At 41.7% G+C, this 68,791-nt stretch overlaps 6 protein-coding genes across 6 annotated transcripts in view; all 6 read left to right on the top strand.

Annotated features, from left to right (window-relative positions):
* The first annotated feature begins 25,211 nt into the window (after positions 1–25,211).
* Positions 25,212–26,159, top strand: LOC115457348 (olfactory receptor 1019-like). Its single transcript, XM_030186765.1, has one exon. It carries the CDS (start codon positions 25,212–25,214, stop codon positions 26,157–26,159), a length of 948 nt encoding a protein of 315 aa, XP_030042625.1.
* Positions 26,160–31,180: 5,021 nt separating this feature from the next.
* LOC115457347 (olfactory receptor 6-like) lies at positions 31,181–32,113 on the top strand. Its single transcript, XM_030186764.1, has one exon. It carries the CDS (start codon positions 31,181–31,183, stop codon positions 32,111–32,113), a length of 933 nt encoding a protein of 310 aa, XP_030042624.1.
* A 7,505-nt stretch (positions 32,114–39,618) lies between these two features.
* Positions 39,619–40,560, top strand: LOC115457346 (olfactory receptor 1019-like). The gene has a single exon (XM_030186763.1). It carries the CDS (start codon positions 39,619–39,621, stop codon positions 40,558–40,560), a length of 942 nt encoding a protein of 313 aa, XP_030042623.1.
* Positions 40,561–44,898: 4,338 nt separating this feature from the next.
* Positions 44,899–45,882, top strand: LOC115457345 (olfactory receptor 151-like). The gene has a single exon (XM_030186762.1). It carries the CDS (start codon positions 44,899–44,901, stop codon positions 45,880–45,882), a length of 984 nt encoding a protein of 327 aa, XP_030042622.1.
* Positions 45,883–53,412: 7,530 nt separating this feature from the next.
* Positions 53,413–54,396, top strand: LOC115457344 (olfactory receptor 1G1-like). Its single transcript, XM_030186761.1, has one exon. The coding sequence runs from the start codon at positions 53,413–53,415 to the stop codon at positions 54,394–54,396; it is 984 nt and encodes a 327-aa protein (XP_030042621.1).
* An 11,946-nt stretch (positions 54,397–66,342) lies between these two features.
* The window catches only part of LOC115457343 (olfactory receptor 1019-like), a 2,902-nt gene continuing 453 nt past the window's right edge, over positions 66,343–68,791 (top strand). The window contains exons 1-2 of the mRNA XM_030186759.1: positions 66,343–66,367; positions 68,304–68,791. The exon at positions 68,304–68,791 is cut by the window's right edge and continues 453 nt beyond it. Of these exons, the coding sequence (XP_030042619.1) occupies positions 66,343–66,367; positions 68,304–68,791 (513 nt within the window). The remainder of the gene's footprint in view (positions 66,368–68,303) is intronic.

The following is a 68,791-nucleotide window of genomic DNA, read 5'->3' as shown; positions in this document are numbered from 1 at the left end:
GGAAAAGGATGCTATGTTGGAGAGATGGGCCAAATGCTTAAGCCAAGATTGAATCTACACAGACACCATATCAGAAACTATAGTGCTAACCAGGGTATAGGACAGCATTTTGCCAGACCAGAGCACTACACTAATGACTTTATAGTAAGAATACTAAAAGGAAATTCCAAAAAAAACATCCAAGAATGTAAAACATATGAAGTTAAAATAATAAAATATTTTGGCACCCACCAGACAGGACTTAACAAAGATCTGGGTTTCCTATCACATTATGAGCCATAAAATTATACTGCTTTCTCAACCTCTGATCACCCATCCATCTCTTCCTGTTTCTCATCCCCTTCCCCACCCACTCCTACCTTCCCCATGAGACTGTCATTGGAATGCTCTTATGTTTCATAGATATATTCTGATATATGTCATTATGTTCTCATTTCTGATCGGAAGAAGAAGGGTTACCTTCAAAGCTCATGAAAAAGGTATCATCTTATTTTCTTTTCTTTGTTTTGTATATTAAAGCCTAGTACACAGAGCAGGGCTCCTCTGCTGCATCTCTCCCACAGGTGTTAATAATTTGACATTTTCAGCCTGAGGGACCTTTCCAAAAGGGAGGTACCATGAGAGTAACTATTTCTAGCTGCTGAGGGTAAGGGCTGTTGCACATCTCTTGCTTACTAACCATGCGAGGGCTCCTACATACAAAGGGTCATTGTTGATCTAAGTTTGGAATGATGGAGATGACATCTGTGGGTCTGATGAGATCCAAATGGTGTCCAGGTTGCCACTGGAGAAGCTATTGCTCACCCTGGATGAGATGAAGGTAAGGACTGTATGTGAGATGTTTGATATTAGTAATTGAAGGGTAGTTGGAATGATGGAGATGAGGTTCTGATGACCCAGATGGTGAGGACTGAGTGTGGGATGCTTGTTATTAGTATTTGAAGGGTAATTGGAATGATGGAAATGAGGTTCTGAAAACCCAGAAGTTAAGGACTGTGTGTGGGATGTTTGTTGTTAGCACCTGAAAGGTTTGTTTTCCTATTAAAGCTTCTTCAGTTCCTGTTCTACCAGAGAAAAGAAGTGGACATGAAAAAATGGCTAAAAGAGATATATTAGGACTGTACAAAAATGAAGAAATAGGTGAAGGTTGCCAGTCCATTCCCCAAATATTTCACAGTATAATGGAAGGTACTAGTGACAGAGGCAGCACATAAGAAGGATAAGACAGTGCCATGTTGGGCAACTGTGTGATAGATTCAAAGAAGATGGACATGAGGGTATATACTGGAGATAGAGAGTGAGGGGTCTCATGAAGAATGAATCAGAGGGAGATGTAAACGTGAGGAGCAGAGAGGAGGCAAAATGAAAGAAGGGTAGACAGGTGTGAAGTCTCAGGGTAGGACAGTGGAACACAGAAGTAGGAAAGATAGTTTAGTGGACAGGCTATGAGTTATATGCTTCATTTGCTGACAAACCTGTTGGTTCAGAATGATAGACAGCATTAGCAATCAATCTGAGAGATTGAGAGCATGAACAATCCATGCTGAATCATAGTAATGACGACAGAGAAAGTCCATCCAGTCTGCCCAACAAGATAAGCACATATGTGCTGCTTTATACGTATACCTGACCTTGATTAGTATCTGCCATCCTCACGGCACAGACCGTAGAAGTCTGCCCAGCACTAGCCCTGCCTCCCAACCACCAGCCCCGCCCCCACCACCGGCTCTGCCACCCAATCTCCGCTAAACTTCTGAGGATCCCTTCCTTCTGAACGGGATTCCTTTATGTTTATCCCATGCATTTTTGAATTCTGTTACCGTTTTCATCTCCACCACCTCCGTATAGACATATTGCAGAATACGTCATGCATAGGTACAGCATATAGTACAGTGCAAAACAAATCTGTTTGGAGACATTATCCAAGTGAATCGACCTGTGGAATAGGAGATCCACTTCTGAGAGGTTCCCCTTAATAAAGCGGAACATTTTATGATATGGGTGAGTCATTTAGGGTGTGTTTTACAAAAGGTGTGCTAAAAATTAGTGTACTCTAACCATGTAGATGACCATAATATTCCTATGCGTTATCTACATGGTTAGCAAATGGGCTAAAAATGCTACCGTACCTTTGTAAAAGGACTCCCCCCAATGTTTAGTTCATGTAGAAAGAATCAAATGTTTTTCAAATTTAAAGCTTGCATTGTGTTTTGTCCATGTTGTTAAACTATGATTGGTTCAGGGATTGTGACTTTTCCTAGAACAAAATTTATTTAGGACTGTGGTGTGAGATTAATCGTTTCTCAGCTGGACCTACTGCAACACTCGCTGGAGAGTTTTTCCATTTGGGACATCACAATTACGGAATACCTTGCCGATGATCTTCGGACCATGACAGATATTCTGGAGTTTCACAGAAAGTTAAGCCCTCACCTATTTAGATTGCTCTGTGGTTTATGATGTGTTTGAGTTCTGAGCAGTGGTGTATGATCATTGTGGTATATGATATATTCTGCTGTCAACCTACTCATCTGAGAAGGGCTTCTTAGCATTTAGCTCATGATAAGTTTAGTTAAAGGGCCCCTTAGTAAAAAAAAAACCCATACATCTTCCATCCATTATTCCAACCCTCAGATCTCAATCTTTGAATCCAAGAATATTAATTGGAATGGGCTCCCAAAAGCTGTGAAAACAATCCACGACCACTTGAACTTCAGGAAATCATTAAAAACCAACCTCTTCAAAAAGGCCTACCCCAACGACCCCATGTAACCCTCTTCACCTACCAACACAGCATGACTATGATCGCACAGGACAACATGCAATCTTCATCCATTTCGACCCTCCACTTATACGTCATACGATCACTATACAACTTTGTATTTGTTATCTACCGACTGGGCAAACGCCTTTGACGGTACTAAGTAAGCCACATTGAGCCTGCAAATAGGTGGGAAATGTGGGGTACAAATGCAATAAATTAATTAATTAATTAATTAATCTTTTGCTGGTCAAAGGTTTTCAAGACTGGCGCCTTCAAACTTGCACTGCTAGTTCACTGTAATGATCTTTCTCCTGTCCCTTCTTTGATCATGTAAACATCTTCTCAAGTTCTTTTCTGTCTCTTACACCTCAGTCACCCTCCCTAAACTGCTGGATATCTGTCATGGCTTACGATCGCTATGTTGTAATATGCCACCCTTTGTGCTATTCTGTGATCATGAATCCGAGACTCTTGTGTATTGATGGAAGCAGGGACTTTCATCATTGGGTTTCCGATACCAATGACACACACTAACTTTGTATTAGGTTTATTTTATTGTGAATCTAATGAGATTAACCATTTCTTTTGTGATCTCTCAGCTCTGCTAAAGATCTCCTGCAGCGGCACGTCCACCGTTGAAAATTTAACATACATTACTGGAATTTTTATAATGCTGCCGTGTCTCGTCTCGACCCTTCTGTCTTGTGTCTACATCATCTCTGCCATCCTAAGGTTCCGATCTGCAAAGGAGAGATGTTGCATAAATTCCTTAAATAAATGAAGTTATTATTTAAAAATTGTTTAATGTATTTACTCAGGTTCTCTTTCCTTTCTCTAATATAGCTTTTTGTTTAAAGATCAGAAATCATTTCAGTGTGACATATTTGCAATGATAGGGGAAGTCAGGAGGGGGAGAAAATCTTTTTCACATCACTGTATGTAATCCACTCTGTAACATGCAAAGATTGTGTTGTACTATTCTTTCTCCAAGCAGAAATTGTCTAATTGTGTCAGTGTCTGTTCCTTGGTGTTTTTATGATTCCCAATAAAAAGATAAAAGTCAGGAAACAGTGGGAAAGGGGTAAATCATTGGACAGTGTGCAGGGAAGACTAAGCAAATATCTCATTGCCACCGAGTATCTGTCCATGATATTGGACCTGTCTGGTAGGTGGGGGGCGAGGGGAATCCTTGCTTTCTCATGGGTAAATTGGGTCCTTCATTGTTCTATTTCACTTTGAGCAACTTCTTTCACAGAAATGTGGATGAAAAGGAAACAGACATCCAGAAACAGCCCCCAAAGCATAGAAATGCAGACACAAAGCTTTACATCTGCTCCAAAGTGGGTGCACACGTCGCATGTATTCTCTGCATGTACCTGCCTATTTTATAATAAGGTCTCCATCTCCACTCTGCACCACTCTACCCAGATTGCACCACTGCAAAGGTCAATGCATATTGTGCATGCAAGTTGGCATCATCGTGTCAGTAGACAAGCATTTATAATCACATATTTAAACATAAGAATAGCCATACTGGGTCAGACCAATAATCTGTTTAGCCCAGTATCCGGTTTCCAACAGTGTCCAATCCAGGTCACAAGTACCTGGCAGAAACCCAAATAGTAACAAGATTCCAGAATCCCAAATAGTAACAAGATTTGAGAATCCCACAGAGTAGCAAGATTCCAGAGTATCAAAGAGTAACAAGATTCCATGCAGAACCCAAATAGTAGCAAGATTGTGGAATCCCAAAGAGTAACAAGATTGTGGAATTCCAAAGAGTAACAAGATTCCAGAATCCCACAGAGTAGCAAGATTCCAGAGTATCAAAGAGTAACAATATTCCAGAATCCCAAAAAGTAACAAAATTCTGGAATCCCAAAGAGTAGCAAGATTCCATGCAGAATCCTAAAGAGTAACAACATTCCATGCTACCACGCAGTGGCTTCCCCATGTCTATTTCAATAGCAGACTATGAACTTTTCCTCCAGGAACTTGTCCAAACCCTTTTTAAATCCAGATACACTAACTGCTGATACCACATCCTCCAGCCAAGAATTCCAGAGCTTTACTATTCACTGTGTGAAAAAATATTTCCTCCTATTTCTTTTAAAAATATTTCTATGTAACTTTGGCTTTACATGCGGGTTTTGCCGGATCCTAAATTTGCCCAACAAGGTTAGTGCACACATTGTGCTTTCTTTTTTTTTTTAGCCCCTTCTACTTGGAATAGTGCCCCTATCTATGTCCAGGTTTAAATCACTTTCCCCCCAAGCTTTTGGTGTCCCCTTTGATGTGGCATGAATCTGGTATTTATGATTCTTGTCCCCTCTCTTGTGGTCTTTAAGTGTCTTGAATGATTGTCTCCTCTGTCCTATCAGTCAAATTGTAGTTCTTCTTTCTCCACTTCTTTTGTTTTTTTAGATTGTAAACTGCCTTGTTCCGTCTATCGGTATTGCGCGGAATAGCAAATACAAATTAACCATAAACCATAAAACTTGTAGGGAACTTTTTACTAAACTGCTGTAAGAATTGGCCATAGCACGCCTTCGAGAAAAAATGCACTGGCTTACAATCAAAGAACGTATCACTTTCAAAATCTGCACCTTGGTCCACAAAATTATCTACGGCCAAGTCCCAGGATACATGACAAACCTCATCGACCTACCAATCAGAAACATAACCAATACATCTCGAAAATACCTTAACCTCCACTACCCAAGCTGCAAAGGACTCAAATACAAAGCAACCTACGCATCCAGCTTCTCCTATATAAGCACACAACTATGGAACGCATTGCCAAAAGCTATGAAAACAACCTACGACCATCTAAACTTCAGGAAATCACTAAAAGCCTACCTATTCAAACAGGCATACTCCACCAACCCAACATAGATAACTACACTCGGCAACACAGCAAAACCAAAGATCGAAATGGACACTATGAGGCTTATTTTCAAAGCACTTAGCCTCCCAAAGTTCCATAGAAACCTATGGAACTTAGCCTCCCAAAGTGCTTTGAAAATATGCCTCCATGTAACCTTTCTTCCCTTCAACCCCCATTGTATCTGACACACATATACCTTATTCGACCACAATATCACCTTGTATTTATCTATCTACCGGACTTGGCGAATGCCTTATTCAACCACAATATCACCTTGTATTTGTCTATCTACCGGACTTGGCGAACGCCTTTACAGTACTATGTAAGCCACATTGAGCCTGCAAATAGGTGGGAAAATGTGGGATACAAATGCAACAAATAAAATAAATAAATTAAATGGGACTTTCTCACAATCTAAGGCCATTTTTAATGTAGCCATAAAGCCCCTTATTTTCTATTAATTTTATTTATGGCCTTGTGCTAATGTTATAACGAACTATAATATAAGCCAAGTCTTTGTATATGTTGAATATTTTCAACTTGGCTGCAGCCCAAGGGCTCACCCTCCTTGGCCCGTGACACCATCTAACTTGCCAGTGTTTATGTTGCTTCTTGTTTTCTTCATCTGGATTTTTTTTCCATATTCTGAAAGATGTTCTTTTGGCTGCAATAGCCTCTTTCACTTTTCCCTTTAACCATGCTGGCTGTCTTTTGCTTTTATTGCCACCTTTATTAATACATGGAATACATCTGGTCTGGGCATCCAAAATGGTATTTTTAAACAACGCAAAAAAAAACAAACCACGGAAGTGGAAAGAACAATGCCCCACGAGAAATCACAGGAAAAGGAGGAGAGTGGGAACAGAAATCAGGCTTTTCAAAAACAGACCAAAGACGCTCAACGTAGATATTAAAATTTAATAAAGTATGACTCAACATGGTACCATGTTTTGGCACTGAAGCTGCCTTCTTCAGGAGTCTTGGTAAACGTGTTTAATAATCCTTATAGTAATGTCTTCAGAAATAAATCTTTACAATGCGATGAAGCTACAATGTAGTAAATTTAAAACGAATCGGAGAAAATTTTTCTTCACTCAACGTGTAATTAAACTCTGGAATTCGTTGCCAGAGAATGTGGTAAAGGTGGTTAGCTTAGCAGAGTTTAAAAAAGGTTTGGAAGGCTTCCTAAAGGAAAAGTCCATAGACCGTTATTAAATGGACTTGGGGAAAATCCACTATTTCTGGGATAAGCAATATAAAATGTTTTGTACTTTTTTGGGATCTTGCCGGGTATTTGTGACCTGGATTGGCCACTGTTGGAAACAGGATGCTGGGCTCGATGGACCTTTGGTCTTTCCCAGTATGGCAATACTTATGTACTTATGTATGTACCCTTTGGAAAATTAAATGCTGTGACAGTAGATTTTCTATTGCCCCACAATGATGCAATTTAAGAAACTGTTAAAAACTCACTTATTTTTGATGGACGGAGTACGAAAGGTAGATTCAAGATGGCCGTTGCTGGCGTCTGACTCACCTGAACGCTCTCTGAATCTTCCGCGTTTTGGGAGGCTGTCCCGCTTCCACTGCCCCTCAGCGGCAAAACCCTTCCCCAGCCATTGGTCCTCTACAGGCATGTTTTCAGAGAGCGGGGATTTCAGCAATGTCATGAGGCAGCCCGCTGGTCCACTCTGAGGCGCAAGGAGACCTCGGAGCGCTCCCAGGGCTAGAGCTGTCGCTCAGCCCCGACACAAGAGCTCCTCCCCCACAACCCTGTGGCAGTATTTCCCCGTTGTTGGTGTCCTCAATCCCGTTTCCAGCGGTTGGTACGGGAGAAGAGCGACAGGAGGCGATACAAGCTGGCGAGGAAACTCGGGCCAACGGAGTACTAGGAAGTCCGATAAAAGGAATAATATCAAATACATCTGATATACTGCGGGAGAATGAAGCTGTAAATACAGAACTACTACTACTACTACTACTACTTAACATTTCTAGAGCGCTACTAGGGTTACGCAGCGCTGTACAAAATAAACAAAGAAGGACGGTCCCTGCTCAAAGGAGCTTACAATCTAAGTAACGAAATGTCAAGTTGGGCAGTCTAGGTTTCCTGGGCAGAGGTGTAGAGGTTAGGTGCCGAAGGCGACATTGAAGAGGTGGGCTTTAAGCAGAGATTTGAAGATGGGCAGGGAGGGGGCTTGGCGTATGGGCTCGGGGAGTTTGTTCCAAGCATGGGGTGAGGCGAGGGAAAAAGGGCAGAGTCTGGAGTTGGCGGTGGTGGAGAAGGGTACTGAAAGGAACAGGACATTTCCACTGGAAAACCTGAGGTAATAGTGACTCTATTTCCTACACCTATTGTTAAGCCCAATGAAGTAACTCTGGATAGCTTATGGATTTTGATTATGGATTTAGGTAAAGCTTTATCTCTACAAATACAGAAATTGTCACAAGACCTAACTGCATTAGAAAAAAGACTAATGAAGTTGATTTAAGAGTGGAAACTCTAACTTAACAAAGCAATGTACATGAAAAAGAAATTCAGCAGATAAGGTCTTATCAAGATAACTTTATTAAAGACTTGACTTATTTGAGCAGAAAAACTGAATCTCTTGAGAACTTTACAAGGAGTAATAACTTACGATTTCTCAATTTTCCTAAACAACCCACAATTGACCGACGAGAAACGCTGAGAAAATATATTAAAGAAATACTGGGAGTAGATGAAGGAATTATTCCAGCATTTTCACAAGTTTACTATTGGCCTACTAAATCAACGATGAACCAACAAGATCAAAATAATCAAGAATTGGATGTTTCCGCATTATTGGAACTTTCAGATAACGACATGGTGGTGGCTTCAACTTTGATTGCCACTATTGCTTTGAAGCCCGACAAAGATTGGATAATGAAATTTTTATTTAAAAATAAAGATAAAACTTTTTTGGGACACCGAATTCAAATCTTCCCAGATGTGGGTGCCACTTTTTTTTCTTAGATTCCCGTATAAATGTGTCATTAAATACCAATCAACTAAATATGTTTTTTTTTATCCTCCCAAACTTACAGCTTTTTTAACATCTAAAAGGATTACTAAAGTGATCCAATAAATACCTCTCTTCATTATTATTTTTCTGATATCTCTTTAGGTCTCTCAGACGTAGCAAAACCCTTTATTGTATCTTAATATTGTATCTCCATTGTTTAAGATCTTGGATCTACAATAGTGGACTTGAGTAATAACTGGCAGAAATGCTGATTCTTTTAAGAGTTTTTTTTCTTTTGTTAAAATTATATTGTTAAGCCGGTCTTACTTTTCTGTACAAGTGTTCTGCTTGATCAAAATGTGAAAATTTGATAAATAAATAATAATTAAAAAAAAAACCTCACATTTTTGAAAACTTTCTCAGGGATTTAACTAATGCGTTTTTTTTTTATTTTATGATTCTGTGGGGTTTGACAGTCATTTTGTTTTTATGTTGGTTTGTTGTTAAGTGTTTAAAAGTTTATGTGTGTTCTTTTTGTAAGCCGCTTAACATTTTAGGCTGGGTACAAAATTTTTAAAATTAATTAATTAACATAATAAAAAGTGTGTGGCCAATATTTATCCAAGCTGGAGTTAAGTCCGCATTTGATATTTTCTGATGCAAGTTCTCCAGGCCAGGGGAAGGGAAGGAGAAAACGAGGCGAGCTGAGTGAGATTGCATATTTTCATCAGACTTTTCATCATGCACTCTAAGACTGGACATTTTCAAGCCCGAGGGATCCTGTCCCAAAGGCACAAACGATGAGTATAACTACTTATTCCTGCTGAGGTTGGAACTTTTGCAGATCTGACTGGGCGAGGGCTCATGCCCACGAAGAATCATCGTTCTTTGCTACTGGAATGAGAGAGGTGAAGTGCTGATTATCTTGAAGGTGAGGATTTGGTGTGGCATTTTTTTTTTTTACAATAACTTTCCACTAAAAGCAAAAATATTACAATTCTAAACAAAGATAAGGCAAAATTATATACTACTACTACTACTATTAAACATTTCTATAGCGCTGCTAGACTTACGCAGCGCTGTACAAATTAACATGAAAAAGACAGTCCCTGCTCAACAGAGCTTACAATCTAAATTGGACAGACAAACAGACAGCTAGGGGTGATAAGTGAGGGTGTTGAGTAAGAGAGTCATGGTTAGGAGTCGAAAGCAGTAGCAAAGAGGTGGGTTTTAAGCCTAGACTTGAAGACAGCCAGAGACTGAGCCTGACGTACTGGCTCGGGGAGTCTTTTCCAGGCATAGGGAGCAGCGAGATAGAAGGAACGGAGCCGGGAGTTAGCAGTGGGTAAGAAGGGGGACGACAGGAGACATTTACCCAGCGAACGGAGTTCACAGGGAGGAGTGTAGGAAGAGATGAGCGTGGAAAGGTACTGAGGAGCTGCGGAGTGGATGCACTTGTAGGTCGAAAGGAGAAGTTTGAACCGTATGCGGAAGCGGATAGGGAGCCAGTGAAGCGACTTGAGGAGAGGGCTAATGTGAGTATAGCGACTGGCGGAATATATAGGGAGAAATCCTTTTAGACCACAATTCTGAACAAAAAGAAAATTGAAGGAGAAACTTTTAATTAGCGTTTGAAGGGGCATCATTCGTCCTGCAAAAGCTCCCTCTGTTCCTGCACTGCCAGGCATATGAAAAATGGATAAAAGTATTACATGAAGGTAGCAGAAAAATTGCAAATGAACCAGTGCAATTCCTTCCTGAAACAGACAATACTAGTGAAAGATGTGATACACAGGGAGGGGAATGCAATTATGAAGGGGAGCTTTTGTGCGATGGACACAGAGAGGAGGAATCAGAGGGCTTCACTTGTAGCAGATTTTGTTGTTTTTTTTTAATGGTCAGGAAGCAGCATTTGGAGAGAGAAAAGTGGCTGGTGAGAAGGAGAGGAAATCCGGAGGTGAGATAAAGTTGTGTGGTTGGCTTGTTACTCCATTTTAAAGGTAATAAAAACAAAACAAGAAAAATAAGGTGATACCTCGGGGTGAGATAAGCCGTGAGGCAAGGAACGAGAGAAGTATAAATTCTGTGTGGTGGGCAGGAGAAGCTGGAAACGTTAAGAGGAGTAGATGAGGGCTGAGACACAGGGTGGGACAGTGATGTGCAGGTTTTGGAAGGATCATTTAGGAGTGTGATAGGAATTCAGAGATAGACTGGGAGACAGGTCGGAGGAGGTCAGAGCGTTGGACTTTGAAGAAACTTCCGTAGCAGAATCCAGAAGAAAGATAGACACCCGCACATGGGGGAGTCCCCTTCATAAGGTAGAAGATATATAGGGGATACCTACTCACCTTCAACTGATTTGGTCAGGCAAGCTCTCAAGTTCAGTAAAGCATGGGCTACTGGGACCTTGGTGAATGTAGAAAGGGTCGGCTTTTGTTACAGTAGAAAGTATGAGCTGTGTTTTGTTAACTTTGATAAACATAAGGCAGTTTTGAAACCACTCCTGGAGTTTTTCCTACGGAAAATGGAGACACACAACACAGGTATGTCTTTACCTTCCTGTTTTCCAGCTACACAAGCTTTCTGTTCTTAGACCTAAATCTGTCTCTTTTGTGCTCTGATACACTTTTCTTCACGGGGACAGGAAGATAAATCATCAAACTGCATTTTTATGTGAGCAAACATATAGAAACCTTTGATTACTAGCCCCGCATTAATAATATATATTATATCTCTTCACTTCCACCCTTGTTCCTTCATTCTACGCTCACAGAATTATCACTTGCATGTGATACCGAGGGGCTCATTTTCAAAGCACTTAGACTTACAAAGTTCCATTGCTATTATGAAAATATGAATATGTGTATTTGCATTAATATTTGGGGAACCGCTGTTCAAATAATTTGTATGGGTGGCTTCAGGAGCCAAGTGAACAAATTGCCACTTTTCAAATTTTAGACCTGCAGGGGGTTACCTTTTGGCCAGACAACCCAATGTCCTGCCGAAGCTATTTAAAATGAGGAAGGTTGACAGACGTGGCATGATCACGTTTTGATTTAGAACTGTACATACAACTGACCTTCAGTTTAGCCACTCATCTGTTTATGCCAATGACTTTGTACTAATCATTTATTTTGTCCCATCTTGTCTCGTCTATATATCTCAACTGCACCCTGCCTCCTTGGCTACCTCTTAAGATGTTTCACTGTATTGTGCAAACAGGAGTTAGTATCGTATCTATGTTAGATTAGATTAGATTTATTATTTTTCCAGTCCGCCCTTATCCAGAGTGGATTGCAATAAAACATCCATAAAAACAGTCAGCAAAAAGAAAAAGAAAAATCAAACATATTACAGGTACGGTAATCAATCAGAACAGAAAAAAAAAGCCTTAAACAAAAGGAAGTGTCTGAGCTGTTTCCGGAATGCAGGACCACTGGTTTCACACTTGAGTCATAACGGTAAATTGTTCCATTCAATTGGACCACAGACGGAAAAAATTTCCAGCTTTGTGAGCACATATGTTGAACCACAAGCGACTGCTGGCGCTCAGGTCGCAGTGGTCGAGATGGGTCTTATCTATGTTATTTGAATGTTTTAATGCAGGTTTATTAGATGTGAAATAGGTTATCAATAGAAATCAAACAAAATAAAACATGGAAAAGAAAATAAGATGATACCTTTTTTATTGGACATAACTTAATACATTTCTTGATTAGCTTTCGAAGGTTGCCCTTCTTCCAGATCGGGTTCTACATGGAATGTTGCTACTCTTTGAGATTCTGCGTGGAATCTTGTCACTCTTTAGCATTCCGGAATCTTGCTGTTCTTTGGGGTTCTACATGGAATGTTGCTACTCTTTTAGATTTTGCGTGGAATCTTGTCACTCTTTAGCATTCCGGAATCTTGCTGTTCTTTGGGGTTCTACATGGAACGTTGCTACTCTTTGAGATTCTGCATGGAATCTTGTCTCTCTTTAGCATTCTGGAATCTTGCTATTCTTTGGGGTTCTACATGTAGAGAGGTGTGGTAGCCGTGTTAGTCCACTCTTAAGGTTATCAATAGAAATCAACCAAAATAAAACATGGAAAAGAAAATAAGATGATACCTTTTTTATTGGACATAACTTAATACATTTCTTGATTAGCTTTCGAAGGTTGCCCTTCTTCCTCAGATCGGAAATAAGCAAATGTGAGTAAGTAACCTTAAGAGTGGACTAACACGGCTACCACACTCTACTTTAGATGTGAAAAAAAACACCAGCAAAACTCATTCCAGTTCAAATATGCGAGTTAAACGGAGAAATCACTTTACCGATCACTGTTTGTAAGATTGTAAATGAGGAGAAAAAGACTTCAGTGGCATTTACCGGCTTACATCGAATGCCGGACAGCCTCACAGACGCACGTCACCAGCCAAAAAGCTCCTTTTAAAGTTGCAGGAAAACATCAGGCTCATTAAGGGCCCCCCTTTACCAAGCTTCGGAAAAAAAGGGGCACCGTGTTGGCATCATCATTTGGATTTGATGCACGCTGAGGCCCCCTTTTACCGCAGCAGGTAAAAGGCTTTTTTTAATTATTTGTTTATTTTTTATTATTTGATATGTGTTTTAACATTACAAGATGAACTTGCAAGTTGCAATACAGAGAAAATCGTACTATGAAAAATGATAGATTACGAAATTATTGTACGCTCTCTTTCTTAGACCACAATTAAAAGAAAAAAGTAGGAGGGAAAAGGGGGGGAGGAGTGTATTGGATGAGGAGATCAAAGTTTAAAGGAAATAAAAATAGCTCAATAAAGAAAATGTCTAGCCTGAGTTTTCCATCTTTTTCAATTACTTAATCAGTTAACATTCATACATAGAGTCTATTTGGGTAAAAGCCTTTTATTTAAAAAAATGGCCGTGAGGTTCGTTAAACACCTGCCATCCAGCTGTTTCCTGGGGAAACCCTTACAGCCACCCATTCAGGAGGCGTTAAGGGCTCCCGAGCTAACCCGGCTTATTTAAAAATATTTTTGAAGCGCCGGAAATGACGTGTGGTGGGCTCTCCGTGTTTCAGTAAAAGGACCCCTTAATGTCCACAGTCTGCAACTGGTCTTTTATATAGAAGCTTAGACCTGCTTTTGCAGAATAGGAAAAGATTCTGTTTAGAAAAGTATTATCTGTGATGTTTCTATAGGAACTTTGATGCATTTGCTCTATGGATGTGACTCTGTTTGTTCATTTTCGACAGATGTACGGAACATAATTCAATCCACATTTCATTTAACTATGGACATTTTATTTATTTATTTATTTATTTATTAGGATTTATTGACCGCCTTTTTGAAGGAATTCACTCAAGGTGGTGTACAGTAAGAATAGATCGAGCATGAGCAATGGACAATTACAGCAGTAAAAATATTCCAATAACAATACAAAGTATGGCATAGGTTACTACTTACAATGTCAACACAACACGTAATAGAACATTTTAATTGACAGTAAAGGCTATAAGCAAAGATGGAACATATAGATAGGTAAAAAGAATAAGACGAGTTAGAGAGTAAGGCGACTAATTTATTTTCAAATCACATTCTCCTCATTACGACAGACTCTTTGATCCGCTCATTACCATAACCCAGAATATTATCTTGGCTAACTGGAAGTCGGACAGCTTATTAAACGCACATTTCTGGTGGAATTCGGTAATCCAACATCAAAACATTGAACTTGCTATTGCTGAAAAGTATGGAACAATTCTTAGTAAAAAGAAATTATGGTCGCCTACTGATGTTTACATGCTATGACCTTCTCATCATGGCTCATTGACCACTGTATCTATAATCACCCAATTTCCTTTTCTTTTCTAGTTTCATAAATATTATTGTCACGCTTTATTGCAAGAATTTGGTGAGGTGTGTGTTTGATTTGTGTGTGTGTGTGTGGGGGGGGGGGGGGGGGTTCTCCTGTTTTAGATCCCCTTCTGAGGATATTATAATTTGTTATTGTTATTTTGGGGCACTCATTTGAAATTCTTAATAAAATTTCTGGTAAAAAAAAAAAAAAGAAAAGTATTACAGCTATGTGGACATTTAATGAGATTGATGTCTTTGTTCAACTGTAAGAGGAGTTTTTTTGACCGATGATGTGCGTCTGTCAGGCTGTCCGGCATTCGGTGTAAACCAGGAAGTGTCACTGAAGGTTTTTTTTCTCCTCATTTACAATCAGTGATTGGTAGAGTGATTTAACTCACATATTTGAATGCTATTCTATGCTATTATTATACTGTTTATATTGTACTGACATTGATTACGTTCATTATATGATTGTTCTGCTGTTAAAAGTGTATATTTCTGATTCTGTTTCATGTTAATCCAATTTGCCATTTCCAAGTTTACCCTACTGATTGCGTTTCTGCTTATATCTGGACATTTTACTATGGTTATACTGTTAACAAAATTGTAAGCTTTATGTTAAACTTGTACCTGCTGTATATCACTTTGGGTGGTTGATAAATCTCAATAAATAAATAATACATAGCAGTGATATTCAGTGCTATAAAAGATATACACTTAAGCCTTGTTGAGACAAATACCTGATATTACTCAGCTAGATTAAGATTTCCTGTTAACTTTAAACATGTCTATTCAAAACCAGTTAAACTTCAACAGTTTGGTACTCATGGTTTTGCACCTGGGGGGCCCTTTTACAAAGTGGCGGTAAGCCCAAGGCACACACTCTCCCCCAATGTGGCCGCTGGCGGTAGTTGTGACTCAAGTGTGCGCCTTTTCCTGCATGCCGGGGAATTCTTTTTGTAGCGTGTCGCTAATCCGGTGGTAATGGTTGCCTGCCAGGTTACTGCAGGGAGCCCTTACTGCTCACCACCGCATGCCCACACGGTAAGAGTGATCTTACCACGTGGCCATTTTTGGGGGGCATTTTACCTGCTGTGGTAAAAATGGCCCTGGCGCACAGGAAAGATGGCCCCTGCCGCTACCGCAGGGCTCTTTTTCCCGCAGCTTAATAAAAGGACTCCTAATTTTGAGAGTGACGCCCCCCCCCCACTAAACCACCCCGACTTACAAACCAAGACTACTGATCTCTTCCCAGTCAATGACTTCCCAAACTAACTCCTCCAACTTTGACCTACCTAAAATGGTCTTCCATTTGATCGTTCTCAAGGTGGATGTGCCAGAAGATCCCCAGACAACAAGAAAACTGTTTTATGAATGTAGGTCCTTGTTATCTATGTAATAAATTAAGACATATGCAAATCTGGGTAGTTTGAAGAACGTTGAAATGGTGTCTCCTTTAGCTCAGGTCAACGTATGTGTCCCTGGCAGCTTCTTATACCCCCTTATCTTTCATCTACATATTTTTTAATGGCTCCAATTTTTCCTTCATTTCCTAGAATGCATGAAAGAGAAAATACCACTGCGGTGACAGAATTCGTCATTTTGGGGTTTCCTGAATTTCCAGGGCTGGAAATCCCCCTTTTTCTTCTGTTTTTATTCATGTATCTAGTCGTCCTGATCGGGAACCTCACGATTGTAACTGTGACGTACCTGGACCCTCACCTGCACACCCCCATGTACTTTTTCCTCTGTAACTTGGCCTTCCTCGATATCACTTCTACCTCGGTTACGGTCCCCAAACTGCTGGACATCTTCTTAAGGAAACATCATCACGTGTCTATAAATGCGTGTTTTACGCAGGTATATTTTTTCATATTTTCTCTAAGCGTTGAGTCTTTTCTGCTCGCGGTCATGGCTTTTGATCGCTACGTAGCGGTATGCCATCCCCTGCGCTATACGACAATTATGAATTGGAACGTCTGTGTGGTGATGGCCGCAGGGTCCTGGATCTGTGGATTTGTGGAGCCAGTAGCGTACACCGTGCTTCTGTCGAGCTTCTCTTATTGCAGGTCCAACAGGATCAACCATTTTTTCTGTGATCTCTCGGCGCTGTTGAAACTCTCCTGCACCAGCACCTCCACCATCGAATACATGACTCATATATTAGGAACTTTAGCCGGGATGCCCTGCGTTATCACAACATTTGTGTCTTACACGTACATCATCTCTGCCATCCTGAGGATCCGTTCTGCGAAGGGGCGATGCAAGGCTTTCTCCACCTGCTCTTCCCACATCACGGTTGTTATTCTCTTCCACGGGGCTCTGCTGTTTTCATACATGAAGCCCACGTCCACACAGTCCCTCAACCAGAATAAACTCTGTGCTGTGTTGTATAATGTTTTAATTCCTATGCTTAATCCCATGATTTATAGCCTTAGAAACAAAGAGGTTAAGAAAGCCCTGAGAAGATTGTTTAGTAGAAAAATATGTTCCAGGAATCAGAACTTCCGCTCTGCCAGTGATCATCCAGCCTCATGCCTGACAGAAAGGTAGACAGAATATGTCCTCCATAAGCAAGGTGAACCTCACTCTTACAATAACATTCTTGGCTTTTTACTAGGGACATTCAAACCTTAAGGCAAAAATGGATTGTAATGGTAATTTACCCAGTTAATAAGTTTCAAATACATAAAGTGCCATAGCAGGAATTCAATTTGTCTTTTGACTTTTTGTCTGTCTTTAACTGAGATGTTTTATAGTCATTTTCTTTCTTACTAATGTTTTAATTAAGCAGTTTAATATTGAGATACTGTATGTTTGTTTTATGTCAATGTAACTTATCTTGTTGTGTTTGATTTTGCAATCTGCTGAGTGAGAATTCACTTTCTAGATGAATGGATTCTTATTTGGTTGTAATGAATGAATTGATCAATTAAAAAAATATATATTTTTCCTCATAAGCTTCATGTTTTATGAGGTTGAGAACCAACACTGTTTCTTTGTTATGTATTGTCAGGTAAATACGTGGTTCATTGAAACCTCAGTGTGATTAAATATATATATATATCCCCCGGTAATAATAATTCACAGTATGATGGGGGTCAGATTATCAGGCTGGTCAAGACACAGAAAAGTGTACAAATCTATATTCCCTCTCCCTCTCTTCAGCACATTTATTTTTTCAAAAATGAGTTCATGATGAAAACAGAATGCCTTTTTAGGGCTTTTATTGAGGGGGTACTTGGGGATACTGAGTACCGGCACCTTTTCCATTGTCTGCTAAAATTGACCCATGATTCCCAAGTTTTAATGAAAGAGCTCAGGCTCTACACACCAATTCTGCCTTGTCATAGATTCTGTGACTGGTTGAAGGGGTCCTGGCTATTGTGGGATGGGTCCCTCAGTGATCACCCCATCCCTGAAGGGTGGCCTCGCATTTGAGTACCAGCACCTTTTCCATTGTCTGCTAAAATCAACCCATAGTCCCCAAGTTTTAATGAAAGAGCTCAGGCTCTACACACCAATTCTGCCTTGACATAGATTCTGTGACTGGTTGCAGGGGGCCTGGCTATTGTGGGGTGGGCCCCTTACTGATCACCCCACCCCTGAAGGGTGGCCTCAGGCCTGGCATTTGAGTACCGGCAGCTCTTTTGCTAGTAAAAACACACCTGCTTTTTAGACACCCATAGGATGTGTGAAATGTGCACTAAAAGGGCATTTCGTTGTAAAGTATCTGATTCTCAGTTGCCGTGTCTGGTAACCATGGTCATACTTCAACTGTTTCATTGTAGGAAATCAGAAATGGGGGAGCGTGACTTTCAATCCCCTCTCCCAGATTGGCATGGAGAGGGAAGGAGACTATGGGGCTCATTTTTGAAAGAGAAAAACACCCGAGAAGTGGCATCAATTTGTCAATTGGATGTTTTTCTCGCAAAGACGTCCAACTCGGTATTTTCAAAACCCATTTTTGAGACGTTTTTCTATGCTGTTTATCTGCAGTGCATCCAAATCACAAGGAGACATGTTGGGGGGGGGGGGGGGTGTTATGGGTGGGGATGTGGGCGTTCCTAACACTTTGATGTTTTTCTGTCATAACAGAAGAAAACAAAAATGCCCAGGGCTATAAATTGGACATTTTGGTCTAGACCTGTTTCAGTAATGAATAAACCACAAAAAGTGCCCTTAATGATCAGATGACCAGTGCAGGAATAAAAGAATGACACCCCCTTACTACCCCCTCCTTCCCTCCAAAAGATGTCAATGAAACAGTACATACCAGCCTCTATGACAACTTCAGATGCTATGGCCAGCAAGCAGGTCCCTGGAGTAGCCTAGTGGTCAGGGCAATGCACTATAGAGAAGGAGACACAGGCTCATAATCCAACTCTAACTATTACACTTGTGGTTGAAAGTGTCAGACCCCTAAACCTACCAAAAATCTACTGTATCCACATATAGGCGATACCTACAGCCATAAGGGCTATTGTACTGGTTTACAGTTGGGTACAGTAGGTTTTTGGTGGATTTTGGAGGGCTCACTGTACAATATATGGTGAGATGTGTACCTGGGACCTTTTCCATGAATCCACAGCAGTGCCCTCTAGGGTGCCCCACTGCTGTCCTGGGATGTTTGTGTGGCCAGTCTACTAAGAATGCTGGCTCCTCCTATATCCCAATGGCTTCATTTTGTCTGTTTTTCACTTGGTTCAAAAATAGTCACACTAAGCACAGCAATGACTGGGAAATGGCCATTTTTCAAAAACAAAAGATCCCTGGAAAAATGAAAGATTTTATTTTCTACAATTGTAGCCAACACAAGACATGTTTTCCAGTGAATTTCTTACACCTTACAAATAAATGCCTTTTATTTACTTATTAAAAAATATATTTTGTATACTACACAATCCAAAATTTGTCAGCGGTGTACAAATAATACATATATACAATTCAAATACTTATCATCATTCGCCCCGGCCTACATGCTAGACCTTGTTGACTTACCACCCAGGAATGCTAAATGGTCAGCCCGCACATTCCTTAATTTACACTCCCAAGCTGTAAAAAAACTGAAATACAGACTAACACACGTGTCCAGCTTTTCATACACGGGCACACAGATGTGGAATGCACTACCACGTAATTTAAAAACAATCTACGAGCTAACTAACTTTCGAAAATCTCTGAAGATATATCTCTTCAACAAGGCATACCACAATGTTCATTAATTGTAACTGCAACACATCACCATTCTACCTTTATTTTGACTGGTTTCTTTCTATGCCTGTCTGCTTAATTTTATCATGTTAACCTATTCTCTATGTAACCCCAACTGTAACTTTTACTCTGGAATGGTGAATGCCATAACGGAACATTGTAAGCCACATTGAGCCTGCAAATAGGTGGGAAAATGTGAGATACAAATGCAACAAATAAATAAATTCTACCATAAAACAATGACAAATCAGCAAACAACACGAAATCTTAGCTTCATTCATAGGATTTGACTTGATCTCTTCCACCTTCTCAGCCCATCTTATCATCTGACCCATATGCTTTTACAAAGAGCTAGGTCTTTGGCTCTCTTTTAAACTGTTTGATCTCCTGAATTTTCTTAAGTCTTATTGGTAGACTATTCCATAATGTAGGCCCCGCTACAGAAAATATAGCTGCTCTATATTCATTCAATGTTATGACTCGAAATGAGGGAATGTGTTGATACGGTTGTTGTGCGGATATCAGAGTTCTAGAATCACATTCAGATACACCAGGTACCTGGAAGGCTCAATACATTATAAGGCAATAGAGGGTTTAGTGTCTTGCCCCAGATCACAAGGAACCATTGTAACATTTAAATCCTGGCTTCCATATTTCTCAGCATGCTGCTCACCTTGGATTCCATCTGGACCATGCTGCTGAGGCTAAATCACTTTATTAATGTACGTCATATCAGCAAGGGATGTGGAAGTTGTAGCTTACAGACATAATTCTAAGTTGACCACGTTGACCAGTAGAGTTGAGAAACCTAGAGAAAGAATTTTAGAGGAAGTCAGGCTGGTTCATATCAATTAGTACACCATAAACAGCAACAGATGGAGAAAAATACATAAGGATGTCAGCTGGAGATTTGTGAATTTTCAGGGTCCTGAGCCAGACACCAATGGACATGTCTAAGAGATATTTTATACATGTTTTGAATCTTCTGGAGAATGATATTCAGCCTCCTAATAAAATTGCCCATCTACCAACCTGGTCCCCTGACCATCTAGATGTGAGACTATTTGAACTTGGATGCCATCAACAAATAAAGAGCAGGGTGCTATTACATCTGATTGACTCAAGGAGACTGTTGCCGTAGTTGTGTCAGAGGGGTCACAGAGGTCTACCTGACCCACAAAGCACCAGGCAGCCTAAAGTCCTCCCAGAGCAGTCATTATTTTTTGCAAATGGCATTTTAGGCAGTACACAAGTACATAAGTATTGCCATACTGGGAAAGACCAAAGGTCCATCGAGCCCAGCATCCTGTTTCCAACAGTGGCCAATCCAGGCACAAATACCCAGCTAGATCCCAAAAATGTACAAAACATTTTATACTGCTTATCCCAGAAATAGTGGATTTTCCCCAAGTCCATTTAATAACGGTCTATGCTAAGCTAATCGCCTTTACCACATTCTCTGGCAACGAATTCCAGAGTTTAATTACACGTTGAATGAAGAAACATTTTCTCCGATTCATTTTAAATTTACATTGTAGCTTCATCGCATGCCCCCTAGTCCTAGTATTTTTAGAAAGCGTGAACAGACGCTTCACATCTACCCGTTCCACTCCACTCATTATTTTATAGACCTCTATCATATCTCCATTCAGCCGCCTTTTCTCATAAGTACATAAGTACATAAGTAGTGCCATACTGGGAAAGACCAAAGGTCCATCTAGCCCAGCATCCTGTCACCGACAGTGGCCAATCCAGGTCAAGGGCACCTGGCACGCTCCCCAAACGTAAAAACATTCCAGACAAGTTATACCTAAAAATGCGGAATTTTTTCAAGACCATTTAATAGCGGTCTATGGACTTGTCCTTTAGGAATCTATCTAACCCCTTTTTAAACTCCGTCAAGCTAACCGCCCGTACCACGTTCTCCGGCAACGAATTCCAGAGTCTAATTACACGTTGGGTGAAGAAAAATTTTCTCCGATTCGTTTTAAATTTACCACACTGTAGCTTCAACTCATGCCCTCTAGTCCTAGTATTTTTGGATAGCGTGAACAGTCGCTTCACATCCACCCGATCCATTCCACTCATTATTTTATACACTTCTATCATATCTCCCCTCAGCCGTCTCTTCTCCAAGCTGAAAAGCCCTAGCCTTCTCAGCCTCTCTTCATAGGAAAGTCGTCCCATCCCCACTATCATTTTCGTCGCCCTTCGCTGTACCTTTTCCAATTCTACTATATCTTTTTTGAGATACGGAGACCAGTACTGAACACAATACTCCAGGTGCGGTCGCACCATGGAGCGATACAACGGCATTATAACATCCGCACACCTGGACTCCATACCCTTCCTAATAACACCCAACATTCTATTCGCTTTCCTAGCCGCAGCAGCACACTGAGCAGAAGGTTTCAGCGTATCATCGACGACGACACCCAGATCCCTTTCTTGATCCGTACCTCCTAACGCGGAACCTTGCAAGACGTAGCTATAATTCGGGTTCCTCTTACCCACATGCATCACTTTGCACTTGTCAACATTGAACTTCATCTGCCACTTGCACGCCCATTCTCCCAGTCTCGCAAGGTCCTCCTGTAATCGTTCACATTCCTCCTGCGACTTGACGACCCTGAATAATTTTGTGTCATCGGCGAATTTAATTACCTCACTAGTTATTCCCATCTCTAGGTCATTTATAAATACATTAAAAAGCAACGGACCCAGCACAGACCCCTGCGGGACCCCACTAACTACCCTCCTCCACTGAGAATACTGGCCACGCAATCCTACTCTCTGCTTCCTATCTTTCAACCAGTTCTTAATCCATAATAATACCCTACCTCCGATTCCATGACTCTGCAATTTCTTCAGGAGTCTTTCCAAGCTGAAGAGCCCTAGCCGCTTTAGCCTTAACTCATAGGGATGTCGTCCCATCCCCTTTATCATTTTCGTTGCCCTTCTCTGCACCTTTTCTAATTCCACTATATCTTTTTTGAGATGCGGCGACCAGAATTGAACACAATACTGAGAGCTGCCTACACACACTCAATGCCAGACTTAGCCTTTGCATGCATTAAAGGGCAAGAGTGTTAGTTTACAGCCCTCATAGCATTTTGCAGTGGTGGATTATAAATACATCCATATCTCCCTCTTATTTCTAAATATCTGTGTTATATTTGACCAATGACATCTTCCTCAAAGTATCAATGCAGCCAAAGAGATTAGGAGACTGGTGTATAAACACCAATCTTTAAAAAACAAAGTAAGATTTCCATATATTGCAAGAGTAAACTTAGAACCTGTGAAAATCAAACCCTTGATGGCATCTAAACCGAACCTACATACACGCCCTTCTCTGCAGTGGCCAAAATTTGATTCTGGACACTTTTGAAACAGAACAGGGGTTCTCAACCCAGTCCTTGAGACACAGTCAGTCAGTCAGTCAGGTTTTCAGGATATCCATAGTGAATATGCATGAGATAGATTTGCATACATTAAATTGCATGCAAATCTATCTCATGCATATTCATTGTAGGTATCCTGGAAACCTGACTGACCGGGTAGGTCCCAAAGACTAGGTTTGGATACCACTGTGATACAATGGAGATAGATTTGGCAGCTCCCTTTCAAACAGGTCTGCATAGACTGCGTCACCAAAACAAAACCGTGGACACAAAGATTAGATTATTAACTCTATAGAGCAGGGATTCTTTTACTGCTACTACTTAACGCTTGTCTCTCTTATGTAGTATATTGAGGAATGTAATAGAAATGTTGAGTAGAGGTAGTCATACAAGTATTGCTCAGATTTACTTCATAATGACTGCTAATTTTTCATACACCATCGTTTCCCATTCATTAATGATCCATTGCGTTTAATCTTGGAATATTCCCTCTGCCCTTGATCACAAGTGTATCACATATTCGAACCATGTTGACAAAGCAGGGCTCCCTCACCGCTTCTCTCCCATGTGTTCTCATGATTTGGCATTTTCAACCTAAGGGATCGTCTCCAGATGGGATGTACAGTGATTGTAAATACTTCCAACTGCTGAGAATGGAACTGCTGCAGATCTCTTGGCTTCAGAGAGTGCAAAGATTTGTGTTCACAAATAGTCATGGCTGATCGAACCTGGAATGATTGAGAAGAGGCGATGAAGACCCTGATGACAAAAATTGTGTGTGGGATGTTTGTTATTAGTATCGAAGGCAGTTGGAATGATGGAGATGAGAAGATGATGGCTCTGAAGGTGAGAAGGGAGTGTGGGATGCTGGTTATTAGCATTTCAGAAGAAGATTGCACAGTAAATGTTAAGAGATGCATTAGAATAGCATAAACTGAAGAAGAAATATATTGATTTTGCCCCAAAGATCTTCAATGTAATAAAAGGTACTAGTGACAGAAAAATTTCATAAGGCGTGGGGATGCAATACTGAGGAACACTGTGACAGATAAAGAGAAGAGAAAGGAGAAGACAGGATCTGGAGATAGGGAGCAAGGTCCTGGTGAAGAGAGAGGGTGAAGAAGATCAAGAGGTAAGGAGCAGGAGAGGGAGAGACAATAAAAGAAGGGTGGCAAACTGCTGCGAAGACGAAGAAGGGCACAGGACAAGATCAGGGCTAGGAGATAGCAATGGGGTAGCGGAGTGTAACATGAGTAAGGATAGTTTTAGGAGTCTGATGTGAATTTGAGACATGCTGGAAGAGATGACATCTGTACATTGAGGTATTCACATATAGCTAACAAGATACAGTGGATCATTAAAAAAAAACTGGTACATTTTAGAAAACCATGATTGTTTTAAAAACAAGAATTTAGTCGTGGCATATTCCAGAGCTAGAAATCTCAAAGAGAGAATGGTTCCTTCTGCTCTTCCAGATCCCTCGAAGGATATATTTTGTACGTTTGGGAAGCTTGCCAGGTGCCCTTGGCCTGGATTGGCCGCTGTCGTGGACAGAATGCTGGGCTCGATGGACCCTTGGTGTTGTCCCAGTGTGGCATTACTTATGTACTTATCCTTTTTGGTTACATTTTTTGACATCTCCCAAGTGGAAGCTAGTGTGCTATCCTCTACTCTTTGGTCTTCTTCTTTGGACTTACGCAGAGGTTTCTTCCTGTTTTTCTTTGGTCGACTTCGGGAAAGAGAAACAGACATCCTTAAGGCAATTTCCCCTCGTTAAAGTAGATGAGAGTAGGATGTGAGGTAGTTAATTACTTCTTGGTTCATGCAAAAAGGGTCAGATTTTTATCAAGATAAAAGCATGTGTTGTGGTTTGTCAATGTTGTTAAGCGTGGAATTAGAACGAACTATTCTGTCCCTTTATTTATTAGGATTTATTTATCGCCTTTTTGAAAGAATTCACTCAAGGCTGTGTATGGTAAGAATAAAACAAACATAACCAATAGACAATTACAGAAGTAGGAGGGCATTCCAGGATTCCACTACCCCTCCCCTGTGTATGCAACGAGACTATTTTGAAATTCACTTTTTCCAATAATATCTTTTATTTCTAGAATCCAATGGAAGAGGAAAATATCACCAGAGTGACAGAATTCATCATTCTGGGGTTTCCTGAATTTCCAGAGCTGCAGATCCCACTTTTCCTTCTGTTTTTACTGATTTACCTGATCATCCTGATGGGGAACCTCACTATAATAACCTTGACATGCCTGGACCCTCACCTGCACACCCCCATGTACTTTTTCCTCTGCAACTTGTCCTTCCTCGATATGTCTTACACCTCAGTCACCCTCCCCAATCTGCTAGACATCTTCTTAAGGAAGAGCCAGCATATTTCTACAAACAGCTGTTTTGTACAGATGTATTTTTTTCTATTTTCAGTATGCGTAGAATATGTTCTGCTTACAGTTATGTCTTATGACCGCTATGCCGCGATATGTCATCCCCTGCGTTACGCTGTGATTATGAATCCGAGACTCTGTGTACTGATGGCAGCAGGGACCTGGATCTTTGGGTTTCTGGTACCAGTGACACACACTGTCCTCGTCTCAGGTTTATCTTATTGCGGATCTAACGATATTAACCATTACTTTTGCGATCCTTCAGCTCTGCTACAGCTCTCCTGCACAGCTACTTCCACTGTTGAAAGTGTAACATACGTTATAGGGAGCTTTGTAACACTTCCATGCCTCATTTTAACTCTTGTGTCTTATGTCTACATCATCTCCGCCATCCTGAGGATCCGATCTGCAGAGGGGAGACGCAAAGCCTTCTCCACCTGCTCCTCCCACCTCACGGTCGTTACTCTCTTCTACGGGACTCTGATCTTTTCATATGAAAGACCAACTTCCACACAGTCACTCAGTCAAAACAAACTCTCTGCAGTACTCTTTAATGCTTTAATCCCTATGTTCAATCCCATGATTTATAGCCTAAAAAATCAAGAGGTCAAGAAGGCCCTAAGAAGAGTATTTTCTCTGCCTTTGACTGTAAAACATTGTGGTTGACCAAGAGATAGAGTAACATCCATCTAGCATATGGAGGACATCTTGTTAAATGAGACGCTGTTGTTTCCAGTGATATTTTTGTGGGTTGCTACTGAGGACGCCCAAAACCTCAGACCCAAACAGCTTATAATGTTCATGTTCCCAGTTAACCAGCCTCACTGTGATATATGACTTATTTTTATTACGGTGTTTCAACCAGAACAAACAGTAACATTAAAGTAATTGAATCCAGCCGTCTATCCATTCGTCTTTCTTGGGGAGTGATATCTCCTGTGAAATTTCATTGATTGGGTGCAGTCTTGAAGGCAAAGTGGAACAGGGTTTAGGTAAATAAAACTGTTGAAAATGAACTCCATACAATAAAACTGAGGTCAATTTCAACAGGATCAAATGTGAAAAAGATTTGTTTTTTAATCCAGGCAGAAATGGTCTTTACATGGCAGACTTGTTGATAGCAGGGGCGTAGCCAGACACCCAATTTTGGGTGGGCCTGGGCCTGAGATGGGTGGGCAGAAGATCCAAACCCCATTCCACAGGTAATTTGGTCTCTCCTTCTCTCGTTTGCATGCCATATGGTCTGTCAAACATTCCCCTCTCCCGCATACCTTGTAAATAGCACTGCTCATGTTGGCCCCACAGCCTTCCCACTGATGCAACTTCCTGTTTGCGCATAGGTGGGAATAAGGCTGTGGGGCTGGAGTGAACGGTATGTATCAGTCGCTGCTTGCTGCAGGCGAAGATCTACTATTTACAAGGTATGCAGAAGGGACAGTTTTTAGCTGGTGGGACTTGGGAATCCCTGCCAGCCACATCATAGGTGTGCTGCTTCTGGGTGGGCCTGAGCCCAAAGTGGGTGGGCCTGGGCCCACCCGGGCCCACCCCTGGCTACGCCACTGGTTGATAGTAAAAAAAAAAAATACTTTAAGAACCCCTCAAAGATTTCTGAAAGGTGTAGGTACATTGAAAACTTCAGGATCATAGTACATTTCTAAAAAAAAAACAAAAAACGATTTAATAGAAAGATAGAATTGTATGTTCCAGGCAGATTTCAGGGTCATTGCATTCTGTCTGGGCTACTGTTTAATGTTTGTGTCTTTGATCTATGTAGACTGATTAGCAATATTGAAATCTTGAATGGCGGTAATAATAATGGCTATTGTTAAGATTTATTTGAAAATCATGTTGCTAATTTTCCATATGCAAGTATATTCCCCATTTCCCATTCTTCAGTGATCCATTGGGTATAATTTGGAAATACTCCCTGTATCCTCGATCACAAATGTATCATATATTATACCCAGGTACACAGAGCAGGGTGTCCCTGCTGCTTCTCTCCCACGTGTACTAATGATGTGACACCTGCATCCAGAGGGATCCTGCCCCAAAGGGAGGTAACAGTGTAAATGCTTCCACCTGCTGAGTTTGGTGCCGGTACAGATCTCTCGCTTACCAATTGTGTGAGGGTTCGAGCCTACAAATTGAAATCACAGCCATGTGATGAAGGCCATTAAGTTGGAGGCAGTGTTTAGGCTTTTTATGAATTGCTGATTTTAATTTTATTTGTATCCCACAATTTTCCACCTATTTGCAGGCTCAATGTGGCTTACATTATGTCATACTGGCGATCGCCACTCCGGAATGAGAAATACAGAATATTATTACATTTGAAGTACAAGTTATAAAGAGTAAATATACAGTTCAATTCAGGCATTAAAGATCAAGGGTAAATGTAGAAGATTCAACAGTAATGATGTGAATAAAGTAAACAAATAAAGAGAGTTCAATATTAACTTGTTTTGATAAAGTTTTGATGTCTGGTCATTGATGAAGGATCCTTTAGGTAAGTCTCTTTGAACAAATTAGTCTTTAGTAGTTTACGGAGATCTGTCAAAACGTGCATAGTTTTTATGGTAGTGCATTCCACAATTGCGTGCTGATATAGGACAAGCTGGATGCATAAATTGATTTATATTTAAGTCCCTCGCAACTGGGGTAATGGAGGTTCAAGAAAGTGCGTGATGATCTTTTTGTATTCCTTGCTGGTAAGTCTATGAGGTCAGACATGTAGAACGGGGGCCTCTCCATGAACAAGGGTACAAGTTTTGAATACAATTCGATTTTTATTAATGGGAGCCAATGTAATTTTTCTCTGAGGGGTTTGGCGCTTTCGTATTTCGCTTTTCCAAATATGAGTCTAGCTGCAGTGCATTTAGGTGTATTCATATCCAAAGTTCACTTCTTTTTATCTTTATATACACATACTGACCTCTGAAACAGTTCTTTTGATCGAGATACGGTTTGCATTGATACCAGATTATAATTAAGTGCAGGTAAGGTTATGCAAGTATATAGAAAGGATCTCTGATAGCCACTAATAATTAATAAATCACCAATACCACTACATATGTAGAATGAATTTATTTATTGGGATTTATTAACCGCCTTTACGAAGAGACTCGCCCAAGGCGGTGTACAACAGGTACAGTTTTACATAAAACTTACAATTTTGTTAACAGCATACCAATAATAAAATAACCAGGAATAAACATATATACAATAAAGGAGGTAAACTTGAAAACAGTAAATTGAAACCTAAGAATAGAACTACCGTGAAACAGTATCAAAAATCTACACATTAACAGCCCTGGAATTTAAATACCAGAGATATAATACAATGTCAGCCTAATACTAATGAAACATCTAATAAGCAGAACTAGAACGTTCAAATAACATAGATATGATGCTAATTATTTTCTACAATACAGCTTACCAATTGCAGATATATGATGGGGACAAAGTGGGTGGTACAGAGTCAGTTGGGATAAATAGATGAGTGTCTAAATTCAAGGAAAGTTCTTTGTACAGCTAAACAAGATATATGGAACTGGTCTAAGTTACAGTGTGTGTAGCAAGCTAGTCCAGGTGCAGAATGAGTACAAAGTCAGTCACCCTACGTATTAAAGGCTTGAGAAGAGCCAGGCTTTCACCTGCTTCCTGAAGTAGAGGTAGTCTCGAGTTATACGTAGCCCTTCTGGGAGTAAATTCCAGAGCATGGGGGCTACTCCTGAGAAGGCTCGCTGGCGGGTATCACATCGTACAATTTCTTTTGATGAGGGTAAAGATAGCGATGCTCCTTGAGAGGACCTTAAGAGGTCTCAAAGGTGTGTAAAGGGTTAACTTATTCTTTAAGTACTCTGGCCCATTTTGGAGAAAGGTTTCACAGCTGCCGCAGGTGACAGAGAAAACTTCTAAAGGTTGCTTGCGTTTGTGGGATCAGAGTGAGTGATGAGTCTAGCATATCCCAAGATGTGATTTTTAGGGGGAGTTCCTTCTTCCCAAAAGGTATTTTGAAGTTGGGTATTTCTCAGCTTGTGTTTGGTCACCAAAGTATCAATGCAGTTTTACAATAATCCTAAATATGAACCAGACTTAAACAACAATCCATAAAATAAAACCAGGCAAAATGCCAGAATCCAAAAATTACAAACCTTTGCTGTCGTTCAGATGGTGATTTATTTATTGAATTCATTTATACCCCACATTTTCCCACTAGTTGTAGGCTCAATGTGGCTTACACATAACCGTAGGGTAGGCTACGGTTCAGAAAATATAATTAAACATTGTAGTAGTAGGTTATTAGCATATTGATAACATTTAAAACAACAACAGATAACAAAAGATAGTAAAGGTTTATGCAATATAATAAAGTCCATGAATTATGTTGAAAACAGGTGGAAGTACATTAGGTTGAGTCTGTAGGGTGGTCTTCAATAGTTTTCTGAAATTTAGATAGTTCTGGGTTGATTTTAGGGTTCTAGGCAGTGCATTCCACAGTTGTGTGCCTATGAAGGAGAAAGTTGGATGCGTAGGTAGATTTGTACTTAAGGCCACTGCAATCTGGATAATGTAAATTTAGGAAGGATCTGGAGGAACTGGAACTGTTTCTGGGTGGTAAAATCCACCAGATCTAGCATATATTTGAGAACTTCTCCGTAAATGATCCTATGAATCAAGGAACAGATCTTAAAGGCGATACGTTCTTTAATAGGAAGCCAATGTAATTTTTCACGATGGGGCTTGGCAGATTCACATTTAGATTTTCCAAAGATCAGTCTCGCCGCTGTGTTCTGGGCGGTCTGAAGTTTCTTGACTAAATGTTCTTTGCAACCTGCATATTGACTCTCTCTGGACCTCTCTTTTCTGTGTGAAGGTAAAAAACTCGCTCGGAAGTCTGGTCGGTGGTTACCATAAACGACTCCTTCACACTTGCACTGCAGGTTTTCCCTAATGATTCTTTCTCTGCCCTTCCTCGACATTTTTAAAAAATGTTTAAAATCTGTTCATTTCTGAAGTGCTGCTCAAACCTTCATTAATTACAATAAGGTTTTGTTTTTTTTAATTTAAAGAACAATGTTTTGAGACAGCTTCCAATGCAATGATTATATGTTGTTGAGCCCATTGCGGTTAATCTAAAGATCATGGCACTCTCTCAACTGTCTATAAGCAACTACCACATTATATTAAAAAGTTTTGGCCGCTGTCGGTGACAGGGTGCTGGGCTCGATGGACCCTTGGTCTGTCCCAGCATGGCGATGCTTATGTACTTACGATATGTAATATAGTTTAAAATCAGTTTGAATTTATATCAGCTGTGAGGTCTTTCATGATAATTTATATTTCCTGCCTTCCAGCATTAAGGGGGTGTTTTACGAAGGTGCGCTATCGTTTTTTAGCAAATTCTAAACACTAAATAATCCCCATATTAATATGTAGGTTTGCTCTTCTTAGGACACGAGTCTGATATCATCCCAAACACAATGTCATCTCCAGATTATAAACAAATAAATCCCCAAATGTGGTCACTTGAGAAGGCTGAACTTAATAGACCTGCCTCCTTTCATCTAAGGTCAGTGCATGTACCCCTGGGTAACACTTCATAGCTTCACCTCTTATGTGCATGCAATAAAATTATTTTTACTTATGCCCCCTTTTCCTCAATTTGCTTTATTTTTTTTCCCAGAATGCATGGAAGGGAAAATACCAGCACAGTTACAGAATTCATCATTCTGGGGTTTCCTGAATTTCCAGGGCTGCAAATCCCCCTTTTCCTTCTGTTTTTACTGGTTTACCTGATCATCGTAATGGGGAACCTCACTATAATAACCGTGACGTGTCTGGACCCTCGTCTCCACACCCCCATGTACTTTTTCCTTGGCAATCTGGCTTTTCTTGATATCTCCTACGCCTCGGTCACTGTGCCCAACCTGCTGGACATATTTAGAACGAGTCAACATATTTCAGCAGTTGGATGTTTCACGCAAATGCATTTTTTCATCGCTTCATTATGTATAGAATACGTTCTGCTCACGGTCATGGCTTATGACCGCTATGTGGCCATCTGTCACCCCCTGCGTTATACTGTGATCATGAATCCAAGAACCTGTGTACTGATGGTGGCAGGAACCTGGATCTTCGGGTTTCTGGAACCAGTAGCATACACTGTCTTTATATCACGTTTCTCATTTTGTGGGTCCTACGAGATTAACCATTTTTTCTGTGATCTCTCAGCTCTGCTAAAGCTCTCCTGCACCAGCACCTCCAGCGTTGACAGGATAACGTACGTCGTTAGTGTGTTTGTAGCAGGTCCCTGCCTCACTGGAACCCTGACCTCTTACGTCTACGTCATCTCCTCCATCCTGAGGATCCGTTCTTCTGAGGGGAGACGCAAAGCCTTCTCCACCTGCTCCTCCCACCTCACGGTCGTTACTCTCTTTTATGTGTCAGTGTTGTGGTTGTACCTCAGACCATCATCCGTACAGTCAATGAACGAAAACAAAATTATTGCTGTGCTCTACAATGTTTTAATCCCCATGTTCAACCCCCTCATTTATACCCTGAATAACAAAGCAGTTAAAGAGGCTGTAAGAAAACTCTTTACTAGAAATGTTTCTTAATTTCATGTCAGAAGAACGTCTGTGCTTGTGACAGTCAAATGTCACAGCTGATGCGATGGGGACGTGTATAAGCTGGTGTCAGAAAGTAGATTTATTTATGTTAAAAATCTATATAGCACTTAAGTGGTTTCCATAAAAACATTGGGGCCCCTTTTACCAAGCTGCGGCAAAAGGGGGCCGGTGCTGGCATCGGTACGTGTTTTACATGTGTGCTGCGCTGCCCTTTTACATGAGCTGGTGAAAGAGAAGGTCTCACTTTTCTGCAGGAAATGGCCAGGCGGCAAGTAAAGCACTTGCCATGCAGCCATTTCGGGGGGAGCCCTTCTTGCCACCCACTGAGGTGGCGGTAAGGGCTCCAGTGCTAACGCAGCACTAACCGGGCAGCACGTGGCACTGCCCCAGTGACGATCCTAGGTCGGCTGCCACCTGGGGCAGATCGCTGATGTGCACACCCTCGTGGCGCATCAACCCCCCCAGGTGCCTTCTTAGCTGCTGGGAGCAGCCGCGTGGCTCTCAGCTCCGCTGGCTCCCTGCTCCCTCTGCCCCGGAGCAGGAAGTAACCTGTTCCGGGGCAGAGGGAGCAGGGAGCCAGCGGAGCCGACAGGCGCACGGCTGCTCTCTGCACCCCTCCAGCGGCATGCACCCGTGGTGGACCGCCCCCACCGCCCTGCCCTTGGTACGCCGCTGCACTGCCCGATTACCACCGGGTACAGTCCGGCGCTACAAAAATAAATAGATTTTTGTACTGGAAATGACGGCCATGGTAGAGGTGGGACGTTCCACCAGGCTACTGCGGTAGCCTGGCAGAACTTCCATTATAGTGAGCGGTAAGCCCGTGTTGGGCTTACAGCCGCTTAGTAAAAGAAGCCCATTCACAATTGTACAACAACATAACAAAAATTAACCACAGACAAAACGACAATGTCCAAATACAAAAACATGTCCGTGTGCAATTATAAAAAAGCAGCCACAAAGACCTGAGTTTTCAAATGTTTTTTTTTTTTAACTACGTAAAGTTAGGACAGTGACGAAGGTGGCTAGCTAACCCATTCCATAATGAAATGCCAGCTGAAACAAACGCTGCGGCTCGAAAATCAGCATGATGTTATGGTGTAACTGCAACAGTGAAAAGACGCATCGCAGTTTCTGACCTCAATGCACGTCTGGGCTGATAAATTTTCAATGCTTGCTTCAAGTAAAAAGCAGCAGCAACAAATAGTTGCCCGATATACAATTGTCAACACCTTAAAGTGTATTCGTTGGGCAACAGGAAGTCAATGCAATCGTTTGAGAGCAGGAGTAAGATGGAGGAGGGGCCTAGTGGTTAGAGCACCGGTCTTGCAATCCAGAGGTGGCCAGTTCAAATCCTAGAGCTGCTCCTTGTGATCTTGGGCAAGTCACTTAACCCTCCATTGCCTCAGGTACAAACTTAGATTGTGAGCCCTCCTGGGACAGAGAAACAGAAGCCTGCCCTTGCAGATCAGCAGTGCGGCCGCGCAGGCTTCTGCTTCTGTGAGTCTGACGTCCTGCACGTACCTGCAGGACGTCAGACTCACAGAAGCAGAAGCCTGCGCAGCCGATCTGCAAGGGCAGGCTTCTACATGGAATGTTGCTAATGGAGGAGTAGCCTAGTGGTTAGTGCAGTGGAACATCGAACGTTGCTACTATTTGAGATTCTAGATGGAATGTTGCAAGTGGAGGAGTGGCCTAGTGGTTAGAGCACCGGTCTTGCAATCCAGAGGTGGCCAGTTCAAATCCCACCGCTGCTCCTTGTGATCTTGGGCAAGTCACTTAACCCTTCATTGCCTCAGATACAGATTGTGAGCCCTCCTGGGACAAAGACATATCCAGTGTACCTGAATGTAACTCGCCTTGAGCTACTACTGAAAAAGGTGTGAGCAAAATTTAAATAAATAAATATTTGAGATTCTATATGGAATGTTAATGTTGCTATTCCACTAGCAACATTCCATGTAGAAGTCAGCCCTTGCAGATCACCAATGCGGCCGCGCAGGCTTCTGTTTCTGCGAGTCTGACGTCCAGCCTGCGCGGCCGCATTGGTGATCTGCAAGGGCAGGTTTCTACATGGAATGTTGCTAGTGGAGGAGTGGCCTAGTGGTTAGAGCACTGGTCTTGAAATCTAGAGGTGGCCGGTTCAAATCCCGCTGCTGCTCCTTGTGATCTTGGGCAAGTCACTTAACCCTCCATTGCCTCAGGTACAAACTTAGATTGTGAGCCCTTCTGGGACAGAGAAATATCCAGTGTACTTGAATGTTACTCATCTTGAGCTACTACTGAGGTGTGAGCAAAATCTAAATAAATAAAGATTCTAGAATTCTAAAGAATAACAAGATTCTAAAGAATAACAAGATTCCATGCAGAATTTCAAAGTGTAGCAACATTCCATGTAGAACCCCAAAGAGCAGCAAGATTCCATTCAGAATCCCAAGTACATAAGTGTTGCCATACTGGGACAGACCGAAGGTCCATCAAGCCCAGCATCCTGTTTCCAACAGTGGCCAATCCAGGTTACAAGTACCTGACAAAATCCCAAAATAGTACAATACATTTTATGCTGCTTACCCCAGAAATAAAAAAAACCTTAATGGCTTGGATAACTCCTAATAAAGTTAGGCTACTAAAATATACTGGTAGGAGAAAATCAATCAAAGTATTCACAATCGGCAACCAGGTGGAGTCTCATATCTTTTGCACGAATGTTCACATCACTCCCTTGGTGACTCTATTACCGTGCATAGGTTTTAATCATCGACTAAAACCACCTCCACCCTAATATTGTGAAATTTTAAACTTAACGTACCCACAATTACAAACTTATGTGAATATATATCAGATGTATCAAATATACTAAAGACACTTAGCTTCTAGAGCGATTAACTCCCTAGTTCAGACTCAATGTGTAGAGGCCCCGACAGTGCCTGTTTCGCTGTGCTTCTTCTGGGGGAACCCACACAGTATTAGCTGAATCGTGTCTTGACACAGTCCTTAAGCTTAAGGACTGTGTCAAGACACGATTCAGCTAATACTGTGTGGGTTCCCCCAGAAGAAGCACAGCGAAACAGGCACTGTCGGGGCCTCTACACATTGAGTCTGAACTAGGGAGTTAATCGCTCTAGAAGCTAAGTGTCTTTAGTATATTTGATACATCTGATATATATTCACATAAGTTTGTAATTGTGGGTACGTTAAGTTTAAAATTTCACAATATTAGGGTGGAGGTGGTTTTAGTCGATGATTAAAACCTATGCACGGTAATAGAGTCACCAAGGGAGTGATGTGAACATTCGTGCAAAAGATATGAGACTCCACCTGGTTGCCGATTGTGAATACTTTGATTGATTTTCTCCTACCAGTATATTTTAGTACCCCAGAAATAAGCAGTGGATTTTCCCAAGTCTATTAGTAGAGGAGTGTGGTAGCCGTGTTAGTCCACTCTTAAGGTTATCAATAGAAATCAAACAAAATAAAACATGGAAAAGAAAATAAGATACCACCTTTTTTATTGGACATAACTTAATACATTTCTTGATTAGCTTTCGAAGGTTGCCCTTCTTCGTCAAATCGGAAATAAGCAAATGTGCTAGCTGACAGTGTATATAAGTGAAAACATTCAAGCATTACTATGACAGTCTGACAGGGTGGGAGGATGGGGGTGGGTAGGAGGTATACATGGGGACATCAAAGCATATCATTGATATTCTAACAGGATGGGTGTGGATAGGTGAGGGGAGGGTGATCAACAGAGACATACAGCTTTATGGTTTATAATGGGCTAGGAACCCCAGGTCCTTGTTAAGTCCTTTCTGTTGGGTGTTAAAGTCTATTTTAATCATGACTTATGGACTTTTAGGAAGCTATCCAAACATCATCTGTACAGGGGGTTAGGAGGGTGATACCCCTGAAGTCTCTGGAGGGGAAAAACATGGTTAGGAGGGTGATACCATTGAAGTCTATGGAGGTGAACAGCTTGGCCAAGAGAATGATACCATAGAGGTCTCTGGAAGGGAATGAGGTGCTTAGGAGGAAGATATCATTAAAGTCTACAGTATGAAGGTGAATGACATGGTTAGGAGGGTGATATCATTCTGGAGGGGAACGATAAGGTTAAGAGATTGATACCTTTCAAAGTTTCCGAAGGGGAATTATATGCTTGTAAAGGAGATGCCTGAGAAGTATGATATGGTTTGAGGGTGGTACCTTTTTAAGTGTCATAGGTGCGTATGGAGATTTTTTTATTGTCTTTTACATTAAAGGTGTCCTGTATATGGAGCCATTGAAGGTTTGGTGTTCTGTGTTGTACTTTTAATCATTTAGATCTCCTTTCTGAGTCCATCAGTGGAGTATTGCATAATTTCATCTACTCATGAGGCAAAGCTGATTTGCTTCTTTGTCTTGAGCTCTGCACTGTGAGATGTTCAGCCTCAGGGACCCTCCCCAAAGGGACTTACAGTGCATAGAAATGCTTCTGGCTCCTGTGGATTATCAGATCAGGGGCCGTGCAGTCCCTCTGTTACCTTGAAGCTAAGGACTGTAAGTGTACTGTTCATTATTCATATTAGCAATGAATGCAGCTTATGAACGCATCATGCATTGTACAATAAGGAGCCCTGACAAAGGGCAGAATGGACTAAATCACCTCAGAGTGTTATGTGTTTAACTAGGGTGGAGGACCTTGTTATTTGATGACCAGTGTTTCTTCTCTAGCATTTCTTCTCATGCCAGCCCTCGTGCTGCAATACAGTGGGTTCATATTTGTACTTGCAGTGACATTACCATTATATGAAGAATATCTACCATCTTGTGGAGTCTGACTTCTATTATTATTATTATTATTAACATTTGTATAGCGCTACCAGACGCACGCAGCGCTGAACACCTGACACAGAGAGACAGTCCCTGCTCGATAGAGCTTACAATCTAAAAATACAGACAGACAAGACAATTAAGGGCGAGGAAAGTACTGGGTGAGAAGGAACAAGGATAGGGGAATTGAGTAGTGGTTAGGAGCCAAAAGCAGTGGTGAAAAGGTGGGTTTTCAGCTTAGATTTGAAAACAGGTAGAGATGGAGCTAGGCGTACCGGCTCAGGAAGACCATTCCAGGCATAAGGTGCCACGAGGGAAAAGGAACGAAGCCTGGAATTAGCAGTGGAGGAGAAGGGGGACGACAAGAGAGATTTGTCCAGCGAGCGGAGATTACGGGGAGGAATGTAGGGAGAGATGAGAGAGGAGAGGTAATGGGGGGCTGCAGAATGGATGCATTTAAAGGTCAGTAAGAGAAGATTGAACTGTACGTGGAAGCGGACAGAGAGCCAGTGAAGTGACTTGAGGAGTGGGCTAGTGTGGGCAAAACGATTTTGGCAGAAAATAAGTTGTGCCGCAGAATTTTGGACAGAATGGAGAGGAGAGAGATAGTTGAGTGGAAGACCAGTGAGAAGTAAATGCAATAGTCCAAGCGAGAGATGATACGGGTTCCGGTAGTGTATTCAGAGAGGAAGGGGCGAATTTTGCTAATGTTGTAGACAAAGAAGCGACCGGTTTTGGGTGTCTGCTGGATGTTAGCGGAAAAGGAGAGGGAGGAATCAAAGCTGACTCCTAGGTTGCGAGCAGATGAGACAGGGAGGATGAGGGTGCCATCTACTGAAACAGAGAATGGGGGAGGGGCGAGGTGGGCTTGGGGGGAAAGACAATAAGCTCAGTTTTGGCCATGTTCAGTTTCAGGTGGCGGTGTGACATCCAGGCACTTTGTGCATGGAGCAGAGGGGGGTGACCTGGTTTTGTAATCTGATATTAGAGTTAGTGTTAGATATATGTCCTGGATAGGAAAGCAGGAACAGAGTCAGAATACTGGAATTTAATGTTTTTGAGACATATGTAACATTCATTTTAATTCATTACACTTATAATGATTGTAATCCAGGGATATAAATAAATAAACCATAACCACAGAATCACAGTTAACTCAGTTATGTCATGCGGCTGGATTTACTGTGGCTAAATTAATTTATTTATTGATAAAGTCTCCACCAATCGCAGAATTCTAAGCTGATTAAATTCTAGAAGAGTGTCTGGAATTGGGATTTTGAAGGAAATTCTTACCGTTACATTTTCTTTATAAACAGACCTGCAGCTATTATCTGGTAACCTTACTGATCTCACCTTTAACCTTGTTTGACTTCGTCCGTGTTACCTTGTCTGTTCTGTTTCGTAACAGTTAATTTCCTTCTTTCCTTCATTTTGCTCTCCTGAAGTTACATAAGTACATAAGTACATAAGTAGTGCCATACTGGGAAAGACCAAAGGTCCATCTAGCCCAGCATCCTGTCACCGACAGTGGCCAATCCAGGTCAAGGGCACCTGGCACGCTCCCCAAACGTAAAAACATTCCAGACAAGTTATACCTAAAAATGCGGAATTTTTCCAAGTCCATTTAATAGCGGTCTATGGACTTGTCCTTTAGGAATCTATCTAACCCCTTTTTAAACTCCGTCAAGCTAACCGCCCGTACCACGTTCTCCGGCAACGAATTCCAGAGTCTAATTACACGTTGGGTGAAGAAAAATTTTCTCCGATTCGTTTTAAATTTACCACACTGTAGCTTCAACTCATGCCCTCTAGTCCTAGTATTTTTGGATAGCGTGAACAGTCGCTTCACATCCACCCGATCCATTCCACTCATTATTTTATACACTTCTATCATATCTCCCCTCAGCCGTCTCTTCTCCAAGCTGAAAAGCCCTAGCCTTCTCAGCCTCTCTTCGTAGGAAAGTCGTCCCATCCCCACTATCATTGTTTGTAAAATGTTTTTTTTCCCCGTTTTTTAAAATATTATGTAAATTCTTTGTCGCATTCAACAAAGAAACACAAAGACAAAAAGTAGAACTAAAATCAACAACAACATTATTCAGAGAAAATTTACATAAAATGCAATCAATAAATACATTAAAATAAAGCAAAATTCAGTGAATAAAAACAATCCTGAATAGCATCAACCTGACATGGGCCATGTTTTGGCGAACTGCCGGTATCGATCTATCAACCTGTATATAAATCTATCATTCAAGCTGTATATGTCTTTCTATCTAGTCGATGATAATTGTGCTGAATATTCCCTTGATAAGTTCAGTGTCTGTGAATCAATCTCTGAGGTTTGCCAAAATTAATATTAATCTAATAATGGCCAATGGTATTCAAAATCAAATCCTTCAGAATTGCCCTCCTGAATCATTCTAGTTGTCTTCCTTTTTTGGGATACAGTTGGACCAGGAGGCTCTCAGAGAAGATGAAGAGTGTCTTCCCAAGTTTCATGTTGCTTGCATCATAAAGAGATAACCAGTTGTGAGCAGTGGGAAGAAGGCTGAATTTACAGATGATCTTTCTGCTCTGTCCCTGGGCCAATCAAATCGATTCACCCCACAGATGCATCCAATGAACTTATTTCCGACCCCAATTTTTCATTAGTTTTGATTTTTTGTTTCCAGAGTCCAATGGAAGAGGAAAATGTCACCACAGCGACAGAATTCATCATTCTGGGGTTTCCTGAATTTCCAGACCTACAGATCCCATTCTTCCTTCTGTTTTTACTGATCTACCTGATCATCCTGTTGGGGAATCTCACTATTATAACCTTGACATGTCTGGACTCTCGCCTGCACACCCCCATGTACTTTTTCCTCTGTAACTTGTCTTTCCTCGATATCTCTTACACCTCCATCACCATCCCCAAACTGCTGGACATCTTCTTAAGGAAGAGAAGACATATTTCTGCAACAGGGTGTTTCACACAAGCGTACTTCTTCATGTCTACAGCATGTATAGAATTTCTCCTCCTTACGGTCATGGCTTACGATCGCTATGTTGCAGTATGTCACCCCTTGCGTTATGCTCTGATTATGAATCTCAGAATCTGTGTACAGATGGCTGCAGGGATATGGATTTTTGGCCTTGCGGAAACAGTGACACACACTGTCCTTATTTCTCATTTCTCTTACTGTGGGTCCATTGAGATTAACCATTTCTTCTGTGACCTCCCAGCTCTTCTGAAACTCTCATGCACCAGCACCTCCACTGTTGACCACATGACTTATATTATTGGAGCTTTTCTAGACTTGCCCTGTATCATCTTAACTTTTGTATCTTACATCTACATCATCTCCACCATCCTGAGGATCCGTTCGGCAGAGGGGAGACGCAAAGCCTTCTCCACCTGCTCCTCCCACCTCACGGTCGTTATTCTCTTCTATGGGAGTCTGTTCTCTTCATATATGAGACCAACGTCCACACAGTCATTCAATCAAAATAAACTCTTTGCGGTGTTGTATAATGCTTTAATCCCCATGTTCAACCCCATGATTTATAGCCTAAGAAACCAAGAGGTAAAAAAAGCCCTGAGAAAATTTATTAGCAGAAAACTATTATCTAGAAATTAGTTCAATATTTCACTGCTTGTAACCAGTGCTTGGGAGACCACTGTCAATGTTGTTCCAGTAGGGGGCGGTACAGTAAGCCAGCAATTTGACTCACACAAAGGCAGGCTGGTTCCCTTGGAGTCCCTCAGATCTTGTCCACCCAGCTCTATTGAACCCATGACATGACAACAACACTTCTAACAGTAGGAATGGACTCTCACACACCTTAGAGGATTTGCCGCCTGTGACTGTAAAACTTCATGGATGACCGAGAGAATGAAATGTACCCTACACATACAGGACATCTTGTTAAATGAGAACTGCTGTCCCTTACAATATACTATTGGCTTTAGGACCAAATAGTTTGTAATGTCTGTGTCCCTTCTGTACCCATTGCATTGTAATATGACATTCCTGTGTACCTGTATTTACCATATAAGCTATTGTACAAAATCATAACTTCATTATTTGCAAGCGTACCAAGAGTAGCCCCCAACCCTGGACTACTTTACAATCTCATTGTACTGGATCATAACTATATCACATAATTTAATCGTCTACACAAATCAGGGCTCCCTCGTCACCTTTCTGCCATTAGGTGCTCTTTATTTGAAATTTTTACCCTAAGAGATCTTTTCCCAAAGGAACATACGGTGCGAGAAAGTATTTCTTTCCACAAGGATGGAGCAGATGTATAACTCAACTTTGCAGGTGCATAGACCTTTAACGCTCAGCACAGATTTATTGGAATGATGGAGATGAAGTGATGAACCTGAAGGTGAGGGACTGTGTATGGGATGTTTGTTATTAGCATTTCAAGGGTACCTGCAACATATATTTGTCATGAAGATCTGGAAAACTGGCAATTTAAATCGAGTTATGGCTTAGGTCTGTGATAATGACGGCTTTCTAGATTATTCTGTTAGATATTTCTCTACATTAATAATAGAATTTTGTATGCGGTAGTTGTTATTATTGTAGACCACCTGAATGCTTCAGCTATGCTAAGAAGTATATAAAGTAAATAAATTAGATCAAATCTGCTGGGCTTTCCCTGTGGAGCACTTTCCCAGTTGATTTTCACTGCATTCCTAGATGAAGAGATAAAGACCTTGATGATGAAGTCTTTGTGTGCGATATTGGTTATTAGTATTGAAAGAATGATTGAGATGATCTTGAAGGTGAGAACTGTCTGAGGGATGTTTGTTATTAACACCTGAAGAATAATTGAAATGTTGGAGATGAAGTGATGGATGATCTTCCTGATCTGATGACTGTCTGTGGGATGTTTGTTATTAGTATGGAAGGGTAGATGGGATGATGGAGAGGAAGTGATGATGCTCCGAAGGTGAGGTCTATGGATGGGATGTGTGCTTTTTCTCTTTAAAGTTTTATCACTTCCTTCACTGCCAGACATAGGAATTTAAAGTGAAAGATAGATACAAGTTATAATAGGATATTACGAAATAAAGAATGAACAAGTTAATTTCTCAAAACAACTGACAGTACAATGAAAACACTATCATCAGGGGTGTTAAATAGGAAAGGGAATGAAATAGTAGCAGTGTAGCAGCGTGTGATGGATGCAGGGAAGAAGATAAGATAAGCTGGTCAGGAGGCAGGATTTATAAGAACATTGAAATGTCATTCTGGATTGAGCCCAACAGTGGCCAATCCAGGTCTCAAGTACCCAGCATATTCGAAAGAGTGGGTAGATTCCTCTCAGCTCACTCCCAGAGATGATCAGTGAATTTTCAATCTATTGAGCTAATAACTGGTAAATGGACTGTTGTTCCAGGAAATTATCCAAAGCCCTTTGAAACCAGCTGTGCCTCATGCCTGGACAAGCTCTTGCAGCCATAAATTCTGTGCCTTGATTATGCAAGAAGTAAAAACAATCCTTTTTCTAATTTATTTTAAATCTACCTGCTAGTTTAAAGAAGTATTCCTTAGTCATTCAGTAATTGGAGCCGACTCCTTGGGTGCTGTGGGTGCTTGAGCATCCCCAATGTTAAGAAAGTTCCTTTTATGTGTCCAGGGAGGGATTATTTTCATTGGGTTCAGCACCCCCAATAATTTTGAAAGGTTGGCTCCTAGCTGTTCTCTAGCCCACTCATGATTCCATAATCCTCGATCATACTCCCTCTCAATTCTTTATTCTTTAAATCGAAGAACCCCTAACCTCATTATTCTTTCTTTATAGGAGAGCCGTCCCATCCCATTTATCATTTTGTTACCCTTCTCTGTACTTTTCTAATTTCTTCTCCATCTTTTCTGAAACGGGGGTGACCAGAACTGCAGAGATACTTAATGTCTACTCATACCATAGATTGATTAAGAGACATTATAATATTCTCAGGTTTATTTCCATCCCTTTCTGAATAATTTTTCATGTTCTATTTACTTTTTTCACCATCACCGCTACCCCACACTGAGGAGAAGTTTCAACATATTGGCCAAAGTCCATCCTTGTTCTGGTTGATGAATCCTTGAAGATCCAGAGATGAGGCCCAGTGTGAGAGAAATCACAAAGGAGGGAAGAGAGCTGTGACACTTTTGCACTGTGTAGTGAGCGGACTTAAGGTAGAATCATGGGGGGAAAGAGTAGGGGGTATGGCTTTAGGAGTTTGATAGGAACTCACAGGGAGATTGGGAGACCATGAATGTACTCAAGAATGGAAGAGGCAGAGATAAAGTCTCAGATGTGCAAAAAGCTTCAGATGGCAGCATCCAGGTTAGGACAGCTAAGGATAAGATGGGGACCCACAACGGGGTAGATCCTTTTAGTAAAGAGAAAGGTGTTTAGGACATGCATGAGTTCTTTGGGTCTTGTATAAGGCAGGATCTGATTTTGTTATATGTGGAAAAAGGAGAATTACTTGTAGAGCTTTCAATCCCCTTTTTTCTGTAAGCACATTTTTTGGATAAACATATGTGCATAATTTATATTATGCAGACGTATGCTTGTAATTGTTAAGTAGATCCCAACTCCAAAACCGTCTCAGTGAATGGAGAACCAAGAAGCCAGGGTTCAAATCCAGCTCCTGTTCCTTGTGACCTTGGGTAAGCCACTTAACCCTGCATTGCCTCAGGTACAAACTTAGGGGGTCTTTTACTAAAGATTAGCTTGAGTTATCTGCAGCAAGGTCTATTTTGATCCTATGGGCCCTGCTGCAGATAACTTGAGCTAACCTTTAGTAAATGACCCCCTTAGATAGTGAGCCATCTGGGGACAGGAAACACTTACCGTACCTGTAGCTAACCCGCATCTCCAAGAACCCCATTCTATTGTCAGTAAAATCGCTTTGTTGCTGTCTTTTCAGTCTCCCACACTGACTCTTCCATTCACGGTCACACCAGTCAGCCCTTTTAGTCTGTGTTCCTGTATGTGTCTGACTTATTATTTGCAACACATTATTTTTGATGTTGTTCTATCACTCCTGAGAGTGCACAGAATGGAAATTATAGACCAGGATACTGTGCTTGAAGGTTGTACAGTGCAGAACATGTGAAAACTCACAAACTACATGTCTCATGATTCAACTATTACTAGGATAACAAATACGTTATGATATTACTCCTAACTTTCTCATCTGACAGATTACAAAACCTTACAGTACAGTGTCCATCATCTTCTCCTCGACCGGGCCTCTCTGCCAATGCCCTTTCAACCACTCCTGAGAACATGGCATCTTCTCATGGATCTGAGAATGAGGCAGATCCTTTAATCCTCTGACTTTCCAACTTATTCTGAGAATTTCCTCACAACATTTCCAAAAGAGAAGCATCATCATAATGTTTAGGTTGCATCAACCCTTTCTAGCTCATCAATGTGTTATTTAAGATGATCTGGTTTCCATTTAGTAGACACCATTAGTACCTATGTTACCTGTGGCTGTGGTCCTTGCAATATTTCTCCTCATTTTAGTGATCCAACCCGTATTTTTCAATCAATTGATGATTGCACTCCTTTAAGATACCCCAACTTGTGATTCAGTCCCACACTCTACCACCTGACAATGGCTTTCAAAGCTAACTCTTTCATACTTGCCCTGTTGGCGCATCTTAATGGTCTTTCTTGTCCTTTCTTAAGGTTGGGGTGCCAGGAGTCTGTCAGAGAAGATGAAAAATGTCTTCAAAGATCCTTGTGATCCATGTAATAAAATCACCGCATGCCCAAATTAGGGCAGATTGAAGAAGGCTGAACTTTATGACTGCATCTCCTTTAGCTCAGGTCAGTGTATGTAGCCCTAGAGAGGACATCATAGGTTCTCCTCTCATGTATATTCAATGAACTTGTATATTCAATCATTTCTAATGATGCAAATTTTTCCCTTATATTTCATCACTGTTTCCATAATGTATCAAAAGGAAAATACCACCACTGCAACAGAATTCATCATTCTGGGATTTCCCGAATTTCCAGACCTCCAAATCCCTCTTTTCCTTCTGTTTTTACTGATTTACCTGATCATCCTGTTGGGGAACCTCACTATAATAACAGTAACATGCCTGAACCCTCGCCTGCACACCCCCATGTACTTTTTCCTCTGTAACTTGTCCCTCGTTGATATCTCTTCCACCTCAGTCACTCTTCCCAAACTTCTGGACATCTTCTTGAGGAAAAATCAGAGGATTTCTGTAAATGGGTGTTTCATGCAGGTATATTTTTTCTTACTTTCGCTATGTATAGAATTTCTTCTGCTTTCAGTCATGGCTTATGACCGCTATGTCGCAATATGTCACCCCCTGCACTATGTCGTGATCATGAACTGGAATGTCTGGGTCCTGATCGTTGCGGGGCTGTGGATTGTTGGAAACCTGGATCCTATGACATACACTGTCTTTCTATCAAGTTTCTCCTATTGCAGGTCCAACATAATCAACCATTTCTTTTGTGACCTCTCTGCACTGCTAAAACTCTCCTGCACCAGTACCTCCACCATTGATCATATAACTTATATTTTGGGAAGTTTTGTGGTGATGCCATGTATTTTGTCAACCTTTGTATCTTATGTGTACATCATCTCCACCATCTTGAAGATCCGTTCTGCAGAGGGCAGACGCAAAGCCTTCTCCACCTGCTCCGCCCACCTGACGGTCGTTATTCTATTTTATGGGACTCTGCTTTGTTCATACATAAGACCGACATCCACACAGTCCCTTGAACAAAACAAACTCTTTGCTGTGTTGTATAATGCATTAATTCCAATGTTCAACCCCATAATTTATAGCCTAAGAAACCAAGAGGTTAAAAAAGGCATAGCAAAATTATTTACCAGAAAACTGTTTTCCCGAGATCAGAAGACCATTTTCTCTGTACAACTTCATGGCAAGAGATAGAGTGTGATAAACCCTATTTATAAAGGATATCTCTTATTCTTCTTGTTAAGTGTGTGACTTGTCTTCCCCAACAGGGCCGGTGTTAGGGGGTGACAAATGTGGCAATTGCTCTGGGCCTCCGTACCATAGAGGACCCCTGAACCTGCCTCAAGCAAAAGGAGGCATAGGCTGAAGGCCTCCTCCTTGGTTTCCGTTCTAGGCCACTGAATTTCTAACACCAGCCCTGGCCAAAGAAAATATGCTCAGATTGTTACTAACGATACCTAAAACTTGCCAGGTATTTGTGACCTGGATTGGCCACTGTTGGAAACAGGATGCTGGGCTTGATGGACCTTTGGTCTTTCCCAGTATGGCAATACTTATGTACTTAAGATGAAAATGATTTATAACTTTCAAATCGCTCTGATATTCAACCTGTGGTGGTTAGTGTTTTTAAAAGCACTGACCTCCCCAGGCTGAATTAAGTCCAGATGTTCAGTGCTGGCCTAATCCAGTACTGGTCCTGACTCTATGGGCCTTCTGCAGTGCCGATACGTTATCCTGGTACGGTCAATATTTGGTGCTGAACCCAGAAACTAGACAAACATTTTATGCAGTTCTAGCCTGGGTAATTGAATATCTGTTGTGTCTGCCATGCATGTGGTCACTACAGAAAACCAAATTAAGGGCAAAACATAAGCACCACCATACTGGGAAAAGACCAAGGGTCCATGAAGCCCAGCATCTTGTCTCCAACAGCGGCCAATCCAGGCTTCAAGAAGGTGGCAAACAACCCCCCCCCCCCCCAAAAAAAAAAAAAAAAAATTTTTTTTTAATAATGTTTAATGGATGTTTCCTTCAGGAATCTGTCCAAACCCCTCTTAAAATCCATAAGGCCAGCCGCTGCCACCACATTCTCCGGCAATGAGTTCCACAGTCCAACTACATGCTGAGTAAAGAAAACCTTTCTCCTATTTGTTTTAAATCTACCAAACAAACTGCAGAAACGAGAGAAAAAGAAGAGAAAGGAAGGCAGGAGTGAAGCCTCAAAGCTAAACGCCCCCTCCAAAATAAAGTTTCAACAACAGGGACTATAGCAGAAACGATTACCGACCCACTTCCTGACACTAACACAAAATGTGGCATAAAAAAAATCTCAACCCCCCAAAATATGAATAGTCACAGAATGTGAACAAACAGAGGCCCCTTTTACTAAGGTTGCGTTAGGCTCTAGATGCACCCAACACCCAACCCATGCACCCAACCCAAAAATGAACTTACCGCCCGATGACCGCGTGCCTCTTGCGGAAATTTTGTTTTTTGGCGCGTGTGCGCTATGTACATCTGGAAAACAATTTTTTATTTTTGGACGTGCGCCAAGTGACATCTGACTCACACAGATTCCTTACCGCTAGGTCTGTGGCTGGCGGGTAAGGTCAGCCACCCAAAATGGACATGTGGCAATTTTGATTTTGCCCGCACGTTCATTTTCAGTAAAAAAAATTTTTAAAAAGCATTTTTTGATACGTGCGCTGAAAAATATTTCTGCGCACGCCCAAAACCCACGCCTAAACTATCGCAAGCCACTTTTTACCGCAGCTTAATAAAAGAACCTACACATACAGGACATCTTGTTAAATGAGAACTGCATACAAAATACTATTGGCTTTAGGACCAAATAGTTTGTAATGTCTGTGTCCCTTCTGTACCCATTGCATTGTAATATGACATTCCTGTGTACCTGGACTCATTGGCCTGAACATCTGGCCATCATCACCTCCATCTCTTATCCTCCCCCTCTTCTTTCACATAAATAAATGATACCGAAACAGAGCCATGCGATGTTTGGATATGGGCATGGCTATAGCTTTATTACCCTAAAACAACTTTAATCTGCCTCAGTTGGGAGCTCAAGGATTCTGTCAGCAAAGTTGATACCTCCTCGTTGCTAGGGGAGATGTTCTCCTGACTCACTATAGAACGAGGAACAGGCACAGCCAGCAGCAGGCAAGCAAAGAAAAACAGCTTAGAGCCATATAGTTGTCATTAAACCCCCATCACCGGCTCCTCTCTCCCCCAGCACCCATTGGCTTCCCTCACTGGGTACCCCAAGCTGTTCCTACCCACCCCTCCTCCTCCATCTAGGGAGGCCTAGAAAACCATGCAGCAAGCAGTCATGTTGTACCCTGGTCCACACTGGAGGTAGCCTTTGAAGCTGTCTCATTTCCAATCAGGGCATCAAGTGGTATAGGAGTGATTCAGTCCCTCCAGTGATCCATCTGTCTGGGAACATATTAATGTCTGTAAACTTTCACTGATCATATCCCTAGTTGGAATGCGGAGTAGTGGCCTAACGAAAAGAACCTCAGTTTGATAAAGGTGGAGTCACTTTCAACAGTATCAACATTGAAAACTGTTATAAAATATATGACTAATCTTTCTCCCTAATTTAATTTTTTAAAAGACGTTCATAGCACATTACAAATTTAGGAGCGATGGTTGGTGAATTGATACAGCTGTATGCTAAATATGTCCCCAATGCCTGTATCACGCAATAAACATTAACGAGAAATCTCTGCGATAACAAGGTGATCAGGATATACAAAATGATGCCTCTGCAAGGACAGAGCTCTAGATGTGAGTAGGAATGCAGTACTGGACAATTCTACCATACTTCATGCTAAATTTTGAAGGGAAGTTGCTTTCCAATATGTTGCACCCTATTTTATGGAAGCAGCAAGAGGAGGGTAAAGTGGCAACGATATAAATCATGCACATGAAGCCAATATTTTTAGAGAAAGGAACAAACTAGAACAAGAGATCACATTTGAAGCTCCAAGTTGGGTAGAGTCAGGAGCAATACCCAAATATATTTCTTTATGTTGGGTCACATACATATAGCAATTTGGATGCATGTAATTAACTGGATGGGTCGGTATATAAATTCATCTGACTGACAATCACCAACTCATGAGATGTATATTTAATTTATCAATTTTGTGGCGGTACCAGAGGTGCGCAATGCTTTTGGTTGGTGACAGGAATTCAAGTAGGATATGTCCTTGTCCTGAAGAGATTACAATATCTCTAAGTACGCAAGGCTGTATGAGACAGTGACATGGCCGAGGTCACAGGGAATGTCTACCATTTGAATCTTAGTTTCCCTGTTCCCAACCCATTGCTCTCATCACCAAGCAACAAGCCTTCAGCATCTGCCCCACAAGTCAAACAGCTTCTCTGAAATGGGCCTCCAGACTGACCGCACAAGAAGCTAGAGGCCAACCGAAACTGCGGCTGAAACTCATAGCCTGGTTTCAGCCGAAACCGAAGCCAAAAACTCAAGTTGTATGAATGTGAACCAGTGAGGGCCGCTAGGGATTGTCCGAGCTTGCAGTGTGCATCCCTCTACGAAACCCACAGTATCCAAGCCAGAATATAATAATGTAAATAATTAAATAACCTCCACAAACATAGACAGCAGCTAACAAAAAGTGAAACTCAAAGCTATGGTGATTTTTCAGTGGCTGACTTTACGCCACACTTGAGTTGACATCATAACTCCTCAGAGAAGCTACTTCCTAAGGAGTTTATCATCCCAAATTTACAGGCTTAAATTCCTGCTAAAATTTTGTATCAAAAGCATTTATTTGGAGCACTGTATTTACCATATAAGCTATTGTACAAAATCATAACTTCATTACTTGCAAGCGTACAAAGAGTAGCCCCCACCCCACGACTACTTTACAATCTCATTGTACTGGATCATAACAAAATACACAAATCAGGGCTCCCTCGTCACCTTTCTACCATTAGGTGCTCTTTATTTGAAATTTTTACCCTAAGAGATCTTTTCCCAAAGGAACATACAATGCAAGAAAGTATTTCTTTCCACAAGGATGGAGCAGATGTATAACTCAACTTTGCAGGTGCATAGACCTGTAACGCTCAGCACAGATTTATTGGAATGATGGAGATGAAGTGATGAACCTGAAGGTGAGGGACTGTGTATGGGAAGTTTGTTATTAGCATTTCAAGGGTACCTGCAACATATTTGTCGTGAAGATCTGGAAAACTGGCAATTTAAATCGAGTTATGGCTTAGGTCTGTGATAATGACGGCTTTCTAGATTATTCTGTTAGATATTTCTCTACATTAATAATAGAATTTTGTACGCGATGGTAGTTATTATTGTAGACCATCTGAATGCTTCAGCTATGCTAAGAAGTATATGAAGTAAATAAATTAGATCAAATCTGCTGGGCTTTCCCTGTGGAGCACTTTCCCAGTTGATTTTCACTGCATTCCTAGATGAAGAGATAAAGACCTTGATGATGAAGTCTTTGTGTGCGATATTTGTTATTAGTATTGAAAGAATAATTGAGATGATCCTGAAGGTGAGGACTGTCTGTGGGATGTTTGTTATTAACACCTTAAGAATAATTGAAATGATGGAGATGACGTGATGGATGATCTTCCTGATCTAATGACTGTCTGTGGGATGTTTGTTATTAACACCTGAAGAATAATTGAAATGATGGATGATCTTCCTAATCTGATGGCTGTCTGTGGGATGTTTGTTATTAGTATGGAAGGGTAGATGGGATGATGGAGAGGAAGTGATGATGCTCCGAAGGTGAGGTCTATGGATGGGATGTGTGCTATTGCTCTTTAAAGCTTTACTAGTTCCTTCACTGCCAGACACAGGAATTTAATGTGAAAGATAGATACGAGTTATATTAGGATATTACGAAATAAAGAATAAACAAGTTATTTCTCAAAACAACTGACAATACAATGAAAACACTATCATCAGGGGTGTTAAATAGGAAAGGGAATGAAATAGTAGCAGTGTAGCAGCATGTGATGGATGCAGGGAAGACGATAAGATAAGATAAGCTGGTCAGGAGGCAGGATTTATAAGAACACTGAAATGTCATTCTGGATTGAGCCCAACAGTGGCCAATCCAGGTCTCAAGTACCCAGCATATTCGAAAGAGTAGGTAGATTCCTCTCAGCTCACTCCCAGAGATGATCAGTGAATTTTCAATCTATTGAGCTAATAACTGGTAAATGGACTGTTGTTCCAGGAAATTATCCAAAGCCCTTTGAAACCAGCTATGCTTCATGCCATGACAAGATCTGATCATGCAATAAGTAAAAACAATCCTTTTTCTAATTTAAATCTACCTGCTAGTTTAAAGAAGTATTCCTTAGTCATTCTGTAATTAGCTGTTCTCTAGCCCACTCATGATTCCATAATCCTCGATCATACTCCCTCTCAGTTCTTTATTCTTTAAATCAAAGAACCCCTAACCTCATTATTCTTTCTTTATAGGAGAGCCGTCCCATCCCATTTATCATTTTGTTACCCTTCTCTATACTTTTCTCAGTTCTTCTCCATCTTTTCTGAGACGGGGGTGACCAGAACTGCAGAGATACTTAATGTCCACTCATTCCATAGATTGATTAAGAGACATTATAATATTCTCAGTTTTATTTCCATCCCTTTCTGAATAATTTTTCATGTTCTATTTACTTTTTTCACCATCACCGCTACCCCACACTGAGGAGAAGTTTCAACATATTGGCCAAAGTCCATCCTTGTTCTGGTTGATGAATCCTTGAAGATCCAGAGATGAGGCCCAGTGTGAGAGAAATCACAAAGGACGGCTGTGACACTTTTGCACTGTGTAGTGAGGGGACCTAAGGTAGAATCATGGGGGGAAAGAGTAGGGGGTATGGCTTTAGGAGTTTGATAGGAACTCACAGGGAGATTGGGAGACCATGAATGTACTCAAGAATGGAAGAGGCAGAGATAAAGTCTCAGATGTGTAAAAAGCTTCAGATGGCAGCATCCAGGTGAGGACAGCTAAGGATAAGATGGGGACCCACAACGGGGTAGATCCTTTTAGTAAAGAGAAAGGTGTTTAGGCAGTTATATGTGGAAAAAGGAGAATTACTTGTAAAGCTTTCAATCCCTTTTTTGTATAGGTACATTTTTTGGATAAACATATGTGCATAATTTATATTATGCAGACGTACGCTTGTAACTGTTAAGTAGATCCCAACTCCAAAACCGTCTCAGTGAATGGAGAACCAGGGAAGCCAGGGTTCAAATCCAGCTCCTGTTCCTTGTGACCTTGGGTAAGCCACTTAACCCTGCATTGCCTCAGGTGCAGACTTAGGGGGTCTTTTACTAAAGAGTAGCTTGAGTTATCTGCAGCAAGGTCTATTTTGATCCTATGGGCCCTGCTGCAGATAACTTGAGTTAACCTTTAGTAAATGACCCCCTTAGATAGTGAGCCATCTGGGGACAGGAAACACTTACCGTACCTGTAGCTAACCTGCATCTCCAAGAATGCTTTTTCTCACTGAAGGTAAAATTATATGTGTACTTGGACCGTTTTCAAAGATCCCACACCCATGCCTAAATCAATCCCATTCTATTGTCAGTAAAATCGCTTTGTTGCTGCCTTCCACATGTGTCTTTTCAGTCTCCCACACTGACTCTTCCATTCACGGTCACACCAGTCAGCCCTTTTAGTCTGTGTTCCTGTATGTGTCTGAATTATTATTTGCAACACATTATTTTTGATGTTGTTCTATCACTCCTGAGATTGCACAGAATGGAAATTATAGACCAGGATACTGTGCTTGAAGGTTGTAGAGTGCAGAACACGTGAAAACTCACAAACTACATGTCTCATGATTCAACTATTACTAGGATAACAAATACGTTATGATATTACTCCTAACTTTCTCATCTGACAGATTACAAAATCTTACAGTACAGTGTTCGTCATCTTCTTCTGGACCGGGCATCTCTGCCAATGCCCTTGTAACAACTCCTGAGAACATGGCATCTTCTCATGGATCTGAGAATGAGGCAGATCCTTTAATCCGCTGACTTTCCAACCTATTCTGAGAATTTCTTCACAACATTTTCAAAGGACAAGCATCATCATAACTTTTAGGTTGCATCAACCCTTCCTAGATCATCAATGTGTTATTTAAGATGATCTGGTTTCCATTTAGTAGACACCATTAGTACACCTATGTTACCTGTGGCTGTGGTCCTTGCAACTATGGCCTTAACTGTTGTTACCGTCTTTTAGCATTAAATATATTTCTCCTCATTTTAGTGATCCAACCTGTATTTTTCAATCAATTGATGATTGCCCTCCGGACTGTATTAAGATACCCCAACTCGTGAGTCAATCCCACACTCTACCACCTGTCAATGGCTTTCAAAGCTAACTCTTTCATACTTGCCCTGTTGGCGCATCTTAATGGTCTTTCTTGTCCTTTCTTAAGGTTGGGGTGCCAGGAGTCTGTCTGAGAAGATGAAAAATGTCTTCAAAGACCCTTGTGACCCATGCCCAAATTAGTGCAGATTGAAGAAGGCTGAACTTTATGGACTGCATCTCCTTTAGCTCAGGTCAGTGTATGTAGCCCTAGACAGGACATCATAGCTTCACCTCTCATGTATGTTCAATGAACTTATTTCTAATGATGCAAATTTTTCCCTTATATCTCATCACTGTTTCCATAATGTATCGAAAGGAAAATACCACCACTGCAACAGAATTCATCATTCTGGGATTTCCCGAATTTCCAGACCTCCAAATCCCTCTTTTCCTTCTGTTTTTACTGATGTACCTGATCATCCTGTTGGGGAACCTCACTATAATAACAGTAACATGCCTGAACCCTCGCTTGCACACCCCCATGTACTTTTTCCTCTGTAACTTGTCCCTCGTTGATATCTCTTCCACCTCAGTCACGCTTCCCAAACTTCTGGACATCTTCTTGAGGAAAAATCAGAGGATTTCTGTAAATGGGTGTTTCATGCAGATATATTTTTTCTCATTTTCGCTATGTATAGAATTTCTTCTGCTTTCAGTCATGGCTTATGACCGCTATGTCGCAATATGTCACCCCCTGCACTATGTCGTGATCATGAACTGGAATGTCTGTGTCCTGATCGTTGCAGGGCTGTGGATTGTTGGATTTCTGGATCCTGTGACATACACTGTCTTTCTATCAAGTTTCTCCTATTGCAGGTCCAACATAATCAACCATTTCTTCTGTGACATCTCAGCACTGCTAAAACTCTCCTGCACCAGTACCTCCACCATTGATCATATAAATTATATTTTGGGAAGTTTTGTGGTGATGCCTTGTATTTTGTCAACCTTTGTATCTTATGTCTACATCATCTCCACCATCTTGAAGATCCGTTCTGCAGAGGGCAGACGCAAAGCCTTCTCCACCTGCTCCGCCCACCTGACGGTCGTTATTCTATTTTATGGGACTCTGCTTTGTTCATACATAAGACCGACATCCACACAGTCCCTTGAACAAAACAAACTCTTTGCTGTGATGTATAATGCATTAATTCCAATGTTCAACCCTATAATTTATAGCCTAAGAAACCAAGAGGTTAAAAAAGGCATAGCAAAATTATTTACCAGAAAACTGTTTTCCCGAGATCAGAAGACCATTTTCTCTGTACAACTTCATGGCAAGAGATAGAGTGTGATAAACCCTAGTTATAAAGGATATCTCTTATTCTTCTTGTTAAATGTGTGACTTGTCTTCCCAAACAGGGCCAGTGTTAGGGGGTGACAAATGTGGCAAATGCCCTGGTCCTCCGTACCATAGAGGACCACCAAACCTGCCTCAAGCAAAAGGAGGCATAGGCTGAAGACCTCCTCCTTGGTTTCCATTCTGGGCCGCTGAATTTCTAACACCAGCCCTGGCCCAAGAAAATATGCTCGGATTGTTACTAATGATACCCAAAACTGAAGGTGAAAATGATTTATAACTTTCAAATCACTCTGATATTCAACCCGTGGTGGTTAGTGTTTTTAAAAGCATTGACCTCCCTAGGCTGAATTAAGTCCAGATGTTCAGTGCTGGCCTAATCCAGTACTGGTCCTGATTCTATGGGTCTTCTGCAGTGCCGAGATGTTATCCTGGTACGGTCAATATTTGGTGCTGAACCCAGAAACTAGAAAAGCATTTTATGCAGTTCTAGCCTAGGTAATTCAATATCACTAAAAACTCATCTGTTCAAGCAGGCCTACCCAAATGACCCAGGTTAATCCTATGAACTCATCTACCAATTACATATCCAGTAGAAAACGACATTGACCTAGACTACTTCTACCACCTAATGTACTAATTTCCCTATGCTTAACCCATGTCTCTTCACCCTCCGCCTCCTCTACCCCTCCTCCAATGCTCACTTTCCCTTGCTCGTACCTCTCCTACTCCCTTCACTTTCGCCCTTCTCTACCTACCTATTCCTTTTATTTTTTTTTTTTTTTTATTTGCATGAAGTCTTTATTGACAAGGTAAACATACAACAAGAGGAAAAAGAAGATAACACCAAGCCACATTAAATCAATCCACAGTCAACGCAATTATTAAAGACCTAACAGCAACAGTCTTGTCATTGTTGTTCAACCTTTCATTTGTAGGCAAAAACACACACTCCAAAATTTGTAGAACATTTTTTATATACTTAACCAAGTCCCCCCCCCTTCCCTACGCCATTCCCCCCTCCCTCCCGGTTAGGTCCTCGCCTCCTCTAACAATGCTTGGTCTCCCATATGCCTCACTGACTCATGGTCGTGCTGGTGAAAGGGTCCCATATTGAGTGCCACCTTTGCTGCTGATTACGCCTTTCCGCCAGGAGCCTTTCCATTTCGCAAACATACCTCAGTTTACTAAGCCATCTCGCTATTGGAGGAGTCAAGGGCTTCTTCCAAAAAGTTGCCACAATCACTCTAGCCGCACTTATAGCATGCCTCAGCAAAGTCTGGCGAGCCTGCGGGAGACCCGCCACCTTCGCAGAGAAAAGAAAAGTAGTTGGATTCCACGGGACCACGCATCCCAGCCAGTACTGCAGCCTGCTGTGCACTGATTTCCAATAGGCCTGTACTTTCCTACAGGTCCACCAGATGTGACCCATCGTGCCCTTAACCCCACAACCCCTCCAACACAAACCCGTTGATGCGGGGTAAATGCGCTGGATGCGCTCCGGCGTCAAGTACCACCGGAACATCACCTTCACCGCATTCTCCCTAAATGGAACATGTGAAGACACCCTCGCCGTAGCTCTCTCCAACCTCTCCCATTCCCCCTCCTCCAAAGATATGCCCAACTCCTTCTGCCAACTCTTCCTATGAAGAGTGTAATTAGACTCCTTCAGATTAATGGTGCTATATAAGCGTGATATTAGTCCACTAGTCATGGTGGATCCCTCACAAATTTCCTCCAAGGTGGTTTTGTTCCTGCTTACCACCTCTCTAACAGCTCGTGTTTTGAGGAAGTGTGACAATTGGCGATAAGCAAAATCGTCACCCTTCAGATTTGGAAAAGTCCCCACCACAGCACTGAACGGTAGTAACTGATCACCTTCAAACAGTTGACCCCACATTTTTAATCCTTCTTGGTGCCACCGCGTAAATACCCCCTTCTCTGTCCCAGGGTAAAATAGTGGGTTGAAAGCTATAGGAGATAAGCGGGACAATGCACACTTCCTTTTGGGAAACAGGCTATCCCAGTAATGCAAGGTAACCTGGATAGAGGGACATAACTCTTCCCCAAGCGCCCGAAACTGATTGGGGAGCCACATCACTGCCCCCAAAGGTCTCTGACCTATAGAGTATTGCTCCAAGTGTACCCATTGTCTATCTGGATAGTCCTGAAACCATTCAATGGCTGCGCGTGCTTGAGCTGCTCTATAGTACCAACTCAAGTTAGGGACCCCCAAACCTCCCCTTCTCCTAGCCTGGTACAAGTACGCCCGCGACAAGCGCGGTCTTTTCCCCGCCCAAATAAATCTTACGATACGATCCTGTAAAGCTGAGAGATATTTTTTAGGCATCTTAATTGGGAGGGCCTGGAATAAGTAGAGCAGCCGGGGCAATACGTTCATTTTGACAACAGCTATTCTGCCGAACCATGATAGTCCCAGGTCACCCCACCCTTCAAGGTCAGCCGTAATAACCTGTGCTAAACCCTTGTAATTTGCCGTAAAGAGGCCACCCAACTTTGCTGTCAAGTTTACACCCAGGTACCTAATCTGCTTAGGTGCCCATCTGAAGGCAAATGAGGATTTTAATGACTGCATTAACTCATCAGGGAGAGATATATTCAGGGCCTCTGACTTTGTCATATTCACTTTGAAGCCAGACACTGCCGAGTACTTATCAATCGCCTCTAACAAATTAGGGAATGTAACCTGGGGTCGAGTAACGAACAGAAGCACATCATCTGCAAAAAGCGCCATTTTGTGCTCTCTGCCCGCCACTGTAACCCCAGTAATATTTGGATCCGCACGTATTGTGGAAGCGAAAGGCTCCATCGCCATGGCGAATAGCAAGGGAGACAATGGGCAACCCTGACGAGTTCCTCTGTACAAGGTAAACATAGCTGAATTTGCCCCATTAACTCGCACGCATGCTTTGGGTGAGTCATAAAAAGAGTGGATCCAGTTGCGAAACTGGGGGCCTATCCCAAATGCCTCCAACACTTTATACATATATGGCCATTGGACCCTATCGAAGGCCTTTTCAGCGTCTAAACTAAGGAAACACATTGGCCTCTTCACCCTCCCAGCCAGGTGCATTAGATCAACTACCCTTCGGGTATTATCCATAGTCTTCCTATATGGCACAAAGCCTACTTGATCAGGATGGATAATCGCCGGAAGCAACGGAGCCAATCGGTTAGACAACACTTTAGCTAATATTTTTACGTCCGCATTCAGAACTGATATTGGGCGATAAGAGCCACACTCCGTGTGATCCTTATCCGGCTTGGGTAAGATGGCAATCCACGCTTCCAGCATGGTAGGGGGCAAAACCTCACCCCCTCCAATCTGGTTAAACAGGTCTGCCAACAGGGGCGCCAATTCCAAAGCAAATTTCTTATAAAATTCATTAGGGAAGCCATCCAACCCCGGAGATTTGCTGGACGGCAAATGCTGAATAGCTTTTTGTATCTCCAATGGCGTGACTGGCTTTTCCAGCTCTGTTCTTTGTTGTAATGTCAGAGGTGAGAGATCACTCTCTGCCAAGTACTCATCAATGGCCTCCGGGGACGGATCTCCCCCTTGTGCGTACAAGGCTTGGTAGTATTCCCCAAACCTCTTACGTATGTTCTCAGATGTAGTGAGTATACTACCCTTACTGTCCCTCACCCTGGTTACTGTACGGTCTATTTTTTGTCTGCGTAATTTCGTGGCAAGTCTGCGCCCTGCTTTATTGGTAAACTCATAAGTGCTACTTTTAATTCTAGATTGTAACAGACTTAGTTGCTCTGAGTAAATAGAGTCCAACTTAAGTCTCTCACCCCTCAGTTCTTCTAATACTGCTGGTGATCTCCCAACCTTATGCTGTGCTTCTAAGCGCTGTATGTTTCCCAGACAACTCGCCACTTGTGCTCTACGGATTTTCGCTCTCTTACTTGCTAATTGTAAAAAATAACCTCTCGTGACTGCTTTCATTGCGTCCCATACCGTGCTAAGGGGAGGCCCCGATTCCATGTTAAGCTCTAGATAATCCTTCAAAACTCTCCTGCAACCCTCCACCACCTCTACCTCTTGGAGCATAGTCGTGTTGAGCGTCCACCTTTTTTCCTTAACCTCTGCCCGAATAGATGACAAGGTCACCCAAACTGGGGCATGATCGGATAAGGTCATATTGCCTATCCCTGTTATGGGGCCCCTCTCTACCAGCCCAATGTCCAGAAAGATGCAGTCAATTCGGGAATAAGAGTCGTGGACAGATGAATAGCATGTATAATCCCGCTCCCCCCCATGATTCACCCTCCACACATCCAACACACCCAAAGAGTATGCCATTGCTCCTAGTGCAATTGACTCCTTACTGTCCCCAGAGCGGCTGACTCCCGACCTATCCAGTGCTGGGTCCATTACAGCATTAAAATCTCCACCCAGGATTAGGGGGCCCTGTACAAAAGTGGCAAGTATGTTTTTCACCTTAGTGAAAAAAGCCCCTTGTTGTTCGTTTGGGGCGTACACAGAGGCCAGAGTTAGGTCTACTTGGTCAAGCATTATGTGCACAAACAAGAACCGTCCCCCAGGATCCCGTTTAATCTGCCTTATCTGCGCCGCCACCGATGCATGTAGCATCACCGCCACCCCTCTCTTTGACCCTTCAGCAGAGGATGCAAATAGAATAAGTGGATAGCTGGGATGAGAGAGGAGCTTTTCGTGCTTACGGCGAAGGTGCGTTTCCTGCAATAAAACTATTTGCGGCTTTAGGTGCATCAGCTCCTTAAAAAATTTTTGCCGTTTCTGAGGCATATTCAGGCCCCTGACATTGTAAGACATAATCTTTAAATCAGCACTCATGTGTATTTAATATCAAGGTCCACCGCATTTCCTGCCGGTGAATCCATCATAGAGGCAAACCATCTTTTTCAAACAATAGGCTGGACCTAACCTTCCCTCCCATCTCCCCCCCAGTATCCCACCCTCCCACCCCTTATCTCCCTTCCCCCACACTGAAACACCAACCAGAGGACACATTTCCCCTGAATGGGAATGAAGAAAGCAACCCATCAATCCCTGACAGCCCAGCCCTCATCCCTCCCCCACTCCCCCGACTCCACCTTCTTCCATCCTGTAACTTCCCAATCCATAACATAACAGTTCACAGCTCACCACATTCGGCCCCAAGTCACTCTTGCATATATTCCCAAAGCATTCCCCAGAACCTTCTTACAGCCCCACTAGCCATACCCCAAAGCCCAGGCTTCTGGCAAGGCCTTGCTCCGCACATTAAAACATTCAAGACTCCCCAGTAGAATTCAGGTTCCCTTATTACTGTCCAAAAACTCGAAAAGTCTCAACTCAAGCTTGTCCCCAGAATTAACAGTTCCATCAAACCTTCCTTGAGGTAGATCAGGTCTCCTCTGCTCCACCACGTCTTTTCGAGTTGCGCCGGTTACCAGAATCAGGAACCCGCTTCCATCCTTGCAGCTTTGCCTTTGTGGCTGGCGCCATTGTCCCCTGCGGCACGCTCGACGAGACCAGGCCCGCTTCAAGAAGGGTCCCCCATACTTCTTTCAGTGATTGAGCAGTGTGTATAAGAGCGAGAAGGGAAACCCCCATCTATAGGGGATATGTTCTTTGGCTAGTATTTCCAGGGCCGGCTTCATCAGCCGTCTTTGTTGCAACGTGAATTGTGAAAGATCCTGGTATACTGATATTTTAGCTTCAGCATATTCAAGGTCCTGCGCCTTCCGCGCTAAGTTAAAGATCTTCTCTTTCACCTCGTATTTATGAAATCTTGTGATGATATCCCGCACTTTATTGTCCTGCCTTTTGCCAAGTGCTCTGTGTGCCCTGTCCAGCACAATCTCCACTGCTCCATCCTCTGGGCCCAATAATGCCGCACACAGGGTTCTCACAATCTGTGGGACATCCTCGATCTCGCTTTCGGGCACCCCTCTAAACCTTAGGTTGTTCCTCCTGCTTCTGTTTTCTAAGTCGTCAATTTTGTACTCCAGCTCAGCATTTTTCTTTGCCAAATCTTGAAACTGTATCTCGTGGGCATTCAGGGTTTCGGCATGCTCATCCATTCTTGTTTCAACATCTTCTACCCTGCCCCCTAACTCTCGCAAGTCTGTGCTTAGCGCTTCCATGCGGTCGAGTATCTCGTCCTTCGAGCCCTTAATATCCTCTTGTATTTTTGACAAGAGCTGGCGAAGCTCAACTGAAACGCCTTTTTTTTTATTAGGAGGCTGCCGCGATTCGGCCAGGGATAGCGCTGAATCCGAGTCCGACGGAGACACGTGCGCCGCGGATTCATGGCGCTTAGACGCCCGGCTAGGCCCACCTCCCGTTAGCCGCTCCGCTTCTTTATTTCGCACCGCAGCTGATTTACTCATTGTTGCTGGCGCTTTGCTGATCTCGTCACTCGTTTTTCGGTCAAGTACAGACCCTGGGGCCGCCTGTAAATGCTTTTGTAAGTCGGAGGAGCGGGGAGCTCAAGAACTAGGCTGCCATTCTATAAGATGACCCCTATTCCTTTTATTGTCCCACTATACTCAACTTATATTTCTTCATCAAAACTCTGTAATCCCTGTTATTATATAAGCCGCATTAAACCTGCTTTGAGTGGGAAAGCGTGAGGTATAAATGTAATAAATAAATAAGTTGACTTAATCAACTTTCGGAGATCACTGAAGACCTATCTCTTCAATAAGACATACCACAATGATCCATCATTTGAACCTTAGCGCATTACTGCTTTAAATGTTAGTACATTTTTGATCTCATTATACCTAATTCTTTATCCCATTATGTTATTCATGTTCTTATGTAATTATTAATTGTATCTTACTCCGCTGTGGCGATAACCAGAGCGGAATACTGTAAGCCACACTGAGCCTGCAAATGGGTGGGAAAAATGTGGGATACAAATGCAATAAATAAATAAATATCTGTTGTGTCTGGGTATCTTCTAGGTTTACTTCCATGTATGTGGTCACTACAGAAAACCAAATTAAGGGCAAAAAAACAAAAAAAACTGCAAAAATGAGAGAAAAAGCAGAGAAAGGCAAGGAGTGAAGCCTCAAAGCTAAACGCCCCCTCCAAGATAAAGTCTCAATAACAGGGACTACAGCAGAAACGATTACCGGCCCACTCCCTGGCACTAACACAAAATGTGGCATAAAAAAATCTCCACCCCCAAAAATATGAATACATAAGTACATAAGTATTGCCATATTAGGAAAGACCAAAGGTCCATCGAGCCCAGCATCCTGTTTCCAACAGTGGCCAATCCAGGTCACAAATACCCGGCAAGATCCCAAAAATGTACAAAACATTTTATACTGCTTATCCCAGAAATAGTGGATTTTCCCCAAGTCCGTTTAATAACGGTCTATGGACTTTTCCTTTAGGAAGCTGTCCAAACTTTTTTTAAATTCCGCTAAGGTAACCGCCTTTACCACATTCTCTGGCAACGAATTCCAGAGTTTACTTACACGTTGCGTGAAGAAAAATTTCTCCGATTCATTTTAAATTTACTACATTTTAGCTTCATCGCTACAATGTAGTAAATAGTCACAGAATGTGAACAAACAGAGGGCCCCTTTTACTAAGGTGGCGTTAGGCTCTAGGTGCACCCAACACTCACCAAAATGAACTTACTGCCCGATGACCACGTGCCTCTTGTGGTAATTTCACGTTTTGGCGCATGTCCACTACGTGTGTCTGGAAAACAATTTTTTTCTTTTTGGATGCGCGCCAAGTGGCATCTGACGCACACAGATTCCTTACCGCTAGGTCTGTGGCTGGCGAATAAGGTCAGACACCTAAAATGGACGTGTGGCAATTTTGATTTTCCCCGCAAGTCCATTTCCAGCAAAAAATTTTTAAAAAAAGCATTTTTTGGTACGTGCGCTGAAAATTCTGAGCACGCCCAAAACCCGCACCTGCACTATCACAAACCACTTTTCACCGCAGCTTAGTAAAAGGACCTCAGACTCACTCAAAGCCAGTGTGAGTACAAAACCGGAACCAGAAGGAAATGGTCTGAAGCACAAGTAATAAATATAACTGAAAAGTTCTCGATGCATTTATGCAGTCCAACTGGCAGCAGATGAAAAAAACCCAACAAGAAGCCGCATCAGGGGTAAAGAAGTCTTCAGAGCTGTATTATATTCCGAATTCCAGGAGAGAAGGAGGAGGGATGGGGGTTGCAGTGAAAGCAAACATAGATTTGAATAATATTTCAGCATTATGGGAACAATCTTTAGAAGGAGGAACTGAAATGTTTCATTTGTATTTGAACAGGACCGTAATTCAGTTATGAGACTTTATTTTAAGAATGCTAAAACCCTCTTTGGAGGTGAGAAGGGGTGGCTATTTCCTGATGTAACAGAACAAACCCAGCAAAAAAGGAAAGCATTTTTGGCTATGAGGAAACGAACTGTGGAGATAGGGGGTCCTTTTTTTCTAGCTTACCCATGTAAGTGCGTAGTAAAACCGGGAGAAACAAAATATATATTTTATTCACCAGAGCAGCTAAAATCTTTTCTAGATATGAAACAACAAAAAATAACATCAGTTCGAGGGAACACCGCAATGTTAAATATTAATGTTTATGTTATGTAATCTTCTCTATTCATAATACCCCTCCCCCCTATTTGATATTGGGGTCTAAGGAAGCAGAAAATAGAGCTTAAGATATAATTATGATTTTCCTTTTATTTAATTTCCTATATGATCGAGATGATATGTTTCTGTCTCGATTTAAAAATTTAAGCTGAGAGTGAAAGTAAATTTCCTGTATTTTGAATTATGCTGTATTTCTTTCACAAGTCATTCTTTCCGGTACCATTGTGCTTGTTCTTTGTACTCTGAACATTCCTGAAACAGGTCTAAATAAGGACGTCCTCCTTTTTAGACTTGGACATTTCTTCCCCTTCGGTGATCGCTGTTGAAGGTCCTGATTTTGCCCCCCCCCCCCCCCCCCAGTCCTGTTCAAAACACGCCCCCTTGTTATTTGGACCTGCGGCAGTGTTGAGCGTCAAAATCCTGCTTTTGTAAAATTGGACGTTTCAATCACATGGACGTCCATTTCGGTATTTTGGGAGATCCATATGCTTTGAAAATAAGCACCATAGGCACCTCTGTGTCTCTATAAAAGATTTGCACACGTGCTGTAGAAATCATTGGTGTAACACACTAGGTGCATTTGCATGTGCTCGGGAATGTACTTCTCTGTTTCTAGGACCCTAGAGGGCACCTGATTGGTGTAAATTCTATAAATGAAAGTAGGCAACTTCTTTTATGTATAGAATTTGAGTGTAAGCGTATATACACATGTGGGTGAACTTAGGGTTGAGCTCTTGTTTGAGCCATCGAGCTGGTGCAACTGCTCAGGCCTAGTTTTGGCAGATACCCATGTAAGATGTGGAGGGGCATTTTCGATATGATGTCTACGTCCAGCTTTGGATGCTTTGCACAAAACGTACAAAGTCCGAATAGAAAAAGACGGTCATTTTCGAAAAAAGAAAAACGTCTTTATCTTTTTCTCGAAAATATCATTTCGAACAAGGTTTGTGCTTTCTACATTTTGTTTTATGGACCATTAAAAAAAAAACCCAAAACATCCAAATGAAAAACATACAAAATCAAGTCATGGGCCAACATTTTCAGCAGACTGGTCCTCCAGACATCCTAGGACAGCAATGGGACACCCTAGGGGGCACTGCAGTGCATTTCAAATAAATGCTTCCAGGTACACATCTCACCATTGCTCCCTGATCTTGTCTGTTGAGCCCCCCCAAAACCCACTACCCCCAACTGTACACCACAATAGCCTTATGGGTGAAGGGGGCACCTATATGTGGGTACAGTGGGTTTCTGGTGAGTTTTGGAGGGCTCACAGTTTCCATCACAAGTGTAACAGGTAGGAATAGGTATGGGCCTGGGTCCCCCTGTCTGCAGTGCACTGCACCCACCACTAAAGTACACCAGGGATCTGCGTATAACGTCTGAGGCTGGCAAGTAATGTTTTAAATCACATTTTTTTGGGTTGGGGTGGGAGGCGGTTAGTGGCCACTGGGGGAGTAAGGGGAGGTCATTCCTGATTCCCTCCTCACCTTTTTTTTGCCTTATTCATTCTAAAAATAGGTCTAGCTCAAAATGTCTTAGCTTTAGTCCTGGATGTTTTTGGTGTGTTCCATTATGGCTGAAACACGTCCAAGTCTTAGTTCTATAAATCCCCTCACAGGCTTCCAGACTATCAACAAAAGGAATCTCTTCATCCTACATATGCTGAGATTTATTTCCAAATAGGATGATTAATTTTCCATATTTCTCATCCTTTAGTGATCTATTGTACATAATCTAGGAACAAAACCCATTGTACTGGATCATAAGAATATCACATAATTTAATCATCTACACAAATCAGGGCTCCCTCATCACCTTTCCGTCATTAGTGCTCATCATTTGAAATTATTACCTAAGAGATCCTTTCCCAAAGGAACATACAGTGCAAGAAAATATTTGTTCCTTCAAGAAGAGAGCAGATGCAGAACTCAACTCTACAGGCGCACAAACCTCTAACACTCATCCTTCATTGACGTTGGAATGGTGAAGATGAAGTGATGATCCTGAAGGTGAGGACTGTGTGTGGAGTTTTTGTTATTAGTATTGAAGAAGAGTTGAAATTATGGAGTTGACGTGATGATGATCTTCCTGAATCTGAGGACTATGTGTGGATGTTTGTTATTAGTATTGAAGGGTAGGTGGGATGATGGAGATGAAGGTATGATGCTCGGAAGATGAGGTCTATGGGTGGAATGTGTGCTATTAAAACTTTAATGAGCTGATATTAGCTCTTCAAGTGATATCAGTTCCTTCACTGCCAGACACAGGAATTTATGTGAAAGATGGATACGAGTTAGATTAAGATGGTACAAAATAAAGAATGAACAAGTTATTTCTTGAAACAACTGACAATACAATGAAAACACTAGCGTCAGGGGTATTACACAGAAAGGGAAATGAAATAGTAGCAGTGTGTGATGGATGCAGGGAAGTGGAAACGGGTACGTTATTAGTAACATGAAAGTTTCTAAAGATAATGGATCAGGAGGCGGGATTGACAGAAAGAATATAAAAACATCGAAATGGCATTCTGGATTGAGTCCAGCATCTTGTTTCCAACCGTGGCCAATCCAGGTCTCAAGTGCCCGGCAGATCTGAAAGAGTAGGTAGATTCCTGGCAGCTCACTACCAGGGATAATCAGTGAATTTTCAAGTCTACGTAGGTAATAACTGTAAATGGATTGTTCTTCCTGGAAATTATCCAAAGCCCTTTGAAACCAGCTGTGCTTCATGCCTTGACCAGGGGTCCTTTTACAAAGGCGTGCTAGAGATGCCCATATATTCCTAAGGCATCTCTAGCATTTAGCATTTGCTAAAAACGCAACCGCACCTTTGAAAAAGACCCCCCCCCCTAAGTAAAAAGAATCCTTTTTCTAGTTTGTTTTAAATCTACCTGCTAGTTCAATGAACTATTCCTTAATCCATTCTCTAATTAGCTGTTCCAGCCTATTCATGATTCTATAATCCTCGATCATGCCCCCTTTCACTTCTTCCAAGATCCCTAACCTCTTCATTCTTTCTTTATAGGAGAGCCGTTCCATCCCATTTATCATTTTTGTAACTCTTCTCTGTACCTGTTTCAAATCCTCTCCATGTTTTCTGAGATGGTGGTGACCAGAACCACAGAGATAATCAATCTATGGTATGAGCGGACATTAAGTAAGAGACATTATAATATTCTCAGTGTTATTTCTATCCCTTTCTGAATACACTCTCATGTTCTATTTACTTTTTACACCACCACCGCTACCCCACACTGAGGTGAAGGTTTCAACATATTGGCCACAGAGCACTAAAGATCATTATTCCGGATGGTGAATCCTGAGCAGATCAGAGGTGAGGCCCAGGGTGAGAGAATGAAGGGAATAGGGGTGTGACACACAGAGGGGTTGAGCCTCCTAGTAAGGAGGAAAACATTTAGGGCATTGGTCAGTTTTTTGGGGGTCTTGTTCCACGCAAAGAGGATCTGATTTTGTTCATGTGGAAAAAGGAAATGTAGCTACAACTTTCAATTCTTTTTTTGTGTAGGGTACATTTCCCTCTCTTTGGAATTCTTTGTCACTTGCTCTGCGGTTGTAAAAATCAAATTTGAGATTAAAAAAAACTGATGAAAGTATGGCTGTTTATGCAATATTTTGACTGTTAATATCTTCTGTGGTTGTTGGGGAGTGGGCTTTTGTCAGGAGGAGGGACTTTATGTGCTTTTCCTAGTGTATCTCTGCTTATTATTATTGTTTCATTGTTATTTGGTTAAGATTGTTGTGTTTTTTTGAATCCCTTCCTCTTGTGTTTTGTATTGTCTTTGTTTTATTTTTAGGATGATTTTAATTTCTAACGTAAACTACCTTGATGAATAATCTTTATGTGAATGGCGGTATATTAAATTGTACAAAATAAATAAAAATGTGTTCACAGTTTTGACCATGCAAAAGTAGGCATGTAATCGCTAGCTTCTCCCTAATCCATCTCAGAGGACTGAGAACTAGGGAAGCCAGGGTTCAAATCCAGCTCCTGCCCCTTGTGACCTTGGGTAAGTCACTTAACCCTGCATTGTCTCAGGTACAAACTTAGACAGTGAGCCATCTAGGGACAGAAAACACCTACCGTACCTGTAGCTAACCCGCATCTCCAAGAATGCTTTTTCTCACTGAAGGTAAAATTATATGTGTACTTGGACAGTTTTCAAAGATCCCACACCCACGCCTAGATCAATCCCATTCTATTGTCAGTAAAATCGCTTTGTTGCTGCCTTCCACATGTGTCTTTTCAGTCTCCCACACTGACTCTTCCATTCACGGTCACACCAGTCAGCCCTTTTAGTCTGTGTTCCTGTATGTGTCTGAGTTATTGTTTGTAACACATTATTTTTGATGTTGTTCTATCACTCCTGAGATTGCACAATGGATACTGTGCTTGAAGCTTGTAGAGCGCAGAACATGTGAAAACAGCGCAAAGAATTTCCAGAGATAAAACTCACAAACTACATGTCTCATGATTGAACTATTACTAGGATAACAAATACGTTATGATATTGCCCCTAACTTTCTCATCTGACAGATTACAAAATATTCCAAGTACAGTGTTCGTCATCTTCTCCTGGACCGGGCATCTCTGCCAATGAGGCAGATCCTTTAATCCTCTGACTTTCCAACCTATTCTGAGAATTTCTTCACAACATTTCCAAAAGACAAGCATTATCATAACTTTTAGGTTGCATCAACCCTTCCTAGATCATCAATGTGTTATTTAAGATGATCTGGTTTCCATTTCGTAGACACCATTAGTACCTATGTTACCTGTGGCTGTGGTCCTTGCAACTATGGCCTTAACTGTTGTTACCATCTTTTAGCATTAAATATATTTCTCCTCATTTTAGTGATCCAACCTGTATTTTTCAATCAGTTGATGATTGCCCTCGGACTCTATTAAGATAACCCAACTCGTGACTCAATCCCACACTCAATGGCTTTCAAAGCTAACTCTTTCATACTTACCCTGTTGGCACATCTTAACGGTCTTTCTTGTCCTTTCTTAAGGTTGGGGTGCCAGGAGTCTGTCAGAGAAGATGAAAAATGTCTTCAAAGACCCTTGTGACCCATGCCCAAATTAGGGCAGATTGAAGAAGGCTGAACTTTATGGACTGCATCTCCTTTAGCTCAGGTCAGTGTATGTAGCCCTAGACAGGACATCATAGTTTCACCTCTCATGTATATTCCATGAACTTATTTCTAATGATGCAAATTTTTTCCTTATATTTCATCACGGTTTCCAGAATGTATAGGAAGGAAAAATACCACCACTGCAACAGAATTCATCATTCTGGGATTTCCCGAATTTCCAGTCCTACAAATCCCTCTTTTCCTTCTGTTTTTACTGATTTACCTGATCATCCTGTTGGGGAACCTCACTATAATAACAGTAACATGCCTGAGCCCTCGTCTACACACACCCATGTACTTTTTCCTCTGTAACTTGGCCTTCATTGATATCTCTTCCACCTCAGTCACAATTCCCAAACTTCTGGACATCTTCTTGAGGAAAAATCAGAGGATTTCTGTAAATGGGTGTTTCATGCAGGTATATTTTTTCTTATTTTCAGTATGTATAGAATTGTTGCTGCTTTCAGTCATGGCTTATGACCGCTATGTCGCAATATGTCACCCCCTGCACTATGTCATGATCATGAACTGGAATGTCTGTGTACTGATCGTTGCAGGGCTGTGGATTGTTGGATTTCTGGATCCTGTAACATACACTGTC

This window comes from Microcaecilia unicolor, chromosome 14 (assembly GCF_901765095.1).
Source record: "Microcaecilia unicolor chromosome 14, aMicUni1.1, whole genome shotgun sequence".
Taxonomy (NCBI): Eukaryota; Metazoa; Chordata; class Amphibia; order Gymnophiona; family Siphonopidae; genus Microcaecilia; species Microcaecilia unicolor.
Note: the sequence above shows the minus strand (reverse complement) of the source record. Positions and strands in the feature narration are given on the sequence as shown.

What these genes read in the sequence shown, in the direction of transcription:
- LOC115457348 (XM_030186765.1), top strand. Translation starts at nt 25,212, where the DNA reads ATGGAAGAGGAAAATATCACCAGAGTGACAGAATTCATCATTCTGGGG.
- LOC115457347 (XM_030186764.1), top strand. Translation starts at nt 31,181, where the DNA reads ATGCATGGAAGGGAAAATACCAGCACAGTTACAGAATTCATCATTCTG.
- LOC115457346 (XM_030186763.1), top strand. Translation starts at nt 39,619, where the DNA reads ATGGAAGAGGAAAATGTCACCACAGCGACAGAATTCATCATTCTGGGG.
- LOC115457345 (XM_030186762.1), top strand. Translation starts at nt 44,899, where the DNA reads ATGTATCAAAAGGAAAATACCACCACTGCAACAGAATTCATCATTCTG.
- LOC115457344 (XM_030186761.1), top strand. Translation starts at nt 53,413, where the DNA reads ATGTATCGAAAGGAAAATACCACCACTGCAACAGAATTCATCATTCTG.